Source organism: Piliocolobus tephrosceles, chromosome 13 (genome assembly GCF_002776525.5).
Source record: "Piliocolobus tephrosceles isolate RC106 chromosome 13, ASM277652v3, whole genome shotgun sequence".
NCBI classification, from domain to species: Eukaryota; Metazoa; Chordata; class Mammalia; order Primates; family Cercopithecidae; genus Piliocolobus; species Piliocolobus tephrosceles.
This window is the reverse complement of record NC_045446.1, coordinates 101,027,009-101,087,683: the sequence shown is the minus strand read 5'-3', so window position 1 is coordinate 101,087,683 and position 60,675 is coordinate 101,027,009. Positions and strand designations below refer to the sequence as shown.

Here is a 60,675-nt window from a genome sequence, read left to right as displayed (position 1 = left end):
TGTGAGCGTGTGTGGGTGTGTGTGTGAGGGAGTGTGTGTGTGTGTGACAGTGTGTGGGTGGGTATGTGTGACAGTGTGAGAGTGTGTGTACGAGTGTGACAGTAGTGTGTGAGTGTGAGGGAATGTGTGTGTGTCAGAATGTGTGAGTGTGTGTGTGTATGAGGCAGGGTGTGGGAGGGTGTGTAGGAGAGTATGTGTGTGAGTGTGAGAGAACGTATGTGTGAGCGTGTGTGTGAGTGTGAGAGTGTGTGCATGTGAGAGTGTGTGTGTGTGTGTGAGAGAGACAGTGTGTGTGTGCGCGCGTGCAGGCAGACGGGTTGGGAGGTGACCAAGGGGATCAGGCAGGAAGGAGTGCAGGTCGCATGGTGGAGGCTGCCAGGGATAGAGCCAGGGTGGAGCAACTGGGATGAGGGATCGGGACTGGCTCAGTTGGCCCACTGAGCACAGCTACTGTCAAGGCCTGAGTGAGCGAATGACTCACATACGCTGGCGTGAGTTGGGGGCTCACCCTGAGAAGAGGAAGACACCAGCTCCCTGAGCACACAGACTTCCTGCTAAATGGAAACACAAACCCCTCAAGTGTAGGTGGTGATGGTTCGGATACCGGGTGGGGTGTTTTGTTCTAACCAGAGAGTTTTCTACCTTCTACTCTCCTGCCCTGAGGCCCTCTGGGCAAGTTCCCTGCACAGGGCCAGTTGGCAATGGCTAAACACTGACCCTGGTCTTCTCCTCTCCCCTCTAGGTGGTGCTGCCCCATCAGCCCCTGGCGACCTACACCACAGTGGGTAAGAGTGCCCCGTAGCCCTGGTGGCCCCCAGGCCTCTCATCTGGGTGGCATCTGCAGTTCTGAAATTTCCTTCTTCCCACAGGTCCTTCCTGCCTGGACATGGAAGGCTCTGTGTCTGCAGTGACGGAGGAGGGTGCTCTGTGTGCCGGCTGGCTCTCCCAGCCCACCCCGGCCACCCTCCAGCCCCTGGCCCCGTGGACACCTTACACCGAGTATGTGCCCCATGAAGCCGTCAGCTGTCCCTACTCAGCTGACATGTATGTGCAGCCCGTGTGCCCCAGCTACACGGTGGTGGGGCCCTCCTCAGTGTTGACCTATGCCTCTCCGCCACTCATCACCAATGTCACGGTATGTCACACAAAGGCAGAACTGCACTCGCCCATGCTGAGTGCACCCTTTTAGAACCAGAGCTGACTTCCCGACCCTGATCTTCCTTGCTATTGATTCTCAGGATATTCAGGTCGTCAAAGCTTGCCTTGTCCTGCACGGAGGCCTGCTCTGATTCTCATTTGCTGAAATACCTTTCACAGAGATGTCTCACAGCCTCTCTCATCATCCTTTCTGCTCCTCAGGACTGGGGAGGTCTTCTCTGATTCCCTGTTCTAAATCTCCCCAGCTGCCCTGCAAGCAGTGAGTCTTGGTTTTGAGTTGAAGTTTTTAGTGAAAGGGGTACCATGTGAGATCTACATGGGGTCTTGTGTTGGAACCAGCCTTTCATTTCTATTCAGATAACTTAGGGAGTGATCGTTCACTTAATAATGGGACTTAACAGAAGATTTCTAGGCTGAGCAACAGGTGATATTTTTGATGGCATCAGACCCACTTGTGGGGTAATTTTTTAAAGTTCTGTCTCTATTGTCAGATTGCCTGTGTTCAAATCCCTGCCCCTTCACTTATTAGCTATGTGACTCTGGGTTTAGTGACTTAAAACTCTCTGAACCTCAGTGTCCTCATCCGTAAAATGGGAACACCAAGAAAAGGGTCATTGTCAGGATCAAATGAAATAATGCATGTGGAGGGCTTAGCACAGTGTCTGGCATACAGAAATCACTAATATATATTAGTTATTATCATATATCAAAATCTGCTAACATTAACTAAGGGCCTGATGGGAAAGGAAGAGCCTCTTCCCCCAGGAGTGAAGGAAGGAGAGGAAATAGATTTATATTAATGGTGCCTATTTGACTAAAGGAATGGGAATTTTGCAAGTGTTCAAGGGCAAAAAGACCTGTGGTTACAGCTGTATTCAGCTCCAGTCCAGGGAAACCGTGGGAAGTACAGCTGGGCCTTGAGCCGTCCCAGAGCCCACCTTCGATGGTGGAGCTTGCTTTGGTCCACCTGTCTCCTCCATTTCCCTCCAGGGTCCAGTGTCATCCTGATGCACCTGCCCCTGCCTCCAAGCACCTTCTATGAAAGGCCTGCAGGAGCCCTTCCATCCCAGGTCCATCTGCTACCCAGCAAACCAATTTTGGAGGCTGGATGATGATAGATAAGAAGGAGTTAATCCAACTCCCTCTCCCAGGCACCTCATTTCCATGTCAGGGAGCCTGGGGAGAGGGTGGTGGGTGGCGGACTCATGGTTTCCAGCCATTTCATTACCAAGGATTCCTTTCGTTGTTTATCCCCTTTCATCATCCCCACCTTTTGCTTTGAAAAGTTCTGTATATCAAACAAATGGTATTTATTAAGAATTAATTTATTTGTTTTGCCATTTTGTGAATTAACTCATCAAAGCTGTCTAGAGCTATAAGTCCACACTCCTGATCGGCAGAGATAAGACCTGCTGTGGTGCTGAGTGGATGTAATTCTATTCCCCAGCAAATAAACCTATAGTTGCAATAGATTTGTACAGGTTTATGACTGGGAAATGTAGAATTTCCATCTGGATTTTTGAAAAGCTGGGAATAATGAGGCTTTCCTGGATTCTGTCTGGTTTCAGGACACTGGGATAGGGACCACTGGCTTACACCTCAGCCCAGATTTTGGAAGGCTGGAAGGCCTCTGAGACCATTTCCAGCTCTACCATTCTATGCAAAAACACCCTAAAGTCTTGCTACTCAAACTCTGGTCCCTGGACTGGCCACATTGGAGTCCCCTGAGATCTGATTAGATATGCAAAATCCCAGACTTCTTGTGCCAGAAGCTGCATTGTAACAAGATCTGCAGGAGGTTAAGAAAAGCCTTGGCCGGGCGCGGTGGCTCAAGCCTGTAATCCCAGCACTTTGGGAGGCCGAGACGGGTGGATCACGAGGTCAGGAGATCGAGACCATCCTGGTCTACACGGTGAAACCCCGTCTCTACTAAAAAAAATACAAAAAAAACTAGCCGGGCGAGATGGCAGGCGCCTGTAGTCCCAGCTACTCGGGAGGCTGAGGCAGGAGAATGGCGTAAACCCGGGAGGCGGAGCTTGCAGTGAGCCGAGATCGCGCCACTGCACTCCAGCCTGGGCGACAGAGCGAGACTCTGTCTCAAAAAAAAAAAAAAAAAAGAAAGAAAAGCCTTGCCCTAAATGATTCTAACAGTTTGCTGTCAAGACACAGTGACAATAGGAGGAATATGTGACAGGAGAGACAGGGATGGTAGGGAGAGATTTTGGCCTCTCTCTCATGAATCCATGCGAAGAGCATCCTCTTCTATCTGCTTTCCTCAAGTGTGAAAGAGAAGTAAGAATCCAGGCCCCGCCTCTGTTACAGGCCTGACCTGAGGTTTGTGAGGGAAGTCGCCCGTGCAGGTGAGAGGTGTGACTCGTAGAGCAGGCAGGAGAAGGACTCTAACCCTTGAAGGGTCATGGTGGGTGCCCATAAGTGGGATGGTGATGGAGATGAGCACAGAGACAGAGGAGGATGAGGATGTGGAAGGCACCAGGCAGCAGCAGGAAGGAAGGCCAAGTTTGCTGACAAAGCAGTGCTTCCCCCACCTGGGGATGGCTGGGCTTCCCCATGCTGGCCACCACTAGAGACGACAGAACTGTGTTGGCTCATGGGAACCTCCAAAGCTGTTGTGTGGAGCCTGGACTGTCTTTGTGTCTGGGCAGGATAGTGGCCACCTTCCAGATATGGCTGCCAGGCTATGGTTTAACATGTATTTTCACAGATTTTAAGGTGCATTTATTTTTCACATTTTAAGATCTCTGAAATAGAAATGAATTTTGTATTCAACGAAACCTGGAAAATCCTCTCTAATTGGCTTAACCCAATGAGTTCATTACTATTTGTATTCTATTTTGTAGATGAGAAAAATGAGCCTTCCAAACAGGAAGTGGCCTGAGCAAAGACATATAGCTAGGAAGGGTGAGGGTTGGGGCTGCGGTTGAAGTCTGCCTGGCTTCTCCCTTGGGGGAGACTTTGAGCAGGAGGAGGTGGAGTCCCATGAAGTGAGAAACCAGGAAAGGGCAGAGTTGAAGGGGGAGATGGAGACCACTCTAAGGGCAAGGATGGGTGGGTGGGTCTCCTGGGGCTGCTAACCCTCTGTCCCGTGTTTCCCTGTCACAGACAAGAAGCTCCGCCACGCCCGCAGTGGGGCCTCCGCTGGAGGGCCCAGAGCACCAGGCACCCCTCACCTATTTCCCATGGCCTCAGCCCCTTTCCACGCTACCCACCTCCACCCTGCAGTACCAGCCTCCGGCCCCAGCCCTACCTGGGCCCCAGTTTGTCCAGCTCCCCATCTCTATCCCAGAGCCAGTCCTTCAGGACATGGAAGATCCCAGGAGAGCCACCAGCTCACTGACCATCGACAAGCTGCTTTTGGAGGAAGAGGATAGCGACGCCTACGCACTCAACCACACTCTCTCTGTGGAAGGCTTTTAGGGGTGGCTCCCACCTGAGTCCTGTTCCCTGAAACTGGGATTTGAAAATGAGCCTGGAATTGAGCCCCAAATTCAAGCTTGTTTGGAGTAGTTATTTCGTAACTACACTTTCTACACACAGCTAGAGTTGTAGACCTGTAAACCTTCCTTCCCTTCTGCCTTCCCCTCCTTCCCTCCCTCACTTCCTCCCTCTCTCCTTCCCTTCTTCCTTCCCCTCCCTCCCTCACTTCCTTCCTCTCCCCCTCTCCTTCCCTTCTTCCCCTCCCTCCCTCTTTCCTTCCCAACCCCTTCCTTCCTTTTCCTCCCTTCGCCCCTCCCTCCCTTCCCTCCCTCCCTCCCTCCTTCCTCCCCCCCCTCCCTCCCTTCCTCCCTCCCCCTCCTCCCTCGCTTCTTCTGTCTTCCTTACTTCTTTTTTCGATTCTGTCCCATTTTGGGAGGTAATTATAGGGATTTTAGCAATAACGTTTTATGTCAAATGTTGCCAAGTCTGTGGTCCATGGGCTTTCATTTCTGTCACATTTCATTTCTTGGAAAAGGCTCCCTTTCCCCAGTGCCTGCTGAAACTTCTTAGGGCCACTCACACCCTCTGTCCTTTTAAGAGGTATGCAGTGGCCAGCAGGAAGATCAGCCCTGACAGCACCTCCTGAGAAAGGCAGCCAAGGGCCTACCCTGATGCCAGAGTCCTTGAGCTGTCAGTTCCCACAGTTGCTCCTTTGTTTGCTCTTCTCAGCATCAGCCAGATTTACAGTTTGGGCAGCAAAATCGCAAGGCCTGGGGCTCAGGGTAGTAAGGGGTGGGGAGTGGGTGGGAGGGAAAAAAGAACATTAGGGTGGGTGGGGGCAGGCCAGTGACGAAGAGAGGGACAGAGGAGGGATGGGAACAGGCTGTGCGTCTTAGTTGGAGAGAGGGGTGTGGGAGGAAGCTTCAGTTTGATGCGGGGAGGAGGAAGGCTGAGGAATGACTTGGCTCCAGATTACTTGGTTATTAAGAAGAACAATAAACTGAAGGAACGCATTGCTTGAAGTGGTGGTTTTGCTGCTCTCCTTGAGGATATATGCAAGGGAAGTTGGGCTGTTGTAAACAGGGCGAAGGATGTGTTTGATCATTTCTGTCTCACCTCTAGGCCCTCTGCTGGTGCTGTGGAGGCCAAGACCCCATGAAGCCTAAAGGTGATGGGGCCTTGCCTAGGCTTAGTGCTACCATGTGGGTTTCTTTTCTTTTCTTTCTTTCTTTTTTTTGTTTTTTTCTTGAGATGGAATCTCACTCTATTGTCCAGGCTGGAGTGCAATGGCATGATCTTGGCTCACTGCAAGCTCCGTCTCCCAGGTTCAAGTGATTCTCCTGCCTCAGCCTCCTGAATAGCTGGGATTACAGGTGCATGCCACCATGCCTGGCTAATTTTTGTATTTTTAGTAGAGATGGGGTTTCACCATGTTGGCCAGGCTGGTCTCGAACTCCTGACCTTGTGATCTGCCCGCCTTGGTCTCTCAAAGTGCTGGGATTACAGGCGTGAGCCAACGCACTCAGCCTTTTACCGTGTGGGTTTCTTTAGTGTCTTGAAAGCATCCATAACCCACCATTCTGTGGAGCCAAGGCCCCCTCTACCCAAACACCCTCCCTCCTGCGGACTTCTAGAGCCTCAGCCAGAAGTACCATTAGGTTTAATTTAATTGTTTTGCTGAAGAAACATCAGGTTTGTAGGAGACTGAGTTGTTAGCAGGGATGCTTAGCTCGTGATAGTGAACGTGTACCTGGGGAACTGGCACATTCACCTGCTAATAGCACCATCGTCACTATTAAGCAGACACTTCAGCTGGTAGAATCCATGTAGTAGAAGTCATGGACTTTTCTGGGAAATGATAGTTTCTTTGACACATTTTCTTTGCCCACTTTAAATAAAAACTCTGGAGAAAGTTGCCTGTTTTGGATTTTTTTTTTCTACTTAGGATTAGTTTTGACCCAGATTTCTCTGTGTCTGCCTAAAATCCCACTACACAAATCTTGAATTGTTTTTATTCAGATATTTTTTAGATTTAAAAGCTCAAGACAGTGTTTGAGACGATACATTTACATCTTTTTTGGTAGTGATGGTAAGTAGGTGGGCGGGAGTTTCAGTTCTGTTTGATTAAAAGCCCTGGTTTTTCATAAGAAAAGACACTATGCAAGATTTTTCAGTGTATTATTTGAGAGGGTGCAGAAGCAACCTCCATAAAGGAGTTAAAGTTGGTAAAAACCAGCAAAGAAAGAAAGTACTTAACGTATTTGCTAAGATAAATGGTCTATTTTTTCTCTTATCTTGAGGTCAAATGTCTTGGTAGTAATACATCTGGGTTTCTTCCCGAGTTACTCTGCTAAGATGGAAACATTTTCATAAAGATTTGTAGACTTTTCTGTGCCAAAGTGTTTCATTTCTTATCAAGTTAATCCCCCTAAGCTTTCAGTCGCATGTTAGATAGCGTGATTAGAGGAAGGAACTTAACACTAGTCTTGTTGACTTTGCAAATTGATCTATTGCAGAAGAAGATAAAACCAGTCCCCACTGTGCCTGCAGTCTACTTCTCCCAAGCAGAACATACGCGTGGCTAGTGGGCTTGTTGTCCAGGAGAGTGGGGAACTGAGGAGAGGAAGGAAATCTTTTAACTTGATGGCTCTTCCTGTTATTCATGCCATCATGAGTAACTTCTCATGATGCTGAGTGTTCAGGGATAAGTTCTACCATGGGCATTTCCACAGCAGGCTCTGAAAATCCATCAATCAGGATCCAGGAGCATGTGACATCAGGCGGGAACCGTGACCTAAGGAAGCCATCTCATAGGGTCAGACATCACCACGGAATGAAAATTCCAGAAGCCAATTAGTCCTCTCCAAGATCAGTCCATGGAGTGAGTTACAGTTTGGAAGGGGTCTCCTTTTCCTGGTGATTTTCTGAGTTTCTAAAGTCCTCTGAGCTCACTGCCTTCATTGTTAATCTTTGTTGGAGTAATTGTTGTTTAAAAATTATCCACACTATTCTGCTATGTGTCTTATTTCCAGATTTTGGAGGACGAGAGCACATCCAGTGATTTAGCCCTCTTTAGATTACCAGCACCATTGTCTTTTTGGCTTAATCTCCCTGAGAACCAGAACCTAGAAAAATGACATGGAAGGAAAGAGTTTTGAGGTTTTCTCTTCGGTTTTAGTGAGGCTCAAGTGAAAGGGAAGATCTATTAAAAATGCATTTGCCTTACTCTCTTTTGAGGTAGAGGCTTGAACAACTTGATCTGCAACTTGAAGAAGAGTGTGGCCAGTGCGATGTAGACTACTGCTTTACAAGATTCTGATCCATGAGGCTGTCCAATTCTAGCATAAAACAGGGTAGCAAGGAGACAAGTATGTGGCTAAGATGAAGAAGGTAGACATCTGGAAAGGAACAAAATCACATGACCAAGTGTCTTAAATTCTCTGAATATCTGGCTGCACTCATCTCTAAGTGGATATCTGAAGACATGTTCTAAAGCTAAACGCAAATTTCTTGAAATCAGAAACCACAGATAACTTATTTTGCATTAACTTACTTCATTTGAGTGTCAAATATGAGACTCTCTCAATAATTTCCTGTTGAATTGAATTAAACGGGGGGATTCCCTATCTACTACTTCTAAATATTGATATAGATGATTACAAGTTGATTATAATGAAGTCTCCTTGATTGGATGGACAGAGACATGATGCTTGGCAGATGTTTTTTCTGAAAGCTTGAGTAGAAACATCCATAAGCTGGTGCTATTAATCTGTTTGTCAGTTCTTCTACAGCTGTGGCTGCTGTGGAAGGTGTTTCATTCATTCATTCAACACAGATTTTTAAAAAATTTATTTTATTGAAAATTGACAATTTATATATGTTTGTGGAGTATGAATATAATATAATATATTATGGGATGCAATTTACAGATTGATGTTATAACTTATGAATACAATGTGAAATACTTAAATCAAGCTAACATATCCATTATCTCCAATACTTACTTTTTGTGGTAAGAACATTTGCAGTTTACTCTCTTAGAAAATTTGAAATGTACAGTACATTATTATTAATTATATTCACCATGCTGTGCAATAGATCTCAAAAAAACAAAACAAAACAAAACAACAAACTTGTTCCTCCTTTCTAACTAAGACTTTGTACCATTTGAACATATCTCCATTCCCCCGTCCCCGTACCCCAGCCTCTATAACTACCATTCTACTCTCTGCTTCTATGTGTTCGATTCTTTTAGATTCCACATATAAGGGAAAACATGCAGTATCTGTCTTTCTGTGTCTGGCTTGTTTCACTCAGCATAATGTTCTCCATTCATCCACGTTGTTGTCAATGGTAGAATTCCCTTAGTTTTAAAGGCTGAATAGTATTCCATTATGTACATATGCCACATTTTCTCTATCCGTTCATTGCTTGAGGACACTTAGGTCGATTTCATAACTTGGTTATTGTGAATAGTGCTGTAATGAACATTGGAATGCAGACGTCTTTTTGACACACGGATTTAAAATCTTTTGGGTAAATACCCAGAAGTGGGATTGCTGGATCATACGGTAATTCTAGTTTAAGCTTTTCGAGGAATGTCCATACAGTTTTCCATAGTGGTTGTACTAATTTACATTCCCACCAACAGTGTACAGGGGTTTCCTTTTCTCTACATCCTTGCCAACACTTGCTATCTTTTCTTTTTGATAACAGCCATTCTGACAGGTGTGAAATGATATCTCATTGTTTTAATTTGCATTTCTCCAATGATTAGTGATGTTGAACATTTTTTTCATAAATATGTTAGCCATCAACACATATTTATTGAGTGCCAACTCTGGGCTAGGCAGGCATCATGGATTATTATAGATCTCTGCTCTGAAATAGTTTTCTAGCTTAGTGATCTCTTTTCAGTATGAGTGTCCATTCTTATATATGTATATTTAGTTATTTATAAATTGTATTCTTGAGCTATTTGTACCCCACAAACATATAGCTAATTGTATGAACTATAAAACGTTCACAATAATAGGAATTTTAAAAGATGAGGTAAATATAAAAATAAGTACTTTAACTATTTTATTTATTGACTACAACAATTCATTTGACCTCATTAAGTGTCAATAATATCTAGAAGGAGCATCTTTGTGATATAATGATTTGAAGATCTGGGTTTAGCTTCAATTGATTTCGGTGTTTTGTCATAGCTGAAAAAGATACCACACAAAGATATTTAGATCCAAATAAAAGGAGTATATCATTGGCTGTGCTAAATGAATTACAAAACTTATTTTAAAATTTCTTCCATCAATCATGCAAAGGTGTTACTTTAAAATTTAGTCAGTAAATTTCCATCTTAGCTGATGTCAACTGGTCTTACACACTTATTGAAGGAGTTGCCTTTTTAGCCCATTGAGTTAAACCCACTCAAACTCTTTATTTGGAAAAATTTTCAGCAACCTAAAAAATTCTGCTTCTACGTCTTTTTTAAAAAGACTGAAGATGTGGAAGTTTTTATGGGTGACACACACCTGTGTTGTTGTTAGCAACAATATCACATGATGGAAACATTCCTAGATATCTACTAAATTTTCACTTGCTAAATGTTCCCCTCATTGCATGAATTTCAAAAAGCATTAATGTTATCTTGATCTTGATGGGCTGGATTAAGTACAAATTGTGTTTACTACTTAAAAAATATCTGCAGGTAACATATTTTGGACAACGAACTTATCAACCAAAAGAGATCAGCAAATTTAGTGTGCTTGTATTTGTATTAAGTAAATATATATTTAATATATATATTATTAATTTAATTTAATTATATATAATTCATTAATTTAATTATATGATTAACTTAATTATATATAATTCATTAATTTAATTATATACGTGATTCATTTTTAAGTTTCACAGTTCTTTGGGTGTCTTTAGTCATGAGATAATCAGTGATTCTTTTTATGGCACAAAAGGGTCTCATATCATTATAAAGACGGTACATTTAGAGATGTTGGGTCTATAAAATTAACCACACTGATATCATCCTTAAATCTCAATATGTTGCAATATGATGAGAGTGAATTAACTGAGGGCATCACCGTTACCCCCCATTTCCATGCATAAGTTCCTCTTGTACCTGAGGACACTCTCAGAACCATGAGTCACACATAACTAAAGTGTGGAGAGCACTAGCACTATGGTGACCAACTTGTCTTGGTTTGCCTGGGAATTTCATGGCTTTAGCATTGAAAGTCCTGTTCTAATATATCCTTCAGTCTGGGGCAAACCTGGACAGTTGGTCATACCAGTCCACATTAATATTGTCTGTCCATGTTAATGTGGACTGGTGTGACCGAATGTCCAAGTTTATTATTTATATTTATTATTCAAATATAAATAAATCTTAATTTCCTTTTCCTTTGCTTATTTTTTCTTTTACTTCTTTTTCTTTTTTCTTTCTTTTTTTCTTTTTCTTCTTTTTTTTTTTTTAAATAAATTAGGAGTTTCTTTTTGCATTCCAATGGATTGCCTCATGTGGTCCCTAAGACACATGCGTCCCACTTTGGTCTCTTTGGAGCTTGTAAAAGCAATTCTTGCTTAACAGATTTCTCACTCAGATCCCCTCTGGACACCACAGGAGAGAAGTTGGCTCTGGCCTGAGGAACACTGACGTTATTTGTTCTAAGATGGGACTGGGTCCAGGGGCATCGGTGGTTCTGCCAGGGGGTGATCATGGTGTTTGTCAGGAGTGGAGTAGCATGGGATACACCATCTTTATATGCTTTCCTGCAACTAAAATCCACTTCTCATTAAAAGTTTTCTTTATCCAACCTATCCTAAAGTGACACTCATATTAATATGATAATGTTTAACTCACGTGGGAAAACCTTAGGAAGAAAACACACTTTTCATAAGATCCAGATGTTGTCTTACTCCACCCAAGCCAATTAGGTGGAAATCTATAATGGCAGTTCTCAACCTTGGCCGCACATTAGAATCACTTGGGACTTTGAAAAATCCCTGTGTCCAGACTGTGCCTTTGGCTGATTAAAATGGACTTGCTGGGGGTGGATGCAGGCATCAGCAATTTTTAAAGCTCTTCCAGGCATTTCCAATGTGTGGTGAAAGCTGAGAACCACCACGCATCTACCTTTCCCCTCCTGTGGGCGGTGGGACTGTGGTTGAGTCTGAATGCTAAGAAAGAGTTCTCAGAGGCAACTTGTGTGTGGCATGTAGCATGGATACTGTCCTATTCAATTAGAGGTCCTCCCCCCTTACTAAACCAGGCAGGGTTAGGGTAATGCGTACTCTCTTCATTAGAGAGTGAAAACCCAGTGGTCTTAGCAGTCACTGTAGAAGGTCTTTAGAGTAGACTGACTCAGCAAGAAGGTATCAGCTAAAGTGATTTTAAATGTCTTTTATCTGGCAGCATGACGATTTCCTTTTCATGTGTGCAGACCCATAAGCAAATGCAAGAATGAAACATAAAGAAAATAGCAAGATGTCAGAGGCATCTGCCCCTTGTCTCACCTGTGTACTTTTAAACCTCAGTAGTAGATTGACATATTCAAATGTGGGGCAAGGTGGGTCAGGTGAAAAGATAATGGAGACAGCAAGTATGGTAGAACCCCACATTTAAGCCTTTATTTGAAGTCCACTCAGTGCCTCCCTGGGCAAAGGGCTTTATGACATTCAAGTCAAACCAAAATTTAAAGAATGAATCACATAGGACTGATAAATCTGCTTTTCCTAATAAGAACTAGTGTTCCACAACTAGTGTAGTTCCACAACTAGTGTCCTTATTTCCTATTTTTGATTCTATCTATTTCAGTGGAGAAAGGTTTTGGTGTCCGTCGTAGCTGAAAGAGCTGGAGGACTTGGGGCTCAGGAGCCTGAAGAAGATTGTCACCAACTTCTGGTAGATGAGAATGGAGACTCTTGCTTCCTTTACAATGTGCTATAGCATTTATGTGCTGGATACTGTGCTACCTGCTAAGGAATTCAAAGAAAAGTCAGGTGCATCCTTGATCACAAGAAACTCAGAGTTATTGGGGCAAATGAAAGGTTATAATACAGTAAAACAGGTAGAGAGGTAGATATAAACACAGGTGCTGTTCATCTCACATTTGCTAAGGAGATGTTCCCATGATCTCACTTAAGCGTCTCAGAAAGCAAATAAGGGATGCACTACTTTAATTCCCATGTATAGGAGGGAGAAACAGACTTAAAGAGGTTAAGTCACTCGTCCAAGTTTACACAGTCAGTCAACGGCAGTGCTGGTGTTCAAATCCAGCATGTTCAATATTTGTTCTTTTAATCCTGTAGCCACATAGCTACCGACATTACTGGTGGCCATTTGGATGACTACTATTTTTATTTTATCAAGCCTTAGCTCACATCAATACATCAAGTGTTTATTGAGTGTCTTTCTGTCGTGGCAGACACTATGGATGAAGAGGACTGGATGGTTGGCATGTTCCCACCTGGAGTGCCTCAGATTGTGGTAACTCAGCGGCTTATATAATGGGAGAATTCACGAGAGAAGCAGGCAGAGAGAAGTGGACGTGGAAGTTTCATGCTTGTGCTCTGGGACATCTAGCCAGTTCTGAATTCAGAGTAGACATGCAGAGAGAAGGGCAATATTTTCTGCCAGCATGTTGGTTGCTCTGTGCCCCTGTGATCTAGAATCTAGATGGTTAGTGGTGCTTCTCTTCAAAATCATATATAGGTTCTAGTAGCCTAATGGCATCCTAAACTTTCATCTTACCATGCTGATTGCCTATGTATTAATTTCCAAACCTCATGATTTGGAAATGAATGAAGTAACAAAATGAAGTAATTTTATTTTAAATCCACAGTGTACATACTTAGGAGACAGAGGAATAAATATGAATCTACATAAATAGACATATTTAATGGATACACACAAATTATAGCTGGAATTCTTACCTTCTGGTACTTTTGTGGTCTCTGTTGAACTTTGTCCCTCAGTTGACTTATAGCCAATGAATAGGTCAGCAGAGGCAGCAGCGTTGCTGTGTGCAGGGGCTTTTTTTTGGGTGTTCTGATCTTGCAAGTTGCAATTAAAATTCTGAGTCTGCCGTGCCTTCTTGGGCTCAGATTCTTTTTCTCCATCAATCAAAGAGAGTATCATTTGCCCATTTCTTAGAGAATGAGGCATTTTGAGATTGTGTCTGCAAAAGTACTTGATGCAAGTTGATGCCTCGATGCTTTATGAAATCAAGGGGCCCGATTGTGGCAGCTTTATTTTCATTATGCTCCTTTTTTAGGCCTTTTTAAGGGATATATTATTTACCGATTCAACAAATGCTTAGTGAGCAACTACTACGTCCAGCCTAGAGCTTGGACACTTTACACATCAAGAAGGTTGCCTTACTTCTTTGTTTCCTGACATATTTAACACAAGTCAGAATATTTAAAAGACTAAAAGTAAATGTATTAAGGATTTTGGTCAGTTTTAACACAAAATACAGTTCTGATAAGTTATCTATCAAAATTTTCTAATCTGTAGATTTGGTTTAAAATGCCTTTCAGAAGACGGAAAGATGTGATCAATGTGATGTTTTTACAGAGAAAATTCTAAATAGGTATTTCTCTTTATTCTAAAAGTGATTGCCTTTTGTTTTTCCAAATGACTCAGACTTACATATCCATGTTCTCATCTTGTAAACTGAAATCAGCAAGCCATCTTACTAAACAAAAATAGTATAATCCTTTGTGTATACACAAACACAGAGTCCCAGGGCCTTGGGGGAAAAGATGCAATAAAAACGCCTAAATAACATGGCTGACTTGATTTCTAGAGAAATTCTCTCTGCCTTGGGAAAGTAAGTTAGAGGAAAGCTTTTTCAGGGTTGCATCATTTGGCCCTATTCACCTCTCAGGAACAGTGACTTCCTGGTCTGTGTACTTGAAGACCAAGAGGCAGGCCGGAGATCCTAGTGAGGCTCAGGGGTTTTGAGGAGCCTTGCCAGATCCCAGCAGTGACTCAGCACCAACACACAGGGAAGAATTCAGACTGCTATGCATCTGTTCACTGCTGTGTTCCATTATTATATGGTTACATACACAAAATGTCCACTGATGACATATCATAAGCAGAAGATTAGGCCTTGCATCTTAAACTTTTAAAATTTAAAAACAGTTGGCCAGGCTCAGTGGCTCATGCCTGTAATCCCAGCGCTTTGGGAGGCCAAGGTGGGTGGATCACCTGAAGTCATGAGTTCTAGACCAGCCTGGCCAACATGGTGAAACCCCATCTCTACTAAATACAAAAAAAAAAAAAAAAAAAAAAGTTACCCAGGCAAACCAGGCATGGTGGCAGGCACCTATAGTCCCAGGTATTCAGGAGGCTGAGGCAGGAGAATCCCTTGAACCCATGAGGAGGAGGTTGCAGTGAGCCGAGATTGCACCACTCCACTCCAGCCTGGACAACAGAGTGAGACTCCACCTCAAAAAAAAAAAAAAAAAAAAAAAATTTAAAACAGCTCACAGGTATGATAGAAATACTTTATAAACAAAATTTAAATATAAATTATTTTTCTTATGGATATAGAATCTCCTGGCTGGAAAATAATTACTTTCTTCCATATCGCAGTCATTTTTCACCAGTTTCCAGTCTGAAGTAAAAGTACCTTTTATATACTTAAATTATGTGATTGTCAGAAGCTTTATCATACTAGTAATTGCAGTTATTAAAATTAGAATGTACACACAGTCTTACTGAAAACCCTGCATATTCTTCTGCTTTGAAAATGCAATGCAATAGTCCAGGTTGATCAGCAGCTTGGGTGTTGGATAATCCATTCAAGACACAGGTGGGCTGGTAAGCAGCTGGGAGAGGTATATCTAATGGGGCTCGATTCCTTAGGTTTAGGCCCTGAGGTTACCATAGAGAGTTTTGACACTTCACATCAGAGTTACTTTTTTTTCTTCTATCTATCATTTTATTATGAAAATTTTTAAACATGCAGAAAAGTTTAAAGAATTGTGCAGTGAATGCCTGTAATCACCTAGATTCTACAATGAACATTTAGCACTAGATGACCAGAAATCTATCAATCCATCTATTGACCCTGTCTTTTTCTGTTAGATGCATTTCAAAGTAAGCTAAGCCATCAGTGTACTCACCCTAAAGACTTTAGGATGTATATATTAAACTAATATTAACCTAAGGCTCTTTCTTTTTTTTATTGTGAGGTCAAATTTACATAGAGCAAAACATAGAAATCTTAAGGATATCATTCAATGAGTTTTGGAAAATACATACAAAGGTGTAACCCAAATCTCTATTAATATACAAAACAATACTATTAATCCCCAAATTTCCTCATGCTCCTTATCAATCTGTCTCCACTTCTATCTCCTTGGAGGCAACCACCAATTTCTTTTCACCGTAGATTAGCATTGCTTATAGAATAAGTGTGAATGGAATTACACAGCATGCACTCTTTGTGTAGCTCTTCTTTCACTTAGCATGATGTTTTTCCATACTCATCCAAATGTTGTTGCATGTATAGGCAGTTCCTTTTCTGCTGAATAGTATTTCATTGCATGAATCTACCATACTTTGGTTATTTATTCTCCTATTGATCTATACCTGGGCTGTTTCCAGTTTTTGGCTATTATGAATACAGCTGCTAAGAACATTCTTGTACAGTTTTTTTTTTTTTTTTTTTTTTGCATGTTTTTATTTCTTTTGGGTAAATACTTAAGAATGAATCACTGGCTCGTATAGTAGATATATGTTTAGCTTTACAAGATAACCATCAGACTTTTTCCGAAGTTGTTGTGCCATGTTTTACTCTCACCACCAACAAATAAGAATTCTGGTTATTCCACATCTTCGACAATATTTGGGGTATTTCACCCCAACATTTGGGGTATAATTTGCATTTCTTTGATGACTAATGAAAGACACTTTGTCATAAATGTATTTGATGTTTATTTATCTTCCATTGTGAAGTGTCGGTTTAAATCTTTTGATCACTTTTTAATAGGGCGACTTGTCTTTTTATTATTGAATTATAGTCCTTTATCCATTCTGAACACAATTCCTTCATCAGATATACGTTCTGTGAGCATTTTTTCCCAGGCTACAGCTTGCCTATTCATTTTTCTACTGGTGTATTTTGTGAAGTTTTAAAACTCAATGCAGTACAATTTATCATTTTTAATGGGTATGTATTTCTGTTTCCTAAGAAATCTTTGCCTGCCCCTCAAATTGTGAAGATAGCTTATTTTCTTCTAGAATGTTGATAGTTTTATGTTTTACAATTACATTTATAATTCATTGTGCGTGTGTGTGTGTGTGTGTGTATGTGTGGTATGAGGCAGGAGTCAAGGTTTTCTTTTGTTTTCTACATGGATATTTCGTTGTCTAGCACATTGTTGTTGAAAACCCTTTTCTTTCTTTTTTAGATTGCTCTGATGCTTTTGTTGAAAATTAAATTATGTGTGTGATTCTATTTCTAGACTGTTTTCTGATCTATTGATTTATTTATCTATCCTACGTCAGTACCATACTGTCTTAATATAGCTCTATAAGAAGTTTTAAAATCAAATATGTAAGTTCTCCAACTTCGTTTTTTTTCAAGATTACTTTAAATATTTTAGATCCTCTGTAGTTTCATATAAATTTTAGAATCAGCTTGTCAATTCCTACAAAGAAAACCTGTTGAAATTGTAATTGGGATTGTAATAAATCTTTAGATCAATTTTTAGATAATTGACATCTTAAAACATTGTATCTTCCAACCCAAAAACATGGTATGTCTCTTCACAGATTTAGATCTTTTAAACTTTTTCTCAGCAAGGTTTTGTAGTCTTCAGTGCATAAGTCATGCACATGTTTTGAAAATTTAGTCCTAAGTATTTTATGTTTTCATAAAAAGAATTTTTTAAAATTTTATTTTCTAATTGCTGCTAGTAGATACTAATATCATTAATTTTTGTGGATTGACGTTGTATCCTGCAATCTTGCTAAGCACACTTGTTGGTTCTAGTAGCTATTTTATTTTATTTCATTTTATTTTATTTTTGAGACAAAGTCTCACTCTTGTCCCCCAGGCAGGAATGCAATGGAGTGATCTCAGCTCACCACAACCTCCACCTCCCAGGTTCAAGTGATCTTCCTTCCTTAGCTCCTGAGTAGCTGGGATTATAGGCATGTGCCACCACACTGGCTATTTTGTATTTTTAGTAGAGACGGGATTTCTCCATGTGGGTCAGGCTGGTCTTGAACTTTAGTAGAGACGGGATTTCTCCATGTGGGTCAGGCTGGTCTTGACATCAGGTGGTCTGCCCGCCTTGGCCTCCCAAAGTGCTGGGATCTCAGGAGTGAGCCACCGCACCTGGCTGCTCTTTTTTTATTCCTTAGGTTTTTATATGTAAACATTTCATATCTCAGTTGAGGTTTTCCTTCTTTGTTTTCCTTCCAATTGGTATTCTTTTTAAAAAAATTGTATTGCATTGGCTACAATCTCCAGTACAATGATGAATAGAAGCAGTGAGAGACAGCATTGTTGCTTTGTTTACAGTCTTACAGAGAAAGCACTCAATATTTCACCATTATGTGTGATATTAGTTGTAGATTTTTTTATGGGTGCCCTTCATCAGCTTGAAAAAGTACCCTTTTATTTCCAATTTACAGAAAAGAAAATTACAAGTGGCGTTGAATTTGTCATATGACTTTTTTGATCCATTGGGATGATCATGCTGATTTTCTCCCTCATTCACCATTAATATAGTGAATTACATTGATAGATTATTTTGAAAGTTAAATTAACCTTGTATTCCTGGGATAAATCTGACTTAGCCACAGCATATTGTTTTTCTGGTAAATATTTTTTGTCTACATTCATGAGGACTATTTGTCTGTAATTTTTTTCTCATAATGTCTTTATCAGATTTTTGTATAGCTGCATAAACTGAATTAAGCAGCATTTTTTTTTTTCTATTTTCTGCAAATAGGTCATAGAAGTTTGGTGTTACTTTTTCCCTGAAATGTTGACATAATTCACCAGTGAAATTATCTGGGCCTAGAATTTTCTTTGTCGAAATGTTTTTGATGACAAGTTCAATTTCTTTAGTAGATAAATGACTACTTAGATTTCTAAAAAACCAGTGTCATTTGTGGTACTTTTTATTTTTCAAGGACTTTGTTCATTTCATCAAAATTGTCAAATTTATTGGCATAAAGTTGTTAACAATATGTTATTGTTGTTCTTTTAGTGACTGTAGAATCTGTAGTGATGTCTTTCATTCCTGATATTGGCAACTTGAACTCCCTCTCTTTCTTATTTTCCTCAACTTATCTAGCTAGGGTTTATTAATTTTCTTGATCTTTCTTGATTTTTCCAAAGAATCAGCTTCGGCTTTGTAAATGTTGTCTATTGTTTTTCAGTGTTGTATGTCATTGATTTCTACTCTTATCTTTTATTATTTCTTCTTTCTACTTAATTTGGTTTTACTTCACTCTTCTTCAACTAGATCAATGTTTCTTAACCTCGGCACTATTGACATTTTTGATTGGACAATTCTTTGTTGTGAGGAACTAGCCTACATATTGTAGGGTGTTCAGCATCAACCCTGGCCTCTACCTGTTAGATGCCAATAGCTCTTCCCCACCCAGTTATGAAAACAAAAATGTCTCTAGATATTGGGGAACAAAGTAACTTCTGGTTGAGAATTATTGATCTATATTTTAAAGATATAGCTTAAAGTCATTGATTTTTCTTTTAGTATCTTTTTTCTTTCCTAATATACATATTCAATCTATACATTTCCTTTAATACTATCTTAGCTGCATTTAAGTTTTAATATTTTTTATTTTATTATTCAATTAGAAATATTTTCTAATTTTCTTTATGCTTTCTTGTATGGCCCATAATTTATTTAGACATGTTCTATTTAATTTCCAAATATTTTGGCATTTTTCTAGATACATTATTACTTCTTCGCAATTTAATTCCTTTGTGAGAAAATATACTCTGTAAGACTTCAGTCTTTTTAAATGTATTGAGACTTGTTTTATGAACAAACATTTAGTGTTTCTTGGGGAATATACTATGTTATCTTGAAAAAAAAGTAAATTCTGTAATGGTTGGGTGTAGTGTGCTTAATAACAATTAACTAATAAACATTAATTTAGTCAAGGTGATAGTGTTGTTCACGACTTCTATGTATTTATTGATTATTTTGGTTGAAAGTGTTAAAATCTCTAGTTATTATTTTAAATTTATTTCTCCATTTAATTCTTTTGACTTTTGATTCATGTGTTTTGAATCTCTGTTGTTTGAGATATACACATTTATGATTGTTATGCATTTCTCATGAATAGGCTATCTTATCATTGTAAAATATCCCTTTTTATCTCTGCTGATACTGATTGTCTTGAAATCTACTTTATTTGATACAAATATAGACACTTAATCTCCTTATGCTTACTGTTTGCTCAGTGGCACTTGTGTTACTTTTGTAAGTAGAAATAATATTGTAAAATTTTATATTTATATGGTACATTATTGATGAAGAGATTGGCTTCTATGCTTTCCTTTGATATTCTCAGCAATCTTCGAGATAAATAATATTGTTATCTCCATTTTACAGAGATTAAACTGAGTCCACAGGAATTCTGTGACTGTCCCAAGATCACAGTGGTGAGTGAGCACCAGCCTGGTTGCTGTTTTACCCTGATTCCTGGACTCTTGACCATTATGCTATGCCATTCTCTATAGATTAAGTGGAAGGAGAATTGGAGAGATCCCGTGTGGCAAATCACAGGATAGGTGAGAGCAAAGGTAGGAAGTGTATACGGAGAAGGTGTCTTCTAAAGACACAGTGTTCATGGTTCCACTCCAGGGCTCAAGGAACAGTGGCTCATGCCTGTAATCACAGCACTTTGGGAGACAGAGGTGTGCAGATCGCTTGAGCCCAGGAGTTCAAGACGAACCTAGGCAACAAGGCAGAACCCTGTCTCTACAAAAAATAAAAAAATTAGCTAGGCATGTTGGTGGCATGCGCCTGTTGTCCCAGCTACTTGGTGAGCCGAGGTGGGAGGATGGCTTGAGCCTGGGAGGTTGAGGATGCAATGAGCTGTGTTCATCCCATTGCACTTCAGCCTTATTGACAATGTGAGACCCTGCTTCAAAAGAAAAAAAAAAAAAGGTTGGCTGTAAAGAAGAAACTTCTGGTTATAAAGTTGGTGAGGCATTGTCAGGAGTACTGGAGCGAATGGAATCAGCAAGATCTGTCAGTCTCAAAGGAGGGGCTCTAAATGTCACTGTCACAACATACACACATAATGGCCATCATCCAATTACCTTCATTATGTTGCATGTATTATAGTTTGGCCTTGAGGCAGAGGGCAGGATAAGATGAGCTCTGCTGGGCTACCTACCCTAAGATTCCATGACTCCTTCTTAAGGGAGCCACAAGAGAAGTTGATGACTTGAGGTGCCAGTCAGATGAAGAAACTTAATTTCCTTGCAGGAGCCCTTCCTTGCTACTCATCTGGCAATCTATGTCCCAAGTGGCCAAGCTGTGGGCGCCCCCAGGCCAGGCTGTTCCAGCTGGATCCAGGATCCATGCAAATACCCATTATGAGTTTGTATTTGTGGCAACCTCACCTCTTGTTTTTAAATCTCCAGTGCCCACTAGAAGAGATTCTGTCTAGAATATCTGAACAGTAGTTTTTAATTAGTTTGTTTTTTGTTCAAATGGTGAGTTTCTTAACTTGTAGGCATGGACTCGTGCTTTTATTAGCTATTCCTAGCTTCATTCTGGTGATTTATCTAACAAAATTTTATTTTGCTTTCATTTGCCACCTAATCCAATGCTATAATCTACACTTCTGCAATTTGCTGTTCCTAAAATAAGCTGTGACCTTCCCCGCCTATGTTTTCGACATGCCCTTTTTCTCCTCATTAACACATCTAATGCCCAGTTCAAATACCACTTTATCTGAGAGCTCCCCACCGACTCAATATGGCCAGAGTAAATGACTCTAAACTCCCAAAGCCTGTTGAAGACATCCTTCCCCTTCCAGCGAACCTTGAACATCTCTAGGAGGAAACTCACTCCCCTTCAGAAGGTGTGCATAGACAGGAGCTGGGCTTCAGACCCCGTGGGGCAAGGACAAACCCACTGGGTGAGGTGTGCACCGGTCACACCAGTCCTGAGTGGTCACTCTCCACTCATCAAGTTAATAGAGAGCTTCGGGATCTTCTTCACAAAGAGGGCTTCTCATGGTAGAGAGCACTCCAGCTAAGGAGGGGCAAATGTTCAGATGTTCAGACGGGTGATGAGCTTAGGCCCTTTTAACTCCCTCTGCAGGCATAAGCCAAGGTTTCTGCTGGTTACCAGTCACTCTCCACTCATCAAGTTGTCGTGTCTGGGGAAGACTCTTTGACCAGTGGTGTCTACTTTTGCTCTATAGCTAGATAGAAAGGGTTAAGCAGTTAGGCAATCCCCCTGTGGCTCAGTAATTTCTGGAGAATTAGCACAAGTAACTTGGATAATGCAGACTTATCTCCTGGATGATGCAGTGCCCTGCAATCCCAATGCAAATGAGCTCCAGCTGTGTTAGCCTTGGCGGCTAAGGAGCCTGGCTGGGCCATTTCTGGGAGCCTTTGCAGATAACTCTTGGGAGTTCTTGCAGATCCTCCAGCCCAGGGAACAGACAGCAAAAGTCCCGACAGAACTTCCTATGTTGGGGTAAGAATTATGCTACAGGTGACTATCACCACCTTCTCACCAGATAGGGTTAGCAGTAAGGTCAGGAGTAAGGCACAAAGGGCTGAGGGGCTCTTCAGTTTTGCCCCATTCTATTTCTTTTCATAGGGCTTATCCCAGTCACACAGGTGTGCAAAGTCATCTTCTCTTGTCCCACAAAACCTCTAATTATTTAGTAAGCACTTACATAGGACTTACTATGTGTTAAGCTGTGGGGAAAAGAAAGAGAGATCAGCCTGTTACTGTGTCTATATAGAAGGAAGTAAACATAAGAGACTCCATTTAGTTCTGTATTTGAGATGCTGTTAATCTGTGACCCTACCCCCAACTTCGTCCTTGCAAGAGACATGTGGTGTGGTAACTCAAGGTTAAAAGGATTTTGGGCTGTGCAGAATGTGATTTGTTAAACAAGTGCCTAAAGGCTGCTTGTGGTTAAAGGTCATCACCATTCTCTTAAATCTCAAGAAAGAGAAAAACATTTGTCTCCTGCCCCTCCCTGGGCAATGGTACATCTCCAGGTGAAACCCATTGTGTGCTTTGTTTACTGCGTAAAGAGAAAAACCACCTTTAGGAATAAGGTGGGGCTTGCTGGAGCAATATTGCTAAAAGGTTTCGCATATGCATCTCAAGGCACAGCATTTTCCTTTAAACTTATTCATGTTACAGGGATTTTTGTTCATATGTCTTACTGCTGATTTCCTCCCTACAATGATCCTATTTTCTAGCCACTCCCTTATCTTTTTGATGGTAAAGATAATTATCAATAAATACTAAGGGAACTCAGAGGCCGGTGCCAGTGTGGGTCCTCTGTAAGCACAGCACTGGCCCCCTGGGCCCCGCTTTTCTTTCTCTATATTTTGTCTCTGTGTCTTTATTTCTTTTCTCAAGTCTCTCGTTTCACCTAACGAGAAGCACCCACAGGTGTGGAGGGGCAGGCCACCCCTTCATCAAGCACTGCTGAAAGTACTTAACAGATATTAACTCATTCCCTCCTATAGCAACCTCAGCATTCTGGCTCGGAGTCTGTGACTGGCTATGGTGAGCATGACCTGTGAGGTCAGACAGATCTTAGCTTCAAAGCCTGGTTCTATCACTTCGTAGATCTGTGACCAAGAGCAAGTTGCTTGGTGCCCGTCTGCCCCAGTTTTCCCATTTATAAGATGGGTCCTCAAGAGATTGCGTTGAAGATTAAACGAGATCGTGCACACAAAGCACTCAGCCTAGGACCTGATGTTTTACGTGATGGGTGGCTGTGATGGCAATGAGGAGGAAAACCTGCTTTCTTAGGGATTTCTCTCTGAAGTCTGTGGGATTTGATGCCAATGTGCTCTCCCCTGAACAGAAAACTGTCTACTGTGTTCTAGAGACATGTGGCCACCACCTTTCTAAACTCTGGAATTCCACTGGGGATGATCAGGGGTTCCACTTACATGGGGATCTCGATGCCCTCAGGAGATCTGCTGTCTGGTGAAATGACAAAGAAGGCACAGGAAGTTGTTAAACCAGAGATCCTACCAGAGTCTTAGGACACTGTCCAGGCAGAAAACTCAGTTCCGTGCATTTACGCTTCTGATCTGATTCACTTCTTTGCCAGGTGTAGCAGAAACCTTGGCTTATGCCTGCAGAGGGAGTTAAAAGGGCCCAAGCTCATCACCCTTCTGAACATCTGAACATTTGCCCCTCCTTAGCTGGAGTGCTGTCTACCATGAGAAGCCCTCTTTGTGAAGAAGCTCCTGAAGCTCTCTGTTAACAAGGCAGCCTAGGACATAGGGTCCCCCTCGCCGCATCTCCAGGGAGAAACTCCCATTCCAATCCTCCCCCTTTAGTGGAAGGGAGGACAGGAGTCTTGACCATCCTAAACCCATTCACTGTGTTTTCCCTGGAATATTCAGGGATCTGGAATGCTCTCAGGGAAAGCGCAGCGAAGAGGCCCAGGTCCTGGATGTCACTGAAAGGTCCAAAGGCACCAGCTGGGAGTTGAGGATAACCTTTGCCCCTTTGTAACTTCACTTCAAGCCTGTCTTTTGCTAGAGGCCTGGGACTCTTAGTCTCCCTCTGACCTCCGGGCTGGCCCCACTGATCTCTGGGCTGGTAGGCCTGGATTTTGTGGGCAGCCTCAGACACCAGGAAGCCTGATGATCCAGCTCTTTACTCGCTCCCAATCCCCACTTCCCCACCTACAAGTTAGCCAGCTGGCAGAAAGTTAATGAGTGATTTATTAAGTTCCACAGGAATATCACCTCCTAACCCAAACCCTCCCAACCCAAACCCAGAGGACTACAGAAGACTTTTATTTTAGGGTTTAACTAGTCATAAAACGTATTTTGCCAAGGAGCACAGATGTGGATTTTGTGCCTCAGAGCAGTGTTTTCGCTGAGCTGGTTCAGGAGGACATCTGTGGCTGTAGTGTGGGAGGTAAATCCTGCCCTGCACAGCTCCCCAGGGACTGGGTTTCCACTGAATCAAGATAAGGCAGGTAGAGCTATTGTCAATATTTAATCAGGATGCACAGGATTCGGCTCTGTAAAGGCAGCACTCAGGCCTGTGTTTGCAGGCTCTGGAGGAGTGCCAAGGAAAGTGTTCAGCCCCTGGCCCATGCTGTAAGGGCAACATGACATAGTTATTTGTCACACGGTCAATCACAGGAATTCAGATGCATATGCCGTGCTGGATAGCACCTCCCAGGCTCCTGCATCTTTCATAGCAATGCCTGGGCTTTGTGTCTGTGCTTGGCTGGAAGGGACAAAGGTGGGAGCTCTAGCCCTTACTCTCTGGGAAAAGACCCCATTTTCTGAATTGGGCATTCCCAGGTCCTTTCTTATCGGCCCTGCTGCTCTGTCCACCTTCTCTGCTCAGCCAGCGCTCAGCAGGCTCAACTAAGTAGGGGTCTTACCCCTTTCTATTTCCCAATGACTCATCCTAGGGATTTGGTTTCCCTAGGGCTGATCTGCCCTCAGATCTGAGGGGATTCCTGGGCTCTGCTGCACTGGGGACAGGATGGTGGACCCTGAGCAGCTGAGTCCTGGCTTCTGTGGCCTGCTCCATAGCATCCTCTGACCTCAACACACAAGCACATTGCCCTCGCTTCCCACCCAGCTTTCCTCCTGGATGTCACTTGCTCTCCCATTTCTCCCCTTGGGTGTGTGTGTAGGGTGCTGGGCAGGAATGAGCTCTTGATATCCTGGAGGTATAATGGACTATTTAGTACTTCCTGACAGATCTCCTCCAGCACCATCACCCAAATCACAGTTCCTCACAGGGCTTTGGGAGCCATGAGATCTCCCAATAATGACTGATTACTTATTATGCTCTAGGCATAGGGATAAGAGCTTTATGCATTACCTCATTTAATTCCTCAGTACATCTTCTGAGGTACTATCATGAACTTCATTTTATAGAAGAGGCTAAAGAGATACAGAGAAGTTAGGTAGCTTATGTATAGTCACACAGCTCTTAAGTAGCCAAGCTGGGACGGAAGCTAATGTCTGTCTGAGTCCATGCTGCATTCTTGATCACCACATGCCACCGTTTCTCTACTGTAAAGAATTAGGACAACTTTATTTTAGATTTATTATAAGCATACGAGTAACACATGCATACATTATTCTTGTGAAAAAAATTCAAACGGCTCAGATAAGGCTAGAATCCCCTTGATCAATATTCTGTCTTTTCTATCACTTTCCCCTTCTCGATGGGTAATTTTTGTTATCAGTTTGGCTTGTGTCATTTCAGACCTTTTCCTATATGATTACATACATGCATATGTCTGCATAGAAAATGCCCAAATCTCTTGTTGTTCTTTAACATGTGGAATCCTACTTGTAAACTTCATTCTGAAACTTCGTTGCCTTTACAATATGTCTCTTTTCGTGTAAGCACCAGTAGATTCATTCATTCCTTTCTACCACTGCCCAGAATTTCATGTGATGGTTATACAGCATAGTTCTCTGTTTTCTGTTTCTGGTCATTCCCCAGTCAGTGAACATTTAAGTTGTAACTAAATGTCCATTATAACGATACTTCACTGAAGATCCTTGGACATAGCTCCTTGTGTACTTTTGTGAGTATTTTTCTAGGGCGATGCCGGTGGAATTGCTGTGTGATAGAGTATGCAAATTTTAAATTTTAACAGACGTTGACAAATGATCCTCTAAAGTGGCTGCACTAATCAATAACTTTGTAAGAATTGTTACATACGTGTTGGGGAAAAGCACCATCTCTCCAGGGAGAGCAGCACAAGAGAAAGAGCGCTGCAATTGCGGGGGTATGTGCACATAGGCAGCAAGTGGTGTGAGCTGTGGCTTCACAGCTGTCCAGTTGGGCAGGTGATAACCTCTACGGGCCTCAGTGTTTACACCTGCAGAATAGAGACCATAATCTCAATAACTCAGAGGGCCATTATGAGGATTAACTGAGATGATTGGTGAGCAGCTTACAGCATATGACCATGTTCATACAAAGCGCTTGACAACAACAATACTTAGCTAGGCGGGGAGAAAATGAAGACAGTGAAGGGTTGGGCTGTCTTCCCTGGAAAATCTTTAGGGACAGCAAGCCTACACCTGGGCTAGACTCAGGTGTTCTCCTCTGGAGGGAGGGTTGGATAACAGGGCTTTGACACTTAGCCAAATTCAGAGCAGAACCATAAGCCACAAGCCGTGACCTTGACCTTGAGTTCTCTTCAGTCCAGCCTAGGGGAGGTAGAAGATATGGACAGCATGGGTATTCATTACCTTTTTATGAAAATTATAAATTCACAAGAAATGCTTTTTATGTTTTTGCCTTTGAACTACTCTAACTTTTAAACCAGAATTCCTTTAACATTCTGCGTGGCAAACGTGCAGGGTTTTAGGCCATTAAGGCAATGCCAGGAAAGGAATAATGCTTTCATCTGGTACATTTATTTTCCTGCTATCAGCATGGCATAGTCATCTTGGCTCTGACTTTCATTTGGTATGAGTAACCTTGAGAAAAATGTGGAAGCTCTCAAAGTCTCAGTCCTTTGTAAAAATTGAATGATAATTTTATCTATAAGAAAAGCTAATGCTTATGGAGCACTGAAAGTGTTCCAGACATTGGGCTAATTACATTTTAGCTGCATTATTTTGTTATTATCTAATTTGCTGCTCATAATTAATAGAAGTGGATGGATGATGGTTCCTGGAGGTGAATCTGAGTTCAAATCTATTCGCAGCATGGCCTTGGGCAAGTGTCCATGTTTCTCTGTGGCTCGGGCAATTTTGCTGGGAAGCTTAAGAGACTGATACACGAGACTCCAGAATTAGCCCATGGGCTCTCAGCAGGAAAGGGCCCCTCCCTGACCATAATGGGAAGCAGCAAGTACCAGGCAGACCTGTGAAGGATTCCCCGCTCCAAGTGCCACTCTGATTATGGGACAGAAGTTGACCTGGAGGCCAGGGGCGGGGCAAAGGCCCTTGTGAAAATCCAAGCAAAGTTAATCCTGAGAGCATTTATAGTCCCCAAATACCAGAGCTGAGCCCATCTCTCCTGAGGAGTCGTGACCTTCTCCTGGGCCTGGTAGATGAGGCCATTGTTGGCAATCTTTGGCTTAACAGGAAGCAATGGAGACCCTCCCTTCCAGGCCTGCTTCTTGGAAATCTTCATGGTGAGACTTGTCCATGGCTTCTTAAAACCACAATCTCCCCACTTCCATCCTTCTCCATGCCCAACTCCACTGTGCCAAAGATTGCCCAAGGCCTAACCCCTCTTCCTCCAGCTTGTAAACCCTACTGAAACCCAGGGCAAAAGTCACCCAGGAAGGGAAGCACAACAGCCTCTCCTTGGCTTCTTGGAGCTCATCAGGTCTGCTTTCCTTACAAGAGGTCTGTAAGATGGGAATTCTAAGAATGGAAGTAAGAGAACGGGCCACAAAGAGAGGTAAGTTTTGACGGCAGAGTGCTTTGGAGACTTGTCCCAGGAGGCAGGCCTAAGCATGGTGCCATAGAAAGAGAAGGGAAGGGAGAGGGAGAGGGAGAGGGCAGGAGGTGAGGGGGAGGGAGGGGCAGGAGGAGGGATCAGGGAATATCTGATGAGTGTGGAAACTGAGACACACAGGGGTGAAGTTCCTTGCTCAAAGGCGCATAGCAGTAAGAAGAGGTGCCAAAATTTGAAGCTAAGTAATCTTTTCTTCAGAGCCTATGCCCTGAACCACTATAGTGAAAGGCCTTTGTAAAATGGGGCTACAATGACTATCCCTATATTTTAACGAGTTCTTGGGAAGGATAAAATATTTGTGACTGGTGACTGGGAAAAAGTTGACACTCAACACTGGTTCATTCCCTTCTCCCTCTTCTCTTCTATTTTTAAAATGGAGGCACATGGCCATGGAGAGTCCTGGTTACTATTACTTACTAGACTCAGGTCCCTCCACACCACGGAGGAGTGGATGTTTAGTAAAGGGGCCTGTGCTGTATGTGTTTGTGATAGGGAAGGCTGGTGGTGGTGATGGGGAAGCTGGGCAGCCACCTGCATTCCTCTTTGTTGTCTCCAGACCAGATAGGGGCCAAGCCCTAAACAGCTTTAGGAGCCTGGAGAGAGATAACAGGGCCCAGGGCTGTCCTGTCAAGTTCAGGTCCTGCAGCCTGCAGGGAGCCGGGGGACAGGTGGCTTCAGAGGCCTTTCTAAGTGTGTACTTTGCCTCGGACTGTGACCTTGGAATGTGCCCAGCCCCTGTCTGGGCTGGTAGATACCAGGCATCATCATAAGGGCATGGAACCAGTCAGATGGTGATTCCTGAGGCCTTCAGACCTGGTCCTCTGCCCCAGTTATGGTCTCATCTGTCCTCAGACCCCGGATAAAGCAATTGAGCTGCCAGGCTGAAGTCTATGCAGGCAATGCTTCTGCTCAGGCCTGAATGTGGTGTGCTCTGGCCTCTGATGGCATTTGAGGGAAAGTGGCCAAGTGCCATGAAGCGAACTCTGGCCCAGCCGACCTGGGCTCAAACCCTGACTCCTTTTACTATCCTGATGATCCTGGTCAAGTCACTTTACCTCTCTATACCTCTGTTTCTACATCTGTAAAATGAGGATAATAATACTGGTCTCAGAGCTTGTGGGTGGTTCAGTTAAAGGTGCTCACATTTGTCAAAGGGCTTGGCATAGAACAGGAGCTCTTTTTCTTTTTTACCTCTCTTTGGAATTGCTCCTTGTCTGATGAAGACATTGGTCCTGAGGCCACCTTCTCTGATGGTCTACTTTGTCTTCCTTGAGTCTAAAAGCATCAGGAAGGACCCAAAGCACCCTGGAGCTGGCCCCATGCTTGGAGCCGGAGTGACTGACAAAGCCTAGCCAGGCTCCCCTTCAAAGTAGCCTTGAGAGGCGAGGCCAGACTGGGCTGAGACCCAGATGGCAGCAACAGTCTCTGCAGGGAAAGTACCCAGAACCACTGGGGTAGATTCTTGTAAATTTCAGTTATATCTCCTGGGAACCAGTCCTGGCTTGCTTTGATAGATTTTTTTTTGGCTTTCAAGTTATGGCACATGGATTTCTAAATTTCAAAGCCCTTTAGCAATATGCAAATGGTCTTAATTTGAGGTGTAACAGACAGGTGGAATTAGCACTCTGAAGCCAGCACTTTCTTGGTAGTTCCTGCCATGAAGCAGATAACTCAAAAGCAAGATGATTTTTTTCCTGTAGAAATCATTTAGGTCTCTTTCATCTGGTGGTTTTTCTAGGCTGTGGTGCTGAAGAGGGTAGCATTTAAGAACATTCTAAGAAGAAACTTTATTTTCCTGCTTTTGAATATGACATAATGTTTTCTGTGAGTGTGGGTAGCAGGAACAAACTGGGGGCTGTGGCTTGGGTGATAGTTGGGTCAGTCTTAGACCAGAGAGGAAGCTGCCAGCCAACTCTGGGCCTTCCCTGGGGCTTGTTTTGGTGCTTCCTTGTCTAATTTTCCTTTGTTTCTCTAACTTTTTGTGTGCTTTTCTTTTTCTGTGGTACACTCTGTTCCAATAGGGGAATGGCCCTGACTACACTACTGGGATTAAGATAATGGTTAAAAGCATGATCTTTAGAGCTGAACTAATGTGGATTTAAATTCTGACTTTTTCCATTTTCAGTCCTTGTGACTATGGGCACTTCATTTCACCACCTTAAGACTCGGTTACTTCTAGGATGGATATAAAAACAGCACCTGCTTCACTTTGCCAGGATTAAAAACATAATTATGTAAATCACACAGAACAGCAACAACATTTAAAAACTCTTACAGAATGTTTAGTAATGCAGGTTGAGTATCCTTTAGCCAAAATACTTGGGATAAGCTATGTTCTAAATTTCAGATTTTTCCAGATTTTGGAGCATTGGCATTATACTTACCTTTTGAGCATTCCTAATCCAAAAATCTAAAATTTGAAATGCGATAATGAGCATTTTCTTTGAGTATCATGTTGGTGCTCAAAAAAGTTTCAGATTTTGGAGAACTTTGGATTTTGGATTTTTGGGTTAAGGATATCAATCTGTATTATCAATACACTTAGGAGCTCCGACCTACCAGTAGCAACTGACGAGTCATATGACATATTCCAAACTGTGCTTAGTGGTCTATGGAGAAATGAGAGAAAGAACAGCCTGATTCTTGGTTCTAAGGAGATCAGAGAGAGACAAGACTTACACATGAATGCAAAATGATGAGCTAAACATATGCGAGTCAGTGTTTAATAAAATGCTAAGTTGAATTAGGTGGGTGATAAGAGGAATTGAAATGCGGGGAAGAGAGGTCACTATGAGAAGTGGGGACTGCCTAGCATTTACCGGTGCCTGCTTTCACCAGGCCTCTCAATCCTTACCATAGCCCTGGGGAGTGGACATGTTTACTCCCATTTTATTCACAAAAGGGCACTAAGAGATGTGAAATGAGTCATCCAAGGCCATACAGCTAGAATTGGCATTTGAACCTAACCTGTAACATGGTGGGCAGGCTTGAGCTGACCTTGAAAGAAGGGTAGAGTTCAGAAAGGCAGAGGCAAAAGGGAGCTGCATTCCTTTGCTTGCTGCTTTCTGGGGCTGTGGAACTGTGCCCAGCTGGGAAGACATTATGACTGTTGCTTGGGGCAAGAGAAGGCCCCCCTTCGGGAAGACTGCCGGGCTTGTCATGCCTGGCAGGCTGTGGGCATCAGGGCCAGCCAGTCCTGGCAGGCAAAGACCACATACGGCTTCTGCCTTGCCACAGCCCAGAAATGAAAGTTGATACACACCCTGGCCCCACAAGATGCCAGGCATTTGCCTTCTTATCAAGCTGGGCACATTCCATGGCCAAGTGGCCACCTGGGTGACTTCTGTCAGGGCAGATCTACTTCAGGCTCTGTGCGCATTTGCATTCCTGCCTGTCTGGCAAGTTTTGCATTTTGAGAGTCTGGCCTGGCTACAGGGGGGCTGGCAGGATGGTGTGCTACCCACGCTGCCCTTCAACAGCAATGAGACTGACAGCACCCTGGGACAGGCACTGGGTCTGGTGTAAGAGGACCTAGATTTGAATCCTCTCCTACCTTTCTTAGTTGTATGACCCTGAGTGGGCCACCTCATCTCTCCAGGCCTCCATTTCCTTGACCATAAAATGGGAATGGTAAAAAAAAAAACAAACCTACTTTTAGTTTCATGTTGAGTATTAAATATCACAAGGAGGCTGACCTACCTTGGTAGGTGTTCCATAAAATTCATTACTGTTTTTAATGGCATTAGCTATTTCTGGAATATTTAGAGTCCTGAGCTTTAGAATAGGGCACAGGCAGCAGGGTTGGGGATGGTGGGGAGTGGCCAAGGATGAATACAAAAATGTGGTGTGAAGCTGCCATGATTCCTGGCTTGCTTACCCTTGGAAGAGTCCCTAGCTTCCCATCCTGAGCTACGAGAGGACATTTGAGTGAAGTTTGGGCTTTTTGAAACTCTATGCTTCACCTGATTGCTCAGAAGGGTTGTGTGTTTTGATGAGACTTTGTCCCTAAAAATTCTCTGCTGGGCTGAAGCTGGGCTTGAGGAGAGTTTAGCTCAAATGTATTACCGAGTTGGGAACTGTATCCCAGATGAGAGACTGTAGCAATCATATGTGCAAATGAAGCATACATTTGGACATTACGTATAGCAATATGCAAATAAACATAATATTTCTCATCTTATATCCAGGGCTTAGTGGAAACAGAACACAATATGTGTCAGACACACTTAGATTTAAACCACAGCTTGCCTCCTGTATGAACTTGGGTAAGCTCCTGAATTTCTCTTAGCCTCCTTTCTCATGTCAAGAGGGTCACATTCCTTTACCTTTTCTTTCTCTGGGCACTCGCAACAGCCATGTGGGGTTGGCAATATTATGATTATTATCGTGATGAGCAAACAATCTCAGATCACTTAAGTGATTTGGCCAAGATCACTCATCTAAGAGACCCAGGGTAAGAACAAAGTGTTGCACTAGGATCAAACCCTACCTGTTGAAAACCTCAGTCAGGTCCCCAGAGACCCTGACAAAGGAGTCCTGAGCTGGCTGTCCAGTTGGAGACCTTGAGCCCTTCCTCAGACTTCCCAATCCCTGTGCTTTTCCCAACTAAATTCCTGTTGCTTGGTGATACCAACTGGATATTTGCATAGTGTATCTCAGAGAACAATCTTAGGCCAAAACCCTGATGTGTTATGAGACACTGGCTAATGATATGAGGCACCACTGGTCTGTTGCCATGGAGCAGATGGGGTAGATTGACTATTTCGGGGGGTGGAAAAATTTTCTGGAGAGCCATTGCTAAAAAAGCTCATAAATGGGCTGCAAGGTGTTTCTGTGGAGACATTTATTGGGCTTATATATGAAGAGTCACTAGGGAATCATCAAAAGGGTCTGAGGTTTTGATTTTGACTATTTCAGCCTGAAGTCAACTTTATTCTCAAAAACCTGGCTGACCAGCCAACAGCTCTGATGAACACAACACAGAATTGGGTGACAGTGGGGAAGGTAGTTCTGGTTAATTCTGGGTTTCAGAAAATGGAAAACGACTCCTTAGCGGTGGCAGACATGTAGATCAAATGGGAATTTTATTTTCCTCAGTAAATGAGGGGAAAATTCAAAGTGGCTAGAGGAGATGCTGTCACTTTTGTGAGTGCATTCTTAGTGTTTTCTTCATTTGGCCTTGCACTTGTTAGCAGACGTATGTGGATGCTGACTGCTGTAAGGTTCTGGGGGAAGAGGAAGAGAGGCTGCATAACGAACTGCACTAGGCCAGGAAGAGCAGATTTCTACTAATCAGGTTGCATGCCAGTCTGAGATCTCAGTTTAAAGTTTTGTCAAAGAAGCAAGATTGTCAGAGGTAAGGACTAAAACTAGAGTGTAAAAAGAAAGGAGAAAGGTTGAGAGGAAACATGAAGAGGAAAATCAAGGAGGCAGAGGAGGATAAAAGAAGGAAGAGAGAGAAAACAAAAGAAAAAGAGGGAAGGAAAGAGGGGGGAAAAGAGTATGGAGTGTATTCCATGACTACATCACAAGCAAGGATGGAGAGAGGAGGCTGGAGAACAGGCAGGAGATGGTTGCCTGAGTCAGGCCCAGGGCTGGAGACACAGTGGGTTGATTGACAGTTTTGGAGGCTTCTGACTGGGGCTTAGGGGCTGCTGACCTCTTCGTTTCAGCTCCTCCTCTTACTCCCCCTATCCCCTCAGCTTCATGGGGTATAGGTGAAAGGAATAGAGGACAAAGAATATTTATCAAAGTTTTCCTTTTAGAAAAGGTAACTTATCTTAGTCCTTTTGTTCTGCTACAACAGAATTCCCGAGACTAGGTAATTTGTAAAGAACAGAAATTTCTCACAGTTCTGAAGGTTGGGAAGACCAAGGCACCAGCAGGTTTGGTGTCTGGTGATGGCTGCGCTGTGCTTCCAAGATGGCGCCCTCACGCTGCATCCTCCAGAGAGAGGAACACTGTGTCCTCATGGCTGAACACGGAAGGACAAGTGGGGGCCAACTCCTTGTGCCAAACCTCTGTTTAATTCCAAACCCCAGGGAGGAGCTCTCATGGCCTAATCACCTCTTAAAGGCGTCATCTCTTAATACTATCACATTGGCTGACTTTTGCAGGGGACACATTCAAACCACAGCATAATCCAATTCTGCCCTCCCCAGTATGACAAGCTGCCAAAACCCATCATGTCTCTCTCTGAGTGAGCGTCTCTTCTTCGTGGCTTTTAAAGTGAGTTGTTTCCTTTTTCCCGGGGTGTCAGGATGCAACACACAGTGCCTGCTTTCGTGTCTTCACAGATTTCTCTTCTTTTCGTCAATGCTTGTGATGTAGTCATGAAATAGAGTCCCCTTCTCTCCTTCCCTCTTTCTTTTTCTTTTCTTTTCTATCCCTTCCTTCCTTTAACCTCTGCCTCCTTGATTCTCCTCTTCTTTCCTCTCAATCTTTCTCCTTTCTCTATATACACTAGTTTTGGTCCTTACTTCTGACAATCTTGCTTCTTTAATAAAATTGTGGGCTCCCTGAGGCCAGCGACCATGTCCTGGACATCTGTCCACATGGTTCTCAGCAAGGTTTTGACCTTCCTGATTTGATCTTCCTGTTCTGATCTGTGACTTTGTTGCAAATACCAAGGCAAGAGCACTGTCTTTCCTCACCCAGCCTTCCTGGGATGCATTTTTTGATTCTTTGATCTATCTGCTGTTGAAGCAGCTTTGGTAGATGATGGTTGCCTTGTCTCTTTCCTGGATGGCTGGTGCCTACTCTCAGCCAGTGTTAGCAGCCACAGCTGCTTGTTTTGGCTGCACAGACCCTTTTTCAAACGAAACAAGTGGTTTTGGATAGCAAGCAGGCAAGTCTAGCACTCCCCCTTCTCTGGATTTCTTTATTCCCTTGCTGGCAACCAGAATTCTTAGTGGCTTGAAAAACTAAAAATAGCTCTGAGTCTTACATTTCTGACTCACCGTGTCTGAAAAATGAACAAAAACAAACCAAACCCAAAACAAATTCTCTAGCTCTACTCCTAGGATATTATTGCAGACAAACACCATGATCCCAATTTCAAAGAGTGAAACTTTGGCTTTTCATTGCTATGGGTTATGACCATGATGCAGAGATGCATGAAAGTAGGGAACAAGAAGTCTCCAGGGAAGGGTGGATTCGAAACCTTAAGGTTAAATAGCTAATGTTTCTGGTGCCCTTGATACATACCAGGCACCGGCACCAGGATAACTGCTTCACGTACATTTTCATTGAGTCCTCAAACAACTGTAGGAGGCAAGCCAATGTTCTGTACATGCCTATTTGTAATGAGAAAACCGAGGCTTAAGAAAGGCTAAGTAGTTTACCTTAGCTTACATACCTAGAGACGCACCTGGGAGGGACTCTGGTTCTCATTCTCTTCTTAGCTCTTACATTGTGCTATCTCCAAAAGGAAAACGATAATTTCAAAGTCATAGACAACTTTTAGGAATCAGGCTCTGGGGGGAGACAATCCCACCTAAAATGAGCTCTCAGAGTAATAAATCATTGCAAGAAGATTGTGAGGTTTGCCTTCATTTTGTATGTTTGGGTTCATTCGACTAGCCCTATAAAAGTATGCTGTTGACCTCTGGACACCATTGCTACAATTTTTATTGCTGTCACTAGGTAAACAAGCATCTTAATTCAGAACCAGTGGCACCAGCATCAACTGGGAGTTTGTTAGAAATGCAAGGTCTCAGGCCTGACCCCAGACCTCCCGAGTGAGAAGCTCCGCTTGAAGGAGACCCACAGGTGTTTCATGCGCATGTGAAAATGTAGGAAGAACTCACAGTCTCGGGAAGTAGTTCTGGACCCTAAGAACTTAGACATTTTCTCAGGAGTAGAAATAACTGAAAGCAGAGAAAATGGATTCACAATTCAGTACCTCCTTTTTGCTGTAAGAAAATAAATTTTGATTATTTAAAAAATATTTAACTATGCATGATGTAAGTCACAACAATGACCAACTGCTAAGAACTGATTATTTAAAAACATCTTTTCTCCCACATATTATCTCATTTAATGTTCACAAAAAGCCAATGGGGTAAGCACCTTTCTTACTCTCATTTTGCAGAAAAGGAAGCAAGGCATACAGGTATTAAATAAATTGTCCAAGGTCAACACACTTAATAGCAAGTAAAAACAATTTTTTAAAACAGTAAAATTTACCTGGAACTAAATACCTGGGAACACTTCAAGCATAGCATGCACTGAACATCACGTGTTTCCAGTCTAACACTGAGAGACTTTCTGAGTCACTCCACAGAATGAGGTCCTCAGAGCTCAACAAAAACATTTAGCCACCTGTATACACTTATTAGAGAGAAGAATAGAAACAACAACCACTTATTAAGTGCTTTTATTTACAGTCAATAGCACTTTACTGCTTGCATTTATATTATTTTGTTTTTGTACTTCAACTTTTGCATCTTTTCTGATTTACTTTATAAAAGAGAACTTCATATGGGATTTTGAGGTTTTGTCAAAGGAATTGTGTCTGAATCACCTTTCCACTGCCGGGTGCTTGGTGCAGCATTTTGTAGCTGCACAATAAATGCCTATTGAATGTAGAACAGCCTAGCAACTCCAAGCTCTTTCTTGTCCAAAGAAGCCTTTCCACTTTTTTTAGGGCATTTAAAACAAATAGTTCAAAGACATCATTTGAAACACAGATAAGCTGGAGTAGTTTCCTCATAGAGGGCATGATACCATCTGTGCAGAATGTCTTAGTTCTTTCTCTGTTCTGCACCACGTTTTACTGCAGAGCTTTCCAGTTCAGCATTTTGTTGTCAGAGTCAACGGCACTCTCATTTTGCTGAGTGGGGATGAAGTGGGTCAGTTATGTGAACCACCCACCCCAGGAGAATTCTGTTCCAGAAGTATCCAGGCACTTTCCTAGGGGAAGAAGACGCAGGCTATGGAATAGGTTGTGGAATTACACGGATTTAGGTTTGAATTATGGTGCTCTAACTTACTGGCTTGGGCAGTTGACTCAATCTATCTGAATCTCGGTTTTCTCATGTATGAAATGGGATAATAATACCTACTCCATTGGTTTGGTTATGGAGACAAAAATGAGATAGTGTATGTAGGTAGTCCAGCAGAGGATCTGGTACACAGAAGACACAAAATAACAGGGGTTGGGGGAATTTGCAGAGGTGACCAGATGAAGTCAGCAAAACCACTATTTTCTCCTAAAGTGTGGGGAGAGCATAAAAACCAGACAGGCAGAGAAGTCTTTTCCAAAGGCATGAATAGGACACTTCTCAGACTTCCGTGTCATTGACAATGCCCATCTCCATTCCCTCCAAGACCAGATGGCTTCTTGTCTCAGCATCTTAGAGGATCTGAAAAGGTCTCAGATGGTGTGGGCCATGTGATGAGACCTGATTCCCTGGGATGACACCTAGTGTAACTAACCTTTTTTTGATCAGTGCAAGAAAAATAGCATTCTGCAAGTTGTTCCCAGGATGGCATCAGTTTTGAAAAAATGTTCTGAATGAGGTTTTACTCCATTGATTTCCATCACTAAGTTGTAGCCCAGGAAGGTTAAGGCACTTGCCCAATGTCCCAGAACAGATAAGTGATGGAACCAGGACTCAAACCAGGTCTCTGTGGCTCCAGAACCCTTAGGTCTGGGCTATACTGCTTTGTGTGGAAATGGAGTCGGTGTCTGGGAAGTTGGGTTTCTACTCTCTCTTCCTGCTGCAGGAAGGAGAACTGAGGAAATGAGCCCACCCTTCTCTCGAAGTGGAGTAGGAAGGAAAATCCAGGCTCAGGTCTGCATGGCTAACCAAATCAGAAGGCTCTTTCTGTCCTCCAGAGATGACCTCCTCTAGTTAATCATTGAGCTCCTGCTCCCCAGCGCAGGAGAGGTGACCTACCAGCACTGGGGTGGCATAAATGGCTGCTCACCAAGCAGAAGTCGTCCTCCAGCTATTCCTGGAGAAGCGCAGCCAAGCCCATTGTAGCTTTAATCCTTCCTTTTACCCCCTTGGGAAATGCTGGGGATGGAGAGAAAACTTCAGCCTTTGTAACCTTTGCTCCTGGTGAATGCTTATCATTCTCCAAAGAGAAATTTAAAGGAGCCGCCCGGAGAATTCCCAGCTGTCTATGCCTAGTTCTGCTTAATAAGCCAGTGGCACAGGGGACAGGCTGCTCACGAATAGACTCACTCCTCACACCCGACCAACTCTAACTGGCTGTTGCTGATGGACTGACAGTGGGAAGCTGCCTTGTGAGCCGTGAGCAAGTCCCAGGAACAGAGGCAGAGGAGGAAAGCCAGCTGAGCTTAGGTGCTGCAGAGCGCTAATCTGCCACAGCCCCTCCAGAGATCTTCCATGCACTGCAGCACCCCCGGGCCCAGATTCCAGACAAAGTTTAGATGGATGTCCTTGCTTTGTTTTTCCGTCTCAGACAAACATGCTACATAGAAGTGTTAGCGGAAAGGGGTCCGGATCCAGACCCCAAGAGAGTGTTCCTAGATCAAGTGTAAGAAAGAATTCAGGGTGAGTCCGTAGAGTAAAATGAAGCAAGTTTATTAGGAGGGTAAAGGAATAAAAGAATGGTTACTCCATAGACAGAGCAGCCCCGAGGGCTGTTGGTTGCCCATTTATATGGTTATTTCTTGATGATCTACTAAACAAGGGGTGGATTATTCATGCCTCCCCTTTTCAGACTATATAAGGTAACTTCCTGACGTCGACATGGCATTTGTAAACTGTCATGGCACTGGTGGGAATGTAGCAGTGAGGATGACCAGAGGTCATTCTCATCATGATCTTGGTTTTGGTGGATTTCGGCAGGTTTCTTTTTTTCTTTTTAGAAGGAGTCTTCTGTTTGTCGCCCAGGCTGGAAGTGCGTGGCGTGATCTTGGCCCACTGTAAACTCCGCCTCTCGGGTTCACGGCATTCTCCTGCCTCAGCCTCCCGAGTAGCTGGGACTACAGGCGCCCACCACCGCGCCTGGCTAAGGTTTTTTTTTGTTTGTTTGTTTTTTGTTTTTTGTATTTTTAGTAGAGATGGGGTTTCACCATGTTAGTTGGCTGACTTCTTTACTGCAAGCTGTTTTATCAGCAAGGTCTTTATGACCTATATCTTGTGCTGACTTCCTATCTCATCCTGTGACTTAGGATGCCTAACCGACTGGGAAGGCAGCCCAGTAGGTCTCAGCCTCATTTTATCTAGATCCTATTCAAGATGGAGGTGCTCCGGTTCAAATGCCTCAGACAGAAGGATTTCCAGAGACAGGTGAAGTATTTAGGCTGAGATGGGGTTGGGCTGGAGCCATTGAGCCCTTCCACATACTTCCCTGGATGTGCTGCTTTCAACAGAGGGCTGTTGTAGAAGGAAGAAACATTTCCGTGTCTCGTTCAGGCTGGGAAAGCACATCAAATGAAGACATTAAGTCCCACAGAGAGTAAGTCAGTTCTCGCACTTGCCTGGCTGCATGCTGCCAGTGGAGAGGGAGGAATATTCCCAGGACCAGCATGGCAGGAGGTCATATTAACAAGCCTGACCGTAGCTCCTCATTCCTCGGAGTGACGATCAAGGGGCTGACCTCAGCTGCTAGAAGTCCCTTTGCAACATGGAGCAAATAAAAGGAGCCACATGGGGAGAAAGCCAAAGAATAAAATAATTTCGACAGGATGCCCAACACGTGATCCCTCTAGGCCAGAATTCTCTGATAATATTAATGAATATTGTTGTGGGAGTTGGGGAGGCGGGTGCTTACTATTGACCAGGGTCCATGCTTTTTATGAATTTATTTTAGAAATGTCTTTCAATAACCTGATAATGTTAGAAGACTACCAAAAGTTGTGTTTTTGTGTTTGTCTTTTAATTAAGGCAACCTAAAAAATTGGCACACTCCCCTTCCACCTCCTGACTCTGCCCCAAGAAATCAGCCCTTCTTCAGTAGCACATTAGTGACCTGTAACCCATAAAGAGGCAGAGGTAACTTAATGTATAGCAAAGAGCACTGGACTAAGAAAGTCCACTGCCTTCCCTCCAAAAGATGATTGTGTCCTTGGGCAGGTCACTTTGCCACCCTGGACTCAGTTTCTTCACCTGTGAACTGAGGATTGGCTAGACTAGGCCCCTAGTTCTCAACTTTTACTGTGAATTAGGATCTTCTGGAGAGTTTGGGAAAAATACTAATTTTTATTCCATAGAGACACACACCCACCCCACAACACATAAATGAATGCATGCATGTAAAAATGGTGAAAAATGAATAGTCTGTAGTCTAGTTAATAGCATTGTACCAATGTCAACTTCCTGATTTTGGTATTGTCTTCCACATATTTAAGATGATAATCACCATTGGGGGAAGTTAGGTGAAGGGTACATGAGACTGTATGTATGATTTTTGCAACTTCCTACAATTTTAAGATAAAAAGTCAAAAAAAATCCTAATGCCCAAGTTCCATCCCGAGGGTTGTGATTCATTGGTCTGGGACTTGGACGTCAATGTTTTTTTAAAACCTCCTCAAGTGATTGCAATGTGCAGCCATGGTTGATAACTACTGAACTAGGCGATCTCTAGATCCCTTTCCAGCCCTAAAATATTATCAGTCAAATTTATCTAAACCCTTCTTGAAACTATTTACATGTTCAGTGTGCAGGGGTAAGATGTTAAGTTTATTACCTGCCGTATAAAAACTTTCTTGAATTTGTCCTACAGTTACCCCTTCTTTGAGTGACCCAAGCTCTAGCCTCTTTCACTCCCAAGCAGGGTCATCCTTTAGCTGTGTCCTGGAGGTGCATCTTCTCAATGGATGCTCTTTGCTATGACTCTGACCTTCTCCATGGGCCACCCACCCCTCACTGGCTGCCAACCACTTCCTTTGATCCCTCGATTGCAACTCCCTGCAATGAGATGCTACCAGCTCCATATGATTCTCAGCAGAGAGGGAGGAACTGGGCAGGCCATGCTCCCCTTTGCAGTTTCTTCTCTTTATTCTCTATACTTCCACCGAAAGCGTTATGGTATACCAGAATCACAGCGAGCCCATTTGAGGATGCACTCCAGTTCCTCCTTCAGCTCCATGTCCTCTGATAAGTTCTCCTTTCAGAGAACTCCTTTCTTTGTACGGCCACAGTGAAATTCTTTACCCCATCCCCCTTTAGGGAAAGTGATGTCTATCCCCAAATTGATCTCTTTCCAGGATTCACCCCTTTTGTTCATCAGGATAATCCTAGAATTTCAGTAACCCACAGAGGAACTCCTCTCAAAATCTGAGATAATCAACCAAGAATTACACAATGGAGGAGGGAAAGTGGTGGCTTCACTAGGACTTTCCCAGGTGAGCTTTGGCATTCCAGGTCCTATTGTGACAGGTTAAGGAGCTGATGTCTCCTCTTTCCTCCTGATTATCCAGGTGGTAACAAGTGGAACACACACACAGATACACACACACACACACACACACACACACACTCACTCTTCCATATTTCTCAAACAACAATTGTATGTTTTCTATCCATGTTAAGAAAAAGAAACTTTTCTTTTCTTTTTTTAAAATTAGTTTTTATTTCCATAGGTTATTGGGGAACAGGTGGTGTTTGGTTACATGTGTAAGTTCTTTAGAGGTGATTTGTGAGATTTTGGCGCACACATCACCCAAGCAGTATACACTGCACCCAATTTGCATTATTTCAGCCCTCATTCCCTTCCCATCCTTTCCACTTGAGTCCTCCAAGTCCATTGTGTTATTCTTATGACTTTGCATCCTCATAGTTTAGCTCCCACTTATGCGTGAGAACATACTATGTTTAGTTTTCCATTCCTGAGTTACTTCACTTAGAATAATAGCCTCTCCAATCTCATCCAGGTAGCTGCGAATGCCATTAATTCATTACTTTTTACGGCTGAGTATTGTTTCATCATATATATATATCTCACAGTTTCTTTATCCACTTGATTGATTTGGGTTGGTTTCATGTTTTTGCAATTGTGAATTGTGCTGCTGTAAACATTTCGTATGCAAGTATCTTTTTCGTATAATGAGTTATTTTTCTCTGAGTAGATACCCAGAGGTGGGATTGCTGGATAAAATGGTAGTTCTACTTTTAGTTCTTTAAGGAATCTCCACACTGTTTTCCATAGTGGTTGTACTAGTTCACATTCCCACCAGCAGTGTGTAAGTGTTCCTTGTTCCCTGCATCCATGCCAACATCTATTATTTTTTGATTTTTGATTATGACCATTTTTGCAGGATTAAGGTGGTATCACATTGTGGTTTTGATTTGCATTTCCCTGATCATTAGTGATGTTGAGCATATTTTCATGTTTGTTGGCTATTTGTATATCTTAGCCCATTTTTTGGCTATTCATGTCCTTAGCCCACTTTTTGATGGGGTTGTTTGTTTTTTCTTGCTAATTTGTTTGAGTTCATTGTGGATTCTGGATATTAGTCCTTTGTCAGATGTGTACATTGTGAAGATTTTCTCCCACTCTGTGGGTTGTCTGTTTACTCTGCTGAGTGTTTCTTCTGCTGTGCAAAAGCTCTTTAGTTTAACTAAGTCCCAGCTATTTATCTTTGTTTTTATTGCCTTTGTTTTTGGGTTCTTGGTCATGAAATCCTCATGCAAGCCAAAGTCTAGATGGGGTTTTCCAATGTTATCTTCTGGAATTTTTATCATTTCAGGTCTTAGATTTAAGTCCTTGATTGATCTAGAGTTGATTTTTGTAAAAGGTGAGAGATGAGGAACCAGTTTCAGTCTCCTACATGTGTCTTGCCAATTATCCCAGCACTGTCTGTTGAATAGGGTGTCCATTCTCCACTTTATGTTTTTGTTTGCTTTGTCGAAGATCAGTTGACTGTATTTGCATTTATTTCTGGGTTCTCTATTCTGTTTCATTGGTCTATGTGCCTATTTTTATACCAGTACCATGCTGTTTTGGTGACTATGGCCTCATAGTATAGTTTGAAATCAGGTGGTGTGATGATTCCAGATTTGCTCTTTTTGCTTAGTCTTACTTTGGCTATGTGGGCTCTTTTTTGGTTTCATATGAATTTTAGGGTTGTTTTTTCTAAGTCTGTGAAGAATGGTGATGTTATTTTAATGGGAATTGCATTGAATTTATAGATTGCTTTTGCAGTATGATCATTTTCACAATATGGATTCTACCATCCATGAATATGGAATGTGTTTCCATTTGTTTGTGTCGTCTATGATTTCTTTCTGCAACGTTTTGTAGTTTTCCTTGCAGAGTTCTTTCACCTCCTTGGTTGGGTATATTCCTAAGTATTTTAGTTTATTTTTGCAGCTATTATAAAAGATATTGAGTTCTTGATTTGATTCTCAGCTTGGTCACTGTTGGTATATAAAAGAGCTACTGATTTGTAGACATTAATTTTGTATTTAGAAACTTTGCTGAATTCTTTTATCAGTTCTATGAACTTTCTGGAGGAGTCTTTAGGGTTTTCTAAGTACACAATCATATCACCAAGAAACAGCAACAGTTTGACCTCCTCTTCACTTATTTGGATGCCGTTTATTTCTTTCTCTTGTCTGATTGCTCTGGTCAGGACTTCCAGTACTATGCTGAAAAGGAGTGATGAGAGTGGGCATCCTTGTCTTGTTCCAGTTCTCAGAGGGAATGCTTTCAAGTTTTCCCCATGCAGTCTTACGTTGGCTGTGGATTTGTCATATATAGCTTTTATTACATTGAGGTATATCCCTTGTATGATGATTTTGCTGAGAGTTTTATTTATAAAATGATGGTGGATTTTGTCAAATGCTTTTTCTGCATCTATTGAGATAATCATGTGATTTTTGTTTTTGATTTTGTTTATGTGGTGTATCACATTTATTGACTTGCATATGTTAAAACCATCCCTGCATCCGTGTTATGAAAGCCACTTTATCATGGTGGATTACCTTTTCAATATGTAGTTAGATTTGATTAGCTAGTATTTTGTTAAAGATTTTAGCATCTGTGTTCATCAGGGATATTGCTCTGTAGTTTTCTTTTTTGGTTATGCCCTTTCCTAGTTTTGGTATTAGAGTGATACTGGTTTCATAGAATGATTTAGGGAAGGTTCCCTCTTTCTCTATCTTGTGGAATAGTGTCAATAGGATTGCTCCCAATTCTTCTTTGAATGTCTGGTTGAATTCTGCTGTGAATCCTTCTGGTCCTGGATTTTTTTTTTTTTTTTTTTTGGTAAGTTTTAAATTTCCATTTCAATCTTGCTGTTTGCTATTGATCTGCTCAAGGTATCTTATTCTTCCTGATTTAAGCTAGGAAGGTTGTATATTTCCAGGAATTTATCCATCTTCTCTAGGTTTTCTAGTTTATGTGCATAAAGGTGTTCATAGTAGCCTTGAATGATGTTTTGTATTTCTGTGGTGTCAGTTGTAATATTTCCTGCTTCATTTCTAATTGAACTTATTTGGATTTTCTCTCTTCTTTTCTTGGTTAATCTTGCTAACGATCTATTAATTTTATTTATCTTTTCAAAGAACCAGTTTTTGTTTCATTTATTGTTTGTATTTTTTTGTTTGTTTGTTTCAACTTCGTTTAGTTCTGCTCTGATCTTGGTTATTTTCTTTCTTCTGCTGGGTTTGGGTTTGGTTTGTTCTTGTTTCACTAGTTCCTTGAGGTGTGACCTTAGATTTTTGGTGCTCTCTCAGACTTTTGGATTTAGGTGTTTAGGGCTACGAACTTTCCTCTTAGCACTGCTTTTGCTGTATCCCAGAGGTTTTGATAGGTTGTGTCACTATTGTGGTTTACTTCAAAGAATTTTTAAATTTCCATCTTGTTTTCATTTTTGACCTAATAATCATTCAGTATCAGGTTATTTAATTTCCATGGATTTTCATGGTTTTGAAGGTTCCTTCTGAAATTGATTTCCAGTTTCATTCCACTGTGGTCTGAGAGAGTGCTTGATATAATTTAAATTTTCTTAAATTTATTGAGGCTTGTTTTGTGGTCTATCATATGGTCTATCTTGGAGAAAGTTCTATGCACTGTTGAATTGAATGTATATTATGCAATTGTTGGGTAGAATGGTCTGTAAGTATCTGTTAAGTCCATTTCTTTCAGGGTATAGTTTAAATACACTGTTTCTTTGTTGACTTTCTGTCTTGATGGCCTGTCTAGTGCTGTAAGTGGAGTATTGAAGTCCTACTATTATTGTGTTGCTGTCTATCTCATTTCTTAGGTCTATTAGTAATTGTTTTATAAATTTGGGAGCTCCAGTGTTAGCTGTATATATATATTTAGGATTGTGATATTTTCCTGTTGGACAAGATCTGTTTTCATTATATAATGTCCCTCTTAGTCTTTTTTTAACTGCTGTTGCTTTAAAATTTGTTTTGTCTGTCATAAAAATAGCTACTCCTGCTCACTTTTGGTGTCCATTTGCATGGAACGTTTGTTCCACCTCTTTTCCTTAAGTTTATGTGAGTTCTTATGTGTTAGGTGAGTCTCTTGAAGGCAGCAGATAGATGGTTGGTTAATTCTTATCCATTCTGTAATTCTGTATCTTTTAGGTGGAGTATATAGGCCATTTACATTCAATGTTAGTATTGAGATGTGAAGTACCATTCCATTTACTGTGATTTTGTTACCTATATACTTTGATTTTTTTAAATTGTACTTTTGTTTCATAGGTCCTGTGAGATTTATGCTTTAAAGAGGTTCTGTTTTGGTGTGTTTCCAGGATTTGTTTCCAGATTTAGAGCTCCTTTTAGCAGTTCTTGTAGTGCTGGCTTGGTAGTGGCAAATTCTCTCAGCATTTGTTTGTCTGAAAAAGACTGGAAAAGATCACAGACACACATGCTTCCATATTTCTCCAATAACGACTGTATGTTATCTATCCATATTAAGCAAAATAAACTTTTCTGAAGTATGACCCAATGGACACAGGTTCCTGTCTCCATGCAAAGCTGTGTTGTCTCAGGTTTGTTCATCTTCCAGCCTCTACATCTTTCCCAAAGGCCTATAGAAGCATAAAAAATGAAGTCATTTACTCTGCCTTAAAGCATGGAGCCACCTGGCACTGGGTGGCCACCCTCTGGCCACCCTGAAATCTAGCCCCCAGGGTTCTGAGATACCCCACTGACCAAATAATGCTATTAGTAGGGCATCTCCATACTGTCACCTGTAGGAGGAGGGGGAGCTATGAGGGGGGCTTCTCGGAAAAGCCTCACCAGTGGGTTGCTATGGGGTTAGTTATGTAGGTTGTGAGCATTGGGAAATAATGGTAGGTTCATGTTTACTTTCATCTAATTATTCACAATTTCATTGGCTTTGATCCTAACACTTTTCAACCTTCATCGTTCTAGAGTCTTTTAAAGAGTGATTTTTAAAACCATTTTTTATCCATGGGTAGCCTCCCCTCCCTGACTCCATCATTTCAGTTATCCTTATCTGTCTATACCTTGCTCCCAAGTGTTCACCTGCTGGTTTAGGCCAGCTGCCAAGGTGTCATGCTCTGGCAATTGCTTGAGATAACAGTTTCCAAATGTTTACTACCTTCAGCTTTGTCTCCTCTCTCTTGAGCTTCAAGAGTTGACTTCTAACTAAAGTTTTCTAAGAATTTTAAAATCAGTCCATGCCAATCCTACCTGAAGTCCTCATAATTTTAAAATTTAAAAAATCACATCCCCTTTTAACCTTTGGCTTTGCATTTTGAAGGCATGTAACATGTAATCAGTCTTGCATACAGTAAGCAATACATTCACATTTTGGATTATTGATTTCGATAATGGTTCTGAATAACAAAATATATTCTTTCATGTAAACTTCCATTTATAATATTATCAAATGCATCTGTGGTATGAGGAACTGGCTGTAGATATACCTGTGACATTTAAGACAAAAGATAAAATTCTCGAGAAGATTATTCTTCCATGTATACTACATAGAAAGTATACTGAAGCTATTGGAAGTTCAGACAGTAACATTGGATCACCTGAGTCAGAGAACTCTTCCCCTGGTATATCAGTACTGTGACATTGGGCAAGTTATCATATCTCTCCAAACTTCAGTTTTGTCATCTATAAAAATGAGGACAATGATAACATACATCTTGTGTGATTTTTTTGAGGATTAAGTGAGATAATCTCTACAGCACTGGCCCATAGAAAGAGCTTAATCCATGTAAAGCTATTGTTATTGTGCTACTGGTCCTTCAAGTAAATAATTCGGACATTGACTACGTCAGTGTTTTTCAAGTGTGAACAGAAGGTCATCTCTATTAGCATCAACTTATGTACGTTTAGGCCAGGCGCAGTGGCTCATGTCTGTAATCCCAGCACTTTGGGAGGCCGAGGCAGGTGGATCACCTGAGGTCAGAAGTTCGAGACCAGCCTGGCCAACATGGTGAAACCCCGTCTCTACTAAAAACACAAAAATTAGCCAGGTGTGGTGGCTTGCACCTGTAATCCCAGTTACTGGAGAGGCTGAGGCAGGAGAATTGCTTCAACCCAGGAGGTGGGGGTTGCAGTGAGCTGAGATTGGGCCACTGCACTCCAGCCTGGGTGACCGAGTGAGACTCCATCACACACATACACACATACGCGTGTGTGCATGCACACACACACACCCCAAACAAACAAAAAACAAAAAGTATCAACTTAGGTACATTTAGAACATGCAGATGCCTGGGCCCCACCCCAGATTTACTGAATTGCTCTTTCTCACGCAGAGGTGTAAGCACCCGGGTTTTACCAGATGCCACAGTATATGTTGATGAAACATGCTGCTGATGGATGTGCGGCCTGGGGCTACAGGGCTCCTGAGCTGTTCTGTGTCAGCTGCAGCAGCTAGAGACTGAGTGGGCAGTGTCCACCCACTTGGGAATGCACTAGGTGACCCATTGGCCCAAATTTCTAGCAAGTTCTTAATGATAGTTTTAAGGTGGAGTTACACATCGTGATGCACAGGAGCTGTGCTCGCTCGCCCTTGACCCACATGCCTCTATGAATCCTTTTCTGCATTAGATTTAGGGGAAAACTAGGAGCATGCGAGGAAAGAGTAAGTCCCAAGGAGGTAGAAAAATGCTCTCTGTTTAAGCTGCAAGAGAATTGATTCAGGCGCCAGAGGACTGACATGGGGAATGAAAAAAGAATGTCATCTAGAAAAGGGGTATGTTGGTGCCAACCACTGGACATCTTTGGATTCTCTGCTCTCTATATCTTGGGAACACCCGCTGGGGGTGAGGTGGTGGGTGGACAGTATGAAGGGTCTTTGGTCGTGTGAATAGATACTTGTTGACAAGAGGCTAGTTTCAAGCCATTAAAAATCTAGTTTTACTGGCATCTTAGAAAGGCAGCAATTGTTCTATTTCCCTGGCACGATTATCCCATGAGGCAGGCTGCAACTTGTCCTATTTGCCCAAGCCTTGGTTGAGTCCCCAGTGAGGACGGTCAGATGGTGACATTTCCAAAGCATATTTGTCTCCAGATAGGAAGAAACCCACTGAAGTGGCAGTGAGTCAGCTTCTTCCTGAGTCCCCAAAGTATAGGACCTATAGTCTGAGAGCTCTTGTGCCAGGCATCTCTGTGTCCTGTGGACAATCCGGCCCTTTTGGCAAAGTCTGACTCAATTGTTTTTGGGATACACCTCTGTGTATTTGAGGAAGTTCGCATTTAATGGTGCCCCGGGTTGCTGAATGGTGTTTCACGAATGGTGGCTCAAACTTCTCAGCCCTGGAGAGGAAGGAACAGGGCTTTGCTATCTTTCCGACGCAAGCTTGGGTGCCTACTGGCTGGGTGACACTGGACAGGTGAACTAACCTCTCTGAACCTCAGACTCCTCATTTGGCTGTCAGTGTTGTGAAGATTAAATTAGATAATGAGTGAGAATACTCGTAGATAATTCTGGCACATAGGACGTGCTGAGAAAATGGTACCTGTGGCCAGTGCTGAAGGTACCAGTATTGCTGCCATTGTTCTGGAACTTGAGACACGGCAAAGGCTCTTCAGACTTCACTTCAGGGATTAAGTCCTGTGCCTTAATGCCCTCAGCAAACAAGATTCAACAGTCTAGTCCAGCATAGGTAGATTAATAACTCCTCTTTACCTTGAAAGACAGCTGGGCTTCTTCAAATAGATTAATCAGAGGAAGTAAATGCTAAAATTCAAGTGTAAACAACATAGTCAATCCTATAAATCAATGTGTAAGCATGAGTGATGTATTTTTAAGAACCTAAAGCCAAAAATTCAGAAATAGAAAATAATGACTTCAAAACTTTGGGCTGCATTAACTGTATGGCATCTGTCAAGAAAAAGAAGATGATCTATTTGCTCAGAAAATTTCCAAAGCAATGGTTTGGAAAGGAAAAAGAATGATCTACAGGCTAACATAGCTGTAGGCAGCATGTGCTTTTTGGTTATCCTAATACTTCATTGACTAATGTTAGATAAGAGAAACTAATGGTTCATAAATGTATTTTCCTGATGTTGCTCTAAGATGTGCCCCCTCATCTGGAGGTGAGGCAGAGTTTTCCTTTTCCACCATCCTAGCTGTGCCTACCCTCCATGCCATGGAAGTCAAGGTATCCCACTGCATTGTAAATGAATATATATATGGAGTCTTGCTCTGTCGTCCAGCCTGGAGTGAAGTGGCACGATCTCGGCTCACTGCAACCTCCGCCTCCCGGGTTCAAGTGATTCTCCTGTTTCAGACTCCTGAATAGCTGGGATTACAGGAGTGCACCACCACACCTGGCTAATTTTTTTTTTTTTGTATTTTTAGTAAAGACAGGATTTCTCCATGTTGGCTAGGCTGGTCTCGAACTCCTGATCTCAGGTGACCCTCTCTCTTTAGCCTCCCAAAGTGTTGGGATTATAGGTGTGAGCCACCGCGCCTGGCCCAAATAAGAATAATTTTGAATTCATGAATACATAAGATTAAACCATTTGAGAGTAATTAGCAATTTCCAGAATTAATGGATAATGTTCAAATCAATTAAAAATGACTACTGGAAATTGAAAAAAATCCAACAGTTAGTAATACAAAATGATTTATTAGTAAAAAAAGAAGGAGAGGGCATTTGTTCATTACACAAAAAGGTAAAACAATTGAAAGTTTCCTACAAAAATTTAAACTACGAGCATACAAAGTAGGAGTGGCACAATGACCAGGTTTGAGGACTTCATATGAATGCCTAGCATCAGAAAATTGGAAATAGTGACATGTAAACTGTGCTTTGGATATTGTGTTACCAAGTTGCATATTTTGTAGTGTCATCTAAACGTGGTAGAAAAATAGATATACCCGTGCCATGTTCTGAATTACTGTAATTTCTATTAACTATAGCAGATGTCACAGTTTGTTTCCCTCTTATAGAAATCACTGGTGGCGGCTGCTGAGGGGGCAAAGTCCACACAGTCTGTGCTCGGGTAGAAGTACTCTGCCGCCTGGAGAGCATCCAAGTCCTCTGCCTCACATGATGCGCAGTAGCAGATGGAGGCGGTGGCCGAGGAGAAGCAGCTGTACTGGGCGTGTGAGGGCAAGTGGTGGTAGGAATGGTCTTCTGGGGGGTAGCCACAAGTTCTGGTGTCCAGAGAAGCAGGGGAATTGTAATTCTCTGGAGCATATGAATGCAGCTGAGCTGGTGAGTAACTGTAGTCTAAGGAGCCAGAGAAAGTGGAGGAATTTGAAGGTGATCCCGGGATCTAGAGAAATGACAACCAAGAAACAAAGAGCATAATAACTTAGACAGGATCAAAAGAACTGAACAGTGTGGGTTTACCAACAAAGAGTGAGAAAATGAGGGGTAAAAAACCAAACCAAACCAAACAACACCCAACCCAAGTCTGCAGAAGTAATTTTATTTGCTGACTACACAATTTCATGACACCACAATCTATAGTTACCTATTTCTTTGCCAATAATAAATTGCCTTGCTTCGCTGGCTTCCTTTGTTATAATTCTACTTTAGAGGGTGCTCTGTTCTGAAACCACAAAATCCCACTGTGCTTCAAGTCACCTGCACATCAAATCCTGCTGTAGGCCACAGTCTAAGCTGCAGGTGGCACCCTGGATGTTTCTCTTTACCCTCACCATGGAGAATCAGGTGATCATGCAAAGGCATAACTTGGATCCTCAAGGATCTTGGAGTATCCCCGGGACATGCCAAGATGAGTCACTACCTGTCCCGCCCCTAAAGTCTTGTTCCCTGGAATGAGAGCTACTGTCTGTTTTCTCTTAAGCAATTCTACAATTGTTACTGAGAAAACTTAACTTGGAGGCTGGGACAGAACTGGCACACTGGGGCCCCATATTTTCCCCATGACAATGTGCATATTCTGCAGAGTTAATTTCCTATCCCCTCTGAAATTTAGTCTGATGCCCACACAGACTTTTGACAACCCAAAAGCAAAAAGTATTTACATTCCTTAAAAAAGAAAACCTTATAACTTAAGGTTTACAAAAAAAACCTGCGAGTCTCTAAAAGACAACTAAAATAACTAGTTTCCACTAATAGAAACCTTACTTCATTTTGCAGGATAACACATTTTCAAACATTTGAGATCCACCAAGAACAACCAATTTAATTTTTTTCAAAGATTACGGCTTCATTTTTACTAACCATCTCAGACCCAAATGAGTTATTGTGCTTATAGCAGACTAAAACAATCAGTTAGTAGAGCCAGTTCAATGACAAAACAAAGCAAAACCTCCTCCTAACGAAATGAAGTTTGGTACCATATATACACAGCCTTAATTCCATTTCCAAGAACTCAAAATTCCATCAAAAAATCCAAGAGCCATTGTTTAAACCACTGACTTCCAATTAGTAGGTGTCTTGACTTTACAGTTTAAAAACCATTAAATGAATATTGCCAGGAACCTCTTTTTATTGCTACACACCAACTTACTTGGTGGTCTAAAAATCTAAATCTTGGGAAATCGGAATGATGTGTGTATCCAAAGGTTTATGCCCTGCAGTGTGTGGCTACTTCTATACATTGACTTTTAAATTCTTCTCTGCCTGCTTCCTTGGATGATTTCCTTGCTGATAGTTTTTGTATGATTTCCCATGAGGTGGTGCAAACTCATAAAGCACTATTACCCCATAGTTAGCGACTATCAGGTATATAAAGAACTGAGATAAATTACCAGGCTCTGGTTAAAGCAGAAAGGGGTGGCCTGGAAGCTGTCTGGGAAATGGTGTGGAGCACTTTGTGTGGAATTGAGCAAAGGCTCCGGGTGCATCTCTGTCTGAAGGTAGGAATCAAAGATCTGGTCGAGGCAGCTTGAGTTTTCTTCACATGAAACACAACTGGAAAATTCTCCCCGTTGAAAATAAGTGGGCGTGGAAGAAATTGGTTCAGGCTCAAAATACAGTCCTAGAAGAGAAAGGAAAAAGACAGGTTTTTGCATAAAAATTGCAAAACACAGATTTGAATGGAGATCTATACTCTGAATATTTACTATGTCTAGGGGGAAAAGGGCTTAACAAGGCCAGAAAAGTAAACAGGAATGCATTTTTGACTTTTTAGTTGTCCTAGCTAATTCAAGCTCTAGGGAAATGAATGTGGTTAATAATGGGGAAATTGGCTGTAAAAGTGGTTAGGGCAAAAATAAAAGGATGGTGACCCAATCTGTGTCCAAGTGTCACAGTCAAAGAATGGCTCAAGCTTCCCCTTCCTTGGACTGTAAAACCGTGGACATCCAGCCCCTACCGGCAGTTCACGTAAACCTCTCGGAAGTAACTGACAGAGTTGTTGAGGCTTTGAGAAAACTTCTGATGCTGTGGGAAATAATTCTCTTGTCTTAGGGTGATTGTTTTTCTGAACTTTTCACTCTTACTCAGTAACTTAAGTTTGGAGGAGAGAATTTTGAGAAGTGATTTAAATGATAATGCAAATGATAATCATGGAAACCAGGAGCATAGAGTACCAATTAGCACTACTGGCTTGAAATTACAAAAAGCAAAAATGTTTTCTCAGTGGACACGCTAACATCATAATGTGATCAAAGTAAGTTGTTAAATGTCAAACAAGAATAATCAGCAAACATTACTCCTTTTCCATTTTATTATTAATAGGCCCAATTTGTGATAATTATCTATAAATGCTGGAAGAAGAGAGGATTAGAGTGTTCTCATCAAAGGGACTAAAGGACACTGGGTTCTTCTTGAGGTCTCAAGTTCTTTAGAGTGAAGCTACAGTGACACATTTAGTGGGGAGCGGCCATAGGCAGAGGTTTCCTTGTATACGACCTCCTTAAACTCTTAGCTGTTGAGTAGCAGAGGTAGGAGTGTTTATGTAATTGAGTTATTCTTATTGGGCTGAGAAAACCTACACTTGTTTGAACTGCTTTCTGGGAAGAGAGAAGGGGAGGGAAGCCCCTGTCGGCTGGAAACTAAAGGAACAGAGCAAAGGCATTATTTGAGTGCCTCGGGATGTTCTGTATTCCATCTAACAGTGCACTAAAAAAAGATAAGTTCCTGAGAACAATTCTGATTTTGTAGTTCAGTTTAGTTACTTGGCGATGAGGAACTGGAATAAATGTGAAGAACAAACTCTTGGGACAACATAGCAGAGAGTAGAGAGTTCAGAAATGAAGACAACATTTGCGCTTGTTTTCTTGCTGGGCTTGCATGTGGAGTGACTATGGCCTTTTTCACCTTCTGATTGGTTGGATTCCAATTAAATAGTGGTGCCTATCTTAACCCCTGAATCAAGCACTGAAAGACTTTCGAGATGGACTTTTGAAAGAGTGTTTGAGGGAACTGTAATACTGGCTGTACTGACCTGCAGAAGATGGTGCAACTGGATCTGAAAGGTGGACACTGCTGCCTCCGGACCGCTGTCAAAGCAAGAATATCAAGCAGGCTGAAAGAAAAGTTCTAAAGGGAAAGCTAAGACATTTTGATGAGAACTATGTTTCTTTCTGCTATAAGGTAAGCCAGATTCTTCCTTCTCAGAAAAAGTTGCCTTTTTAAATACAACCAATGTTATGTTTTATTTAGATTCAATATTTATGTTTGCTTGTTTGGGGAGTTTTTCCCTGATATCAGATTCTTCAACTTAAATTTTAAAAGTGATTGATTTTGACCAAAAAATTAATGTAAATAATTTTATGTGGCAAAAATGTAACAGTTTGGGAAAATGCAGCAAAAGCCTTCCTATTAAACTATTCGATTTAAAATTAATAAAGACTAACATTTATTTAATCCCAACTGTCTATGGCTTAGTCAATTATTTTTCTCAACATTTCCGTATATCATCTGGCTACTTAGCCTTAGGGATTCGTTTCCCCAAAGAACACAATTCCTAATTTTGTTCATCTTGAGTAGCTAAAAATATTCACATGTTCTTAGTATACATGAAACATTAAAATAGAAAATATTTTCTTAAAGCTGTAGTTGGTGAGTTGGAACCTACTTACATTCTAGTTAATGGTCAGGAATCATTCCAGTACTTTGTATGTTTTGTACTATTTTCTATAAAAGTTGCTTTTATTTAAACTACTGTATTTAAATACTTGAAAGTTTATAAGACTGCTCTTTTTCACTATGTAGAGTAAAGCAGCCTGCATTTTTCAGTTGAACTGATAATTATACTGAGTAATTTAGGTTTTTTTTTTTTTTTTTTTTTTTTAAATTTCAGGTGGTGGCTTTAAAGTTTAAAGGGACCTGCGTTGCTCTGTGATTCTGTGCTGGGAAGCCGAGCTCACCACACCTCTTTTGGGTTACAGGGGATACTCACTCCCATACCGTGAGCCACAGGGAGAGCTGTGCAGGCAGCCACTGCTGAAACAGGAGGCAGCATTAATTTTGAAAATGATCTGTGCTGTAATGTCATGAACCAGGAAGCTGGAATCCTTTACCAGCTCTTTATGCAAATATTTGGCTGCAGCTTGAGCTGAAGGACTTGGAAGGAGTGGGTATTAAAAAATCTGCCTCATTGTAGAGCTTTCCTTAACCCCATTTCTCCCACTGATTGGCCTGTTTGTCTGCCTCCTCCCCATGTTATCTCCCTGAGGTGTGTTTACAATATCCTACTTGATATTATCTTTTGAGTCATGGGTTCACTTTCTACTTTGCTCCAAGAATACAAAGAAAGGCAACTCTGTCTTAGATTTCAAACAGCACAAAAATTCACAATCTACAATTTATAAAAACACATCAAGACTGTTTAAAAAATTAATGATTTAAAAAAAGAAAGGTAAATGATATCTTTTGATAACGACTAACTCAAGTTTCCTTTTACCCCGAAGGCAAGTGTTTGTGTGTCTGTGTGTGTGTGCACATGCACATGTTTGCAAATTGATCTGGCTGAAATAAGTTTTTTAAAATCAAGTGTTCCAATCCGGCATATACACAGTTTCTTCTGGCACTGCTTGAAGAATATTTGAGTTCTTTACTGAGTATCTGTCTCAACCTATAACTTCCATTCATGATTGCCTTCTTAAAATTTCAAATTGTGGATACTACTCTGACTTTGTAACAAATTAAGATAGATTTCTTGCTGCTTTGTAGTATTTGATATAATTAACTCTTTCCTTGGCTTAAAGTTTCCCAGAAGCATCCTTCAACAAATGAACAAACTGGGGATCATCTCTGTTATACCAGAAAGGCCTACACTAAGGAGCAGGCATACATCATCCCCTGGTATCTGCTACCCTTGCCTACTAAGTACGCTCTCACAGCTGCCTTAGAATCCCAGATCCTTCCGATGGCTTCCAGTGAGGGATTTTACATCTGGCTGTTGTAATTAAATTATATGAGTGTTACTCCTACTTGCTTGGGTGGGCATGGGCTGATGCAGTTTTCTGGGAAGCAAAGGAGAGCAGGCTTTACTCTGCTGTTCCTATAAGACACTGGTTCAGAAGTCCTGCTTTATTTCTCAGGAGGGAATTCAGAAAAATTTAAATAAGTCAAACTACTCCGGGAAACAGAAACTGGTCAGATACACAAGTGAAATGTCTTACCCTTCCTTGAGCTCCTGTAGTGAGCTAGGAAGGGAATAGTGGCCAGACCCATCTGTAAGGGCCCAGCAGCAAGTGCCACACTCACAAGGGGCTTTCCAGGTGCAGCTGAGCAGAACTCTACCAAGTAGCAAAGCTCCTTAAGGAAATATTACATTTTAGAGCAGAACTCTACCAAGTACCAAAGCTCCTTAGGGAAACATTACATTTTATTATGAATGTCTTGATGACGTTTTTCTCCAGAAGCATTTTCCAGTTCCCTTGCACCTGGTTTTATTAATTATATAACCATCTCTGAACTGAAGGGGTTGAGGCTATCAGACTCCCGCTTAGTATGGTCAGATCTGCAGAATGATGAATTTAGAGAGTAAAGAGCCAATGGAAGGGATTTTATATTACACTAAGAATAAGACCTTAGTCCTACTTTTAGCGTCGCCACGAGCAACTTCAAGGTTTTTAATTTTACCTGTAATCGAAGGACGGATCTCTGATCTACTTACCTCTGCTGGTTGTTATAAAAACTAAATGAAATAGTGGCTGTGCAAAAGTGCTTTAAAAGAAGAACCACTGTGAAGTCCTCTAGAAACGTAAGGGAGTGTTAATGTGTTACCTGAAATTCTGCACATGGAGGTCCTAGCTTTTCCAGCTGCATGTGCTGTATATGCCAAATTGCAGCTGGCTCACATCTGAACTCTAAACTCTGAGCAAAGGGTGTGAATGAACATTACCAAAGAGCTGGCTTTCAATCCTTGGTTGGAATTTTATTTTAGTTGCTTTCCCCAAATAATATTATTATTTCTGAAATAATGACCACTAACATTTATTGAGCACTCACTATGTGGAAAGCATTCTTCTAAGGGCTTTGTTTGCAATAACTCGATTAACCCTCACAAAATCCTATCATCCCCAATTTGAAGACGAATAAACAGAGGCAAGAGAGACTGGGTAATTTGCTTGAGGATATACACCATGGAGGAGCTGAGACCTGAGCCCAGTCCATCTGGTTCTGGAAACTGTGTTTACCTCCCCTACATCATTTGCCCCCTCCCATTTCATGAAGTCCAACTGTCAAAGGCCTATTTCACGAAGTCATGCATTGCACATGAACAGCATCAGGCACAAAAACTGTTGTGGGGCCGAGACCAGTGGGCTGGAGAAGGACCAATCCTAACAGGCAATACGAGCCCCAGCTGTCAGATCCTACGTTCACACCCAAACCAACCCCCAAGCAATTGTATGATGGAGGCTTTTTAGGGATGAGCTGCCCTCTCTTGGGCAATAATCCCACCTAGTTTATTTGGTTCTGCTGCTACCCTGAGTGCCTTTGGCAGTACTTACTGCCAAAGGATACACCAAAGGATGGTGTATAAAGTGTCAGTTCATAACTGAGCAGTCATTGCTCAGTTCAGTTTTGTAATAACCTGGAACTGCTTAAGGTGTTGATACATTTTAAGGAAGTGGTCCTGTACTCCAGCTGTCTTTTCTGCAGAGACAGGGCCCTTTTCTGCTAGATACTTTGGGTGACTGATGATTTACAGATAAATGATCTCAGAGGGTGAGTTCCAGAGCAATGAGGAGGGAAGGGAGGATGTTCCACACAGTTGCTATCCTGGAAGGGGCCCCTAAAATGAAGTGAATTTCTGGGAGAGATTTTCTACGGGTCTGCAAGGGCTGTACATTCACATACACTGTCTTCCTAACAAAATGATGTCTACTTACCTGCTGGCCGCTCCTCCCCCTGCAGAGGACCAACACACTTTTTATACTTTACTTTCATCCATGGGGGATGGATGGGCTCCCCCAAATCCTGAGACCCACAACATGCCCCAGCTGTCCTCTGTAGCTTTCCGATTGGGATGCATCTGGCTACAGAAGTCATAGGAACAGCAGAGAAAGGCCAGGTCTGGGGATGGTGAGTGCGTGGGACCTTGGGTGGCCTCCACACCTTGCAGACACAGGGTTGAAACAGGCCTGGCATGGGCTGCTGAGTGAGGCAAGGGCTTATGCTTACGGTTCCCCTGGAGGCCGCCTGGTGTGCCCGTCTTTGCTGCAGCAGCTCCTTCACTGTGATCTTCACTCGGACACCTTGGTACACCTTCGGTTTTTCTGGAGAAAGGCAACTGAGTCAATGGTCGAGTCCAAGGTCTGGGTGCCAGGGTGCAGAGTGGGGGACCCTTTTATAGGCGATGGCACCCAAAGTCAAGTTTCTAAGTTCGGAGAACACACACACAAAATGTCAAAGGATGCTAAAAACCCAAACATCTCAAACTCGAAAGAATGAAGAGTGGCTGAACAGGTTTCAGGGCCCCACTGGGAACAGAACCCATGGAAATTTGTGAGGCCACCCACCCCTGGCTGGGCCTCAGTCCTAGGCCAATAGCATACAGGTTTTTCTGCTCTGGAATGTGGAGACCAGTGCAGTGGAGCCCACCACTCTGGCTAGGTCGGGGGAACTTAGGCTTTCAGACCGAGCCCGCTGAGAGAGTGTATTATGGACCTGGGGAGGGGCCAGGCCTGGGGCAGGGGGCTTTCTCTGATTATGGCGTCTGATGTAGCCTTCCCCACTGTGCTGTTCCCACTAGCGTGGAAGTCCCGAGTCCCCTCCTTCTCCACCTGGCCAGGTATGGCTTCTGTACAGTCTCCGACCTCTGTGTGCCCTTGGTCTGGAAGCCAGCCCTGGAGCAAGCGGTGAGGTTTGGCCAGCCCAGTCCTGGGCCGGCGAGGGACCTACCAGACTGACCCTAGTAAAGGGGCCAGGCCCGAGGAACTCCCTCCCTCTCTCCCTTCTGTCTTTTCCTTCTGCGCGCTCTCCCTCTCCCCTTTTCTCCGCCTTTTTCGCGCTCCATCTTGCCTCCCTCCCTCCTTCGCCCCCGCTCGTGCTCTCCCCTTCTTCCCTTCTCTCCCCACCCCCTCCCTTTCTGTGGCAGGCGTTTCTCTGAGGCGCACTGAGGCTCCGGGGCGAGTCAGCGCAGCGCGAGCTGGGAAAAGCCGTCCGGGGCTGCCGATGACCCTGCACTCCGCCGGGAGGCCACCCTTCGCTAGGGGTCGCCCCGGGGCTGGCGGGGCCCGGTCGGACTGCCCCAGCTTGCGGGAGCTGGCGGGCGCGCGCCAGAGGGGCTCGCTGGGAGGGAACCCTGCGCGCCGGGTGCAAGGGCAGCCTCGGCCCAGCGTCCCGAAGAGCCGCAGTGAGTAGGTTTGGGACCAGCTGTTAGGCCAAGCCGGCCGGGCGAGCTTTCAAGGTGGAGGTGGCCGCAGGAGTCCTGGGTGGCTCCGGCCCTGACCACGACCCTGCAGTGAGCGTCCAGGAATCCGCGGGGAGCAGCTGGGTGCGGCGGCCGAGGGTGGTCGCGCGTTCAACCTGGGCGCCTGGCGATAGTGCCAGGATGCCAGCGCCTCGCCTGGTCACTGCGGGGACCGCAGCTGGACAGCAGGGTTCCCCCTCAAGCCGGATTCCAGGAGCTAGGGTCTCCCTAGGAAAGGGGATTGCGCTCTTCCTAGCCTGGACCCAGGGAATCCCGTGCCCAGCCCGCAGGGCCCAAGCGCCGCGCTCTCTCCGCGCTCCAGCCTACAGCAGCCCCACCACCCCGTTCCTCGATCGGCTCCGGACTCCGCGGGCGGGCGCCCCTCGGGTCGGCGCAGGGACCGCCACTGCTAGGCTCGTTGCAGCCGGCGCGCTCTATCCCCGTCCCAGGTTCACTGTGAGCCTCTAGCTCCCCCCGTCGCCGCTTCTGGGCGCGCAGAGTCCGCGCCGCGATGTCCTAGGACACAACAGTGGATACGTGGTAGGGCGGGCGGGGGCCTGGGGTACGCGGACGTCCGGAGCGGTCAACTCGGCCTCTGGGCCTCTACCCTCTGGGACAGGCGCTGAGTGGGAACAGCCACAGCGTGGCCCGCGCCCTCTCCGGATCCCTGGCCTTTACTCGCATGCCTTGACTTTGTGCCTCTCTGTTCTATGTAGGAAAAGCTGTGGAAACACACCCGGATTGAAATGCCCCTGACCCGCCTGACCCGACCCCAGGAGAAGCAGCCGAGTTACCCGACATCGTGGTCAGCAGGAGCTGGGTCGGTGGCTGGATGCTGCAGCTGCAGGGACTCACCGCCTGGGAGGGCTCCTGGGCAGGGAGAGAAGCAGGGATGCAACATTTTTAAAGTTTCACAAAGCATCTGGCTGCACCCAGGTCCCTGGAGCAGGAGACAAACAGAATTAATGTTTTATACCTTCGGGTATAGGTTTGAGTTTTTTCCCCCTCATGCCAAGTATTTAAAACCTCTAGAAACCCATGATTTGACAATCAATGATTGCGCGATACTTTCAATTTGAATATTCAAAGGCTTAACAAAATGGACTATCTTCTGCAGAAATCCTGCTCACAGGCACCCCACAGAGAGTCCAGAGAAACAGGGAATGAGACCCCTTTGGGTCCTGGCCCTTCCTTTTATTACATTTTGAGC

The 60,675-nt window shown here is 42.8% G+C and overlaps 2 protein-coding genes across 5 annotated transcripts in view; one reads left to right on the top strand and one right to left on the bottom strand.

Annotated features, from left to right (window-relative positions):
- Positions 1-6,508, top strand: part of POU2AF1 (POU class 2 homeobox associating factor 1) — a 27,236-nt gene extending 20,728 nt beyond the window's left edge. The window contains exons 3-5 of the mRNA XM_023208206.2: positions 743-785; positions 870-1,135; positions 4,279-6,508. Of these exons, the coding sequence (XP_023063974.1) occupies positions 743-785; positions 870-1,135; positions 4,279-4,593 (624 nt within the window). The 3' untranslated portion in view covers positions 4,594-6,508. The remainder of the gene's footprint in view (positions 1-742; positions 786-869; positions 1,136-4,278) is intronic.
- Positions 6,509-50,285: 43,777 nt separating this feature from the next.
- On the bottom strand, positions 50,286-60,296 carry COLCA2 (colorectal cancer associated 2). Of its 4 annotated transcripts, XM_023208034.2 has the most exons (6): positions 60,260-60,287; positions 58,837-59,069; positions 58,235-58,329; positions 54,045-54,099; positions 52,405-52,634; positions 50,397-50,957 (listed from the first exon to the last, which is right to left on the bottom strand). In XM_023208034.2, exons 5-6 carry the CDS (start codon positions 52,498-52,500, stop codon positions 50,589-50,591), a joined length of 465 nt encoding a protein of 154 aa, XP_023063802.1. In that variant the 5' UTR covers positions 52,501-52,634; positions 54,045-54,099; positions 58,235-58,329; positions 58,837-59,069; positions 60,260-60,287; the 3' UTR covers positions 50,397-50,588. The 4 variants fall into 4 exon arrangements, with proteins under 4 accessions (XP_023063799.1, XP_023063804.1, XP_023063800.1 ...); XM_023208031.2 differs by lacking the exon at positions 58,837-59,069 and having other exon boundaries at positions 50,286-50,957; positions 60,260-60,296; XM_023208036.2 differs by lacking the exons at positions 58,837-59,069; positions 60,260-60,287 and adding an exon at positions 59,793-60,006 and having other exon boundaries at positions 50,286-50,957.
- Positions 60,297-60,675: the final 379 nt, after the last annotated feature.

What these genes read in the sequence shown, in the direction of transcription:
- COLCA2 (XM_023208031.2), bottom strand. An exon ending in AGTTGCACCATCTTCTGCAG is followed by an intron (nt 52,635 to 54,044) that starts GTCAGTACAGCC and finishes TTTCTCTTCTAG; the next exon opens with GACTGTATTTTGAGCCTGAA. An exon ending in TCTGCTTTAACCAGAGCCTG is followed by an intron (nt 50,958 to 52,404) that starts GTAATTTATCTC and finishes TCATTTCTCTAG; the next exon opens with ATCCCGGGATCACCTTCAAA.